Consider the following 72,089-nt stretch of genomic DNA (forward strand, 5'->3'; position numbering starts at 1 on the left):
TCCCTAAGCCTGGTCAAGTTGACACCTGCAATGAACCATCACTTGACCCTTCTCAGCCAGCCTGGGGTAGCCCATGTCTCGCAAGGTGGAAGCTGGCACGCTGAGTGTCTCTAAGTCACTTGGAGGGAAATATGTGAATATTGCTTACATGCTTGAACTGCTTGCATATAAAAGAGGTGCCAAGAGTCTATGGAATTTCTAAGCCATGGCCAAAAGGAATAGGATCACATAGAGAACCAGCAGGGAGCACCCCTGTGGTGGGCAGTGGTGGGAGCATTGGAGTGTGGGTGGCCAGGACATGGGGCAGGAGCAAGAGCAGGCACAGAGGAGAGACCATGAGGGACCAGAAGCAGAGAAAACTGATAGGCACTGGGAACTAAAAACCCATGCGATTTTCCCCTAAGCCCTTCATCATCCTCAAGGAGGTGGGACGTGGAGAAACAGGTGTCATAGCTGTGGTGCACACACTCTGAGCCACACCATCAGCGTTTCCTCTGCCAACATTATCTGATTATCAGCCCAGTTCTCTGCCACCCCAGTGCTCACTACGCACACGCCTGTCATGACAACCGGACAGTGCGGGGCACTTTCCAAAGGCCACAGAGCATGCTGGCTTGTCCTCCCTCAGGAAAACTGAGATCAGTAAGATCAGCTGTCTTGAGACAATTGCCTTGGCCAAAAGGGTTGGGATGAATCTTCACCATGACTCCACATGTTCGTATGGACCCCGAGGGGACATGCCCCATGTTAACACCATGATCTCATTTCCTCCTCTTCGTCCCTTGAGAAGCAGGTCTGGTAGTGCAGAAAGAGCACAGGGCTTTGGACTCAGACACCTGGCTTTAAATACCAGCTCCACTAGGTACCCCGTTTTACTTTGAGCTTCCCTTACCAGGACAAAAAGGGCTTTCAGACACAGATGAAGCTTCAGGGTAAATTAGAACAAGAAGTCTTTCTTGTGACATTTTATTCTCATTTGTCAGAAAATTATTGCAACCCTATGATAACAGTGGTATGACACCTGCCCCTTTGACGTGGCCCCTGGGCACTTCGGGGGAGGCACTCTGGAAGGCTCCTGGCACCTGTGGGCTCTCTGCTGTCAGCAGGTGAAGCAGCCTCCATCCCATCTGTCTCAGAGGAAACAGATCTGAGATGATGGATAGATATGGGACTCAACCTCAAGTCTGCTGCTTCTCCTCCAGCTCCCCTTCCTTCATGCTGCAAATCTGTCTTCAGGGAATATTTCTGTCTCTCCACAGCATATCCAGCTATGCCTTTTGCCAAAACAAAAAAGTGCATTCACTGACCCTGCCCACAGGAATTGGTCGGCTTTCTCTCAGCCACAATGCTGCCAGGAGAGAGCAAATATTAGGATTCCTAAAACTCAGAGCTCTCAGGAAGATGCGGAGCAGCACGAAATGGGGGTCCCAAACTCTGCCAGATTCTATTCACTCTATCTGTGGTCTTGATGAAATGACTCAGCCTCAGTAAATTCAGCTTCTTTATATATAATACAAGAGAACAATACTCATATTTCTTGCTGAGATATTATCAGGCAGAACTTATAAACTTCAAAGAACGTAAGAGAGAGCCAGAGGTGTACAGCACCATTGCAGAACCTCATGTTAGCCCTGCTGTTGTTATCACAGAATCACCACTGCTCTTGCAAAAACATTTTGACAGTCTCTGGAAAAATCTCATCTAGTAGGAATAATCAAGTCTACCCAAGGAGGAAGTATTAGAAAGGACATGAAATGCTTCATTCGTTTGACTATGGAACAATGTTGGATATTCTTTTTTTTCTTTTTTCTTTTTCTTTCTTTCTTTTTTTTTTTTTTTTTTTTTTTTTGAGACAATCTTGCTCTGTCACCAGGCGCCAGGCTGGAGTGCAGTGGCGCAATCCTGGCTCACCACAACCTCCGCCTCGCGGGTTCAAGCAATTCTCCTGTCTCAGCCTCCCAAGTAGCTGGGACTACAGGTACGTGCCACCACGTCCAGCTAATTTTTGTGTTTTTTAGTAGAGATAGGGTTTCACCATGTTGGCCAGGATGGTCTCGATCTCTTGACCTTGTGATCTGCCCGCCTTGTCCTCCCAAAGTGCTGAGATTACAGGCATGAGCCACCGCGCCCGGCCCTCAATGTTTGATATTCTATATGCCCAGCAATGGGATTGTAGTGATGAAAAAGAAACACATAAACCTTTCCTCTAGAAGCCTACAGACTAGTAAGCATGGGACAGGGGAACCAGAAAAAGCAGATGGAGAAATCTCAACATTACTGGGGGAATGCAAGACATAGGAAGCAAGACATAAGTACTATTTTCACTTGCATCAGTCTCCTCGCTGTCCACAGAGTAAGTATAGTGGGTGTCTATTGTTTTGTCTCCCCAACATCCCGCTGTTCTCTGGTAAAGCTTCTGATTGGTTACTCACTCACTCCCAGTCCCAGTTCAGGAGGTTGCGGGGGGGTGGTTGGCCACACCCCTAGGATCTAGCGTATGGACATGTTGCCCAGGCTGCATCCATTATGCACCTCATCTGCCTGGCTTCAATGAACTGGGATAGGGAACTGCCGCATAAAATACAGGCTGTCTATTTAATTTAATTCAAATTTAAATTTGAACTTTAGGTAAATGAATAGTTTCTTATATACTTCTCAAATATTGCATGGGCAGACCTCTACTATGAAATTATTCATTGTTTATCTGAAATTCAAATTTGATGGACAACCTGTATTTTTATTTGTGAAATCTGGCAACCTTATTCAGAACGGCACATGAGAGCCTTTCCCGGGACATTTTCGGTGTTGTTAGCAGACAGGCACTCTATCCCCGCCAGAACTGTGATAGCTGCGGATACCCGTCTTTGGGGGAGCCATCCTGAGAAAGGAGTTGACACACCAGGCAAGCTGCGGGATGGGAAGAATTACCCCCATCAGGTCTTCAGAGCCTCCCATCTAGCCGTCCTGAAGGACCCCAGCCTTTCTGGCTAAGGGAGCAGGCCATGCTCTTTTGCCACCTGCAACAGGAAGTGCCCTGTTCAGAACATTCTGTATTCCCAACTCTGTACAGCACCTCCAGCTTCCCCCATTTTAAGGGACTTTCTTCCTATCAAAATCTTTTTCATTCTTCAAAGAGTCCACTCAACTCCAATCTTCTTCAGAAATTATTCACAGACTATTCCAAAACACCTGCACACAGTACCCAGGGTCACACACACAGGTCTCTTTCGTATCCTAGAATGTCATATGTCTGGCCCAAAGGCTTGGCTTATTTTAAAGACCTGGATACTCTCTAGGTTTCAGTTTTCTTCGAATCACCTGAAGCCCAAAAACATTCTGGAGTAGATGTAACTGATTGTGAGCAAAAGCAAGGAGCAGTCATGACGAGTCAGTACCGTCTTTCTTAAAGTGGCAGGATATCTTGTAAAGTCCCTGGTATGTGGGGTCAGGAGTCCAGGGTTTGAGTCAAGCCACTCTCACTGACACCTCTCTGGCCGGGACACCCTTGTACTCACAGGAGGACTTTTGTGAGTGCTCACTGTGGGTACTCGGCCAGGACACACTAGTACTCACAGGAGGACTTTTGTGAGTGCTCACCATGGGTACTCGGCCAGGACAGACTAGTACTCACAGGGGGACTTGTGTGAGTGCTCACCGTGGGTACTCATGCAGGTTCTCTCACCTTCTATTTCCTCCTCTGTAAAGTACTGAGATGTCCAGCATCTAGCACATGTTTCCAATTCCATAATTCAGTGATCCAAACTCATGCTGATAGATCCAAGGATGGGCATAAGACAAAGAATATCTGGATTTCAGAAAAGTATTTTACAAAGTACTCATGAACTTTGGAGAATTTCTCTTTAGGAGAAATAGAGGGAAAAAATCAAAATTCAATCTAAATGAGAGGAGATTTGTCCAACACGTGTGTAAGAATCTATAGAGGCAGGCATTCTTAGAGGGGAGATGTAGTCAGCAGGAGGGCTTGTTCTGTATCCTGGGATTTATCAATAATTCAAGGTAATTGAAAGCACTCTTACCAACTTCCAGGTGGCACAGAACTGAGGAATGACCAGTACATTGGAAAAGAGAAACGAGATTCAAACCAATTTGATATTCCAAATCCTTAGTTTGTGGCAAATTATATAAATGTACATATATCCAATCGGTTAAAAAACAGGCCAACCATGTAAATGCAAAACAGACATGTGGTTCATGTGAAAAAGACATGTTAGGTTTATGACAAGCTGAATATGAATCATCAGTAGCTGTCCAAAAAACAAATGCAATGTTAGCTTGTGTTATCAGCTCTGCAGAGCCAGGTTCAAGGGACATAAGAGCTGTCTGTGCCCTGTGCCGAACATACCCTTTTATTAAAAATATTATTAATGGGGCTCATCCCAAAGAGATAAGGGTGTGATGGGATAAGCATGGAAATCACCCTTTCCTGGTTCATTCAGCTGTGCATGTTCTCATTCATTCTGCAAATAGATTCAGCCTTGATCAGTAGTGACTTGGAATCCTTTTTGAAATGAGGTCGAAGTAAAAACAAATAAATATAGATAAATGAATAAAATATGCCATAAACTGTGCTCCAGTAAAGTGGGAATTTCAGGCCCTCCACAAAGAGCTGGAAGAAGGGAGCTTACTGGGAACATGGGGCAAAGAAAGAGGGAATCTGGGAGGGTGGGCCACAGCGATGGTGGCTTCAGGTCAGACCTTTCAAGGGAGAGGCTGAGTTCATCACACTCCACAGTTCAGGGCACTCTGACATCTTTTCTTGTATTTACTGATTCATTTATTCCATTTCATCTCCATTCCTCACCCAGAAGGCAATCCTTTTAATGGGTTTATGTGTGTCCTTTGATTTGTATGGGTTCTTGAAAAACATGTGTGATCGTTTTGAGTCCGTTTTTACATAAATGATGTACCATACATCTGATTCGCTTTCTTGCTTTTTTTCATTCAAGTCTGTGTTTTCAGAACTAACCAGGTGACTGTGCAGTCCATCATCATTATTCATGATTCTGTATTTGCGAATTTGCCTACTCGGTAAAATGCATCTGTAACCGAAAAATCAGCAGTCAAGGCACTTTCACGGTCTCTCTTGGATGTACTCAGAGCACTGAAAGATTTGCGTTGCCAGACGTGGAGGCCCCCAGCAGAGGTGGAATGAGACAGCGTTCTGCCTTCTCGTTTCTGCTCTCATCATGGAAACAACTGTCCTTTTTGCAGTCTGTTTAGTGCTACACTTTTCACAATTTTCTGCTTTTTGGGGATAATTCTGCTGTTGGAAATTGCCCCCAAGCATAGTCCTTAATGCTGTCTAGTGTTCCTAAGTGCAGTAGGCAGTGATACCCCTAATGAAGAAAACACATGTGTTGAAGAAGCTTCATTCAAGCACGGGAGTTAGTGCTATTGGCTGTGAGTCAATGCTAATGAATCAACAATACAGATGAAATAAAGTGCCTTTAAGTAGCAGCACACATAAAGCAAGGTTATATATACTGATAAGTTGATGAAAGTATTGTGACCCATGGCTCACAGGAACCTAACTCTGTATGTCCCCTAGAAGCAATAGTGCAGTGTTTACTAACTCAGTGTTCACAGACTACAGAACAGAGCTATCGTAAATAACAAAAGTTGACTGTACCTCTCTTTCATTTCTCACTGCTGTGTAGTGCTCCATACCACACTTTGTGTTATTTATACATTTCTCCAGTAATGGACACACTCAGTCCCCATAATCAAGACTATAACAAGCATCCTCCTGTATCTTTCTTCAGAGACCAGTGTGAGAATTTCCCTGGAGACATTCCCAGGAACAGGATCTCCCAGTCCTAAGGTAAGTGCATTTAACCAAGTAGTGCTGGATTGCTCTAAAGAAGGGATACCCCATTTACCGCTCAGCATCATCATACAAGAGTCCTGTCTTCCCTAGAGCCCTGCTGTGATCTACCTGCCTGCCATCTTCAACTGTCTAATTTTTGCCAATGTGATGGGTATAAAGTCATAGTTCATTATAATTTTTATTTTATGTCTCTAAACAAATGAGTCTGAGCATTTATTCATTTGCTTATTATCTTGTATTTCCTGTTTTATGAATTACCTATTCATACTCTGTCCATTTATCTGTTGAGGTCCCTGTGATTAATTAGCAAAAGTTTCTTGTATATTTTAGATATTTGAACCATGTCAGATGTTGGCATTTTAAATATATTCTCCTGAGTTTTCATTTGCCCTTAATTGGGTCCATGATTTCTTCATTAAATGGAAATCCTTAATGTTAATATAATCAAGGAATATAACTTCGAACCAGAGTCGTGAAAGATGGGTGATATCTAGCAGAAGAAGGAGGGGTGAAAGTTTCGGCGTAAGCCTCAATATGAGAGGTCCTATCATTGAAGAGCCAAAGGCAACTGAAATTTTTTCAAACAGAAAAGATAAAATACAGACAGCAGAAAAGCTATTTCATTCAAAGGGCTGTATGTCAAGGATGCTTTAGACATAGTCTATCCCTAAGTAACAAAGAGTTCCCTGGGTGATGGGGAGCTTCCAGTTCCTCCAGATGGCCATGCACAGGCTGGAAGAGCATCATGAGTGCCACATGGAACCATAGCCTTGATAAGCCCTGAAGGTACTGACAGTTCTGAGTGCTTAGAGCCTGTGGATGGTATAGAAGAGGAAGAAATTCCACAGAGACTGTTCTGTCCCTTAACCAAGCAATTCCTCATTCCCATGCAATGCTCATCTGGCTGAGCTAGTCTTCCCAGCATCTCTCAACAAGTAGGAGCATTTTCTTACTGCCACCCACTCCACCTCTTACTTACACAGGCACAACTCATTAATCGCATGGACATGGCATTAGGCAAACCCTTTCTGTGACTTTTTAATTCACAATTTAGACTTCTAATTGGCTCCCCTAATTCTAGGTTCTAAATCTGGAGAAAGGTACAGGAAAGGGTGAAGATAAAATGTCGAATAGACCCCAGTACAGTCATGAAGCAGTTAGAAAAGAGAATTTCTTTCATTCACCCATTCATTCATTCATTCATTCACATTGATTGTACACTAGTGAGTGTATCCTCCATGCCAAGCACTGGGCGTAGGACTGGAACAGGATGAGCAGCAAGAGTGAGCAGAACAGATGTTGTTCAACCCTCATGGAGCTTACAGTCTAGAGGGGTAAACATCTGTGTAACACCAAATCTACAAATGTGTTCACACTGCCACCCACCTTCTCCCTCCTGCCTTCCTTTAAAATTAGTGAGATGAGTAAGAGAAATGCAAATTAGAAACAAATAAAACTACCATTGCGTCTACTGCATTGGCAAATATCGAGGAGTTTGATGGCATATTCTGTTGGTAGGCTGTAGGACAACAGGCAGGTTTGTACATTGCTGGTGGGAAAGCAAATGGGTGCAGCTCCTATGGAGGAAAATTTGGCAATATGGAGCAAAGCTACATATGCGTTTAACCCTTTCACCTAGCAATCCCACCTCTCGGAAGTTTTCCCTAAGATAGGTGAAAATTCAATATGCATGCAAAGCTATTTAGTATAGTACCTCTTTGTAATAGCCAAAGATTGGAAAAACAAACCAAATGTCCATTGCTAGTTGAAGAAGCCAAATCCACACAATGGAGAACCAAGTGTTATAAAAAGGAATAAGGAATGCTGTACATCCTAGTATGAGAAATTGGAAAAGCTGAGAATAGTGAGCAGAGTATGCACCTTATATCTTAGAATAGGAGTGAATAGTATATATATGTGTACTATTTTAAAATTTTAATGGAAGGATGTACCAAAAACTAACAAACATGCCTATGTGTGTAGAAAGGAGGAAACTGGATGAGTAAGACAATAGATCTTATTTTACAAATTTGACTTTGCAGCCAATAAAATGTTTTATTAAACAATATTTAATAGGCAAAGCATGTTTCCCCAAAATATTGAAATCAGAATAAAACAACTAAGCTTAAATGTTTATAGATGTGGTGGCTTAACCACACAAAGACAAATTATTTCAGATGACTTTAAAACATAGTAATATTTTTATTTATTTATTTATTGAGATGTAGTCTTGGCATGACCTTGGCTCACTGCAACCTCTGCCTTCCAGGTTCAAGCAATTATCATGCCTCAGCCTCTCAAGTAATCGGGATTACGTGTGTGCATCACCAAGCTCTGCTAATTTTTGTGTTTTCAGTAGAGATGGGGTTTCACCATGTTGGCTAGGCTGGTCTTGAACTCCTGACCTCAGGTCACCCTCCCGCCTCAGCCTCCTAAAGTTCTGGGATTACGAGCATGAGCCACCATGCCCTGCCAAAACATAGTAATTAAACTGTTTGTCTTTATTAGGATTCATATCCCAAGGATTAAAAGAGTCACAAAGAAACCCAAAACTGTTTCCAACAATATTATGGTTAGCAATATTTAATTTAATGACTGGCATTACTAGTAATGATATTATTATTAGTGTTGATATTGTTATTTTGGAGTTTTAAAATATATAAAATGATTCTATTTTAACTATATGTGTAATAAAATGCTAACACAGACACAATAAGGTAAACCAACTAATTCATTATAATAAAGTTAATGGCCAAGAGCAAAAGTTTTTAGTGTAAAAGAAAAGAAATAATGCCAAAACTCATGACGTATTTTTTCTTAGAGTTTTTTTCTTGTTTTATCCACTGAAAAGGTCTAGAAACAGTAATCACCTGGTAACAAGGAGTATCCCTATCAAGCACATCAGGATCTTGGAACATCGTTTTCCACTAAAAAGAGCTAGAAGCCCTTGTAGAAATGGCTGTTTCCATGCCTGTGACAAGATCAACCTGGATACATTTTATTAAACCAAAAAGCAAGAAAGTCATCAAACGATTGGAGATTGATTCAAATGGCCCAGGAGTCGTCCGGAAGGGACTGCTTCTGGCCCAAGATGGGGAACGTTAATCATCAGAAGGATTAACAATCGCAATGGATAGACGTATTAAACACCTAAAAATCCACAGCTCTAATCATGCTGACTTTACAAAACCTCACTGGTCGCCTTGGAAGACAATAGGGAGCCACTCCATGTTCTAGAAACTAGTAAACACCGGGAAAGAACCAAGCACACATTTTGTGTTTCCTCTACGAACTGCACCTCAGGATAACCAAGTACTTGGTGGGAAAGTCACCCCCCACCCCGAGATTCCCATCAAAAGCAGCAGAAGAAATACCTATTGGTTTCATGCAGCCGCCATAACAAAGAACCATAAACTAAGTGGTTCAAACAGCAACAATGTACTGTCTCCTGGTTCTGGAGGCTGCAAGTCGAAGGGCAAGGTGTTGGCAGGGCCGTGCTCCCTCTGACGGTGCCAGTGAAGGGTCTGGGCCAGGCCCTCTCCAGTCTTCACTCACATTCTCCCTGTGCACTCATGCATCTGCCTCTGCATTCAAAAGTCTTCTTTTTACACCACCAGCTCTTTTGGATACGCGACCCACCCTACTCCAATACGGCCTCATCTTAACTAATTCCATCTGCAGCAACCCCATTTCCAAGTAAGTTTGCAGCTGAGGTTAGGATGGGAGGATAGGACTTCAACATACGAATTTTGGGGTAACACACTTCACTCCGTGACAGAATGATGGAATCACAATAATGGCCATCCACAACTGTGAAGACCATGGGTAAAGAGCCAATGAGGGACTTGCAGGATGGAGCAGGGGGACCCTACCAAACCCCCCTGTCAGTCTGAACCCCACTAGACTCAGGAAAACCTACGTGATGGCCCTGATGTGATGTAACAGGAAACACAGAGAAACCTGGGAAGCACTCTTGCCTCTCCCTGCTCCAAACCCCCACCCCAAACCCCAAACCAAACCAAACCAAACTGACAAAAAAATCACCACCACCAGACCTGAATCTTCAGATGTTAGAAGATTAGAGGCAACTTAGAGGAGTTTTTTACTGAGAGAAGAATGTGTTAAATGACACCTCAGATTATGTCATCAGCAAAATCCAGAAGGTGTGAAGTTCTCTAAGACAAAGACCTGGTTTCCTCAACAAATGTTAAGGGGAAAAAAATGGAAGGAAGAAGCCCCTTTAAAAAAGCATAGCCAAATTCAGTATGTGCGATTGTTTTGCTTTTGATCTGAACAAGCCAGCTGTTAAAAAAAAAGGCGTGTAAGGGACTATTGAAATATATACACTGAGTAAATACTTCATGATGCTAATAAATTATTAAATGCGGTAATAGTTTTGTTATAATTTTTAACTCCTCATTTTAAAGAATACATACTGAAGTATTTGTGAATGAAAAGTTATAATGTCTTGGATTGATTTCCAAATAATCTGGAGGGAGTGATACATTGGGTGGGATTATAGATGAAATGAGATTGGCCCTGTGGTGAAGCTGGGGTGGTGGGAATACAGGATTTCAGCATACTATTTTCTCTACTTTTGTGGGTTTGCAATTTTCGATAATAAAGTGTTAAAAAAAAATTGATGAGGTGGCTCTCCTCCTGTAAAAGTCTTATCTATTCATGTCTGTTCTGGATGCCGTCCCATCTTATCTTCTCAAGGATTTAGCTCTCTGTTTATTGCCTCTGAGCATTGTAAATCTCTCTCTCTTTCAATCTCTCTCTCTCTTTCCTGAGTCATCTCCACAGATTATAAACATGCTCCACCAACCCCATCCAAAAAAAAAAAAGGGAAAAATGGAAATCCAGCTCTCGTTTCTCCCCTTGGTCCCTTTAATCTGTCTTCATCCACCCAATTATTTCATTCCCCTGCACAGCCCTAACTTATCTTCTTAGAGGTAAACTTCCGAATTCCTCACCATCCATTCACTCTCCAGTCCACTGCAATCTGGCTGCTGCTGAAACATGGGAACCGTGTTCCGTGACCTCCACATGTTCCATGACCTCCACATATTCCATGACAGCCACATGTTCTATGACCTCTGCATGTTCTAGGACCTCCACATGTTCCATGACCTCCACATGTTCCATGACCCCCACATGTTCTACGACTTCCACGTGTTACATGACCTACACATGTTCTATGGCCTCAGCATGTTCTATCACCTCCACATGTCACATGACCTCCACATTACATGATCTCTATGTGTTCCATGACCTCCACGTGTCCCATGACCTCCACATGGTCCATGACCTCCACGTGTACCATGATCTCTACATGTCCCATGACCTCCACGTGTCCCATGACCTCCACGTGTTCCATGACCTCCACGTGTCCCATGACCTCCACGTGTTCCATGACCTCCACATGGTCCATGACCTCCGCAGTGTCCACTGCAGCAGCTGCTGCTCACCTCTCAGCCACACTGCCCTGGTTCCATGTCGCTCTCCTACTGCACACTCTGGCCCTGTCCATCTGTCCTCCCTCACTAAAAGTCCCTCTTCCCTGACTCACAGCACTCCCTCCATGCAGCTACTTTCAGTTCCTCCAACTCTCCCTATGACATTCCAGGTGCAGCACCATCCCCAAGGCACTTCCCTAAGGAGGCTCCTTTCACACCTCAAGTCTTCAGGGTGAACTTCACCATCCTTTTGCCCAATGAGGTCCCTCATCCAGTCCTTGTCATTGCATCCACTTCCCTTCTCTTACAGCACTTATTACAAATTGCAGTCATCTTTTTTTATTTGTGTATTACTTGATGGACTCTCAACTCTACATGGAGAGAAACCAATTGGTTCTGTTCATCACTGTCATCCCAGCAAATAGTACGGTTTCTGGCACACAAGGGCATGTAAAAATATTTGCTGAATGGAAACATTAAATGATATATTAATCAAATGATTACCCAAATTAGTATAATTGCAAATTGTGAAAAGCAGTATGGAAAAAAGGCACATTTCAATTCTTGATCTGGTTTGAGGGGGAGGGTCCCCAAAGCTTCCTGGAATTGCATTGAGCTGAGATCTGGAGTGGAGGGAGGTGCAGGGGAGACGTGGGGCAAATATAAGAAGAAAAGGTAAGCAGAGCCCAGCGAAAAGAACTTTTGAAACCAAAAAGCCACCTAAGGATCCGAGATTCATGGTTTCCCTTACAGGCGAGTCTGTGGGTGATTCTTAGGAGTGAGTGGGCCATGAGGGGAAGTCAAGGTCAATGTTGTCCAGGCTACATTTCACACTTGTTTACCAGCAGACGAGGAAGCTCTAGCAAGGTTTCCTGCTCCTCTGTGTGTGGAATGCTTTAAGGAGCAGTCAGGGCTGAGGTGAGGCCTTGGCCCCAGACACCAGCTGAGCTGGGGAAGCTTTCTCCATGCCCCAAGCTGAGAGCTGCCTTCTGCCTTCACTTTACATCCTCCTGTGGATTGTGATACAAGCCATGTTAACACAAACAGAACCTCAGATACTGTCTAATTCACTTTTGCTCAACAGACCTCCTGTGCTCAGATCTCTAGGTTTTGCCTTAGGGATGGTCAGAGTTCCAACATACCTTCCCTAAAGGCAGCTTTTAAGGACAGGAATCAGAGGTTTTATGTAGCCAACAACCACCAAAAGAGGTGGGAGATTGCAGGTGCTTCAAACAGACCCAAAGGAACAAAGCATGGATGAAGGGCTTCTGAAAGTCATCCAAATACACATGCAGGCGTGCATACACACAAGCACACAGACATGCACACATATGCACATACAGACACACAGGCACACACACACAGACATGCACATACACACGCACACATGCACATACATACAGACACACACACACAGACACACATACCCAGACATGCACACACACACACACACACACACACACAGAAAAAAAGTAAAAAGGTTCCTTGAATACATAACCTGTCCTCTGACTCAGTAACTCTGCTCCTCAGAGCCAGCTCTATGGAAGTAATCAGAGACAGGCAGTAATGAATGCACTAGTATGACTGCTTTAATGCTATTCACAAAGTAAAAAAACTAGGTAAACCTATGTCAGAAACAAGGAGAGGGCTAAATAAATTAGAGCTTGCCTAAGTTAGTATGTAGCCATTACAATTATGTTGATAAATAAACTTTAATTTTTAGAAATTCTTATGATATTAAATGAAAATAATAAAATGAATAAATAACTATAAAATATGAACTCAAATATTTGAGTTTCTCTCTATATATTAGATGGATGGATGCAAAGGAAAAAAGATTAGATAGAAATCATAATTGTAGTTATTTCTGATTGGTGAAAACTGTGTTATTTTAATTTTTTATACTTTATTTTTACCAAACACATTTATACAACTATAAATAAACAGTTAAAAAACTTCTTTATTTATTCATGTTTTTGTTTACTGTAGTAAAAACATATATAACAGGCTGGGCACAGTGGTTTACACCTGTAATCCCGGCACTTTGGGAGGCCAAGGCGGGCTGATCACCTGAGATCAGGAGTTGGAGACCAGCCTGGCCAACATGGAGAAACCCCATCTCTACTAAAATTACAAAAATTAGCCGGGCATGGTAGCAGGCACCTGTAATTCCAGTTACTTGGGAGGCTGAGGCAGGTGAATCTCTTGAACCTGGGAGGCGGAGGTTGCAATGAGCTGAGACTGTGCAACTGCACTCCAGCCTGGGCAACAGAGTGAGACTCCATTTCAAAAAACAAAAAAAAAGACCTAACATAAAATTGATCAGTTTAACCATTTTCAAGCACACATTTCATCGGCATTAAGTACACTCACCTTGTTGTGCAACCCTCACCGCCATCCACGTTCAGAAGTCTTTCACCTTCCCAAACAGAAACTCTGTACCCGTTAAACACTTTCATTTCCTCCTCCCCCAGCCCCTGGCCACACCATTGTGTACTCTCTGTCTCTATGGATTTGACTGTTCTAGGTACCTCCTATGGGTGGAATCACACAGTATTTGTTCTTCTGTGTCTGGCTTATTTCACTTAGTATAATGTCCTCAAGGCTGATCCATGGCTGACTCATTTTTTAAGTATTTGAGTGTTACTCCTACAATCTGTTAGGTCACAGTGTTAATCTACAGAGATCTACAACAAGGTCTTTTGTATGAGACTCGATGGACTCAAATATTTTGTTTATAACGTAAGGGTTCCTCTCACAGAGCCTCTGGAAGGGATGTGAAGAGGCCATATTAACGTCACCCACCCATGAATGTCCACCTCTACTTTGCATCCAGGAGCACCAAGTAGCTGGAGATGTCACATTTCTGTAGTCTTGAGAAGTGGTCAGTGGAAGATGAAGCTAGGATTCATTTTGATTAGAAAAAAATCTGGAAGGAGCTTTGAAAACGTCTAATAAAATCCTCCTGTTTCACAGAGGCTCAGGGGACCTACATGAATTGCTTCCAATTGCACAAGGTGAGCAATACAGAGTCATGATCACAAGTTTCAAGCTTGGCTTTTATTCCAGCCCAGCCAGCATCTGGGAACCATGTGACCCTGGGGAGATTACTTCAGAAATCCAGATCCCAGCTCTTCATCTACAATATAGGTGCTGCCATGTTTTCAATGTGTCACCCAAATTTCACGTGTTGGAAACTTAATCCCCAATGTGGTACTATTAAAATCACCTTTAAGAGATTATTAGATTGGCCAGGCACAGTGGCTCACGCCAGTAATCCCAGCACTTTGGGAGGCCTCAGTGGGAAGATCCCAAGGTCAGGAGATCAAGACCATTTTCGCCAGCATGGTGATATCCCATCTCTACTAAAAATATAAAAATTAGCTGAACATAGTGGCATGTGCCTGCAGTCCCAGCTACTCGGGAGGCGGAGGTTGCAATGAGCTGAGATCATATACTGCACTCCAACCTGGCAACAGAGAGAGACTTTGTCTAAAAAAAAAAACCCAAAAACAAAAACAGCTGATTGGATCATGAGGGCTCTGCCAGCATGAATAGAATAATCTGTTTATAAATTAATGGGTTAATGGATTGATGAGTTATTATGGGAGGGGAGCTGATGTCTTTATAAGAAGAGAGAGACCTGAGCACATGAGCATGCTCAGCCCCTCACCATGTGATGCCACCTCAGAACTCTGCAAAGATTCCCCACCAGCAACAATACCTGCACCAGATGCACCCTGTCAACTTGGGACTTAGCCTCCCTAACTGCAAGCAACAAGTGCCTTTTATTTATAAATTATCCAGTTTCAGATATTCTGTTATAAGCAACAGAAAATAGACAAATCCAGACACGGCACCATAACTGCACCCATTTCATACAATTGGGCAGGTACAATTTAAAGTGCCTGAATTAATGCCTGGCAATAATAAATAATTAATAAATGGTAAGTCCTATTTTTGTTATTATTATCAGAATCAGGATCTTGCTCTGCCACACAGGCTAGAGTGCAGTGGCAACATCATAGCTCACAGTATCCGTGACCTTCTGGGCCCAAGCAATCCTCCTGCCTCAGCCTCCCAAGTAGCTAGAACTATAGGCATGTGCCACCATGCCTGGCCAAAATGCTATTATTAAATCAAATTTATTATTATTGTTAGGACAGGAGATTCCATCTACATGAGTTTGTGTCTGTGCTGGAGGAATAAGGAAGCAGGCACCCTAATCACTCTTTTGCAAATGATAACGTTCCAAGCCCATTCTTAAACACTGGTCCTTAGATGTGCAAAAAAAAACCTCAATATTTTCTGTACAGCCAGTGCTCGACTTACGACCACGATTGGTTCCAACAAACCGGTGGTAACACGATTTGGTGGTAAGTTGAGTAGGCTATATGTACAGTACTGTGAAACGATGTTATAAAAATCTTTAAGTCATATTTTATCATAATTTTCTTTCATTATTGTTATATATCATAATTTTTTGTTCATTTTATGCCATTTGTATCATCTCTACACCATTTTGTTTCTTATTTTTACATTCGTCAGGTTTAAGTAAAACACTGCATTACCAGTACAACTGGTTTAATATTTGCAAAGCATACAAAATTACAAAATACAGGGGCATACAAAAATACAAAATACAGTTATAAAAAATACCATAGGAAACATTTTCCCAATTGTAAAACATATCAAAACACATAAACATGTACGAAACATTTTATTGGCCGCTGGTGCTTGGCTGCGGATCATTGATGTCGTCATCTGAGGCAGCAGTTGGGGTTACCGGAGTTGGTTTTTTCATAAACATGGTAAGCTTTGTCTGAATTGTATGTTTCTTTTTTTCTTCAAAAATTTCGCGATACGGACGAAACGCATTGTGCGCCATCTGTTCAATCCTTGCAAATCGTTCGATGTTTGGGTCCATTGCTCTGAAATGTATAGTAAGTTTATTCAGTAAAGATAAACCGTCTGATAATCCCTTAGTGATGAACTTTCTTTCTGGCTCCTCCTCTTCTTTCTCTGCTTCTCTTCTTCCTTCTTCCACCACTCTTTCTTCTTCCAGTTCAATTAGCTCTTCATTTGTAAGTTCATCAACATTGAAAATCTGTTCTGCGAGATATCCCTCATCTGCAATTAATTCATCCAGACTATCAACAAACTTACATGCTCCTTCCACATCCACACTCACTGCTTCTCCAGTCACTCGAACACTATGCATTTGGAATCTTTTCTTGAATCTCTGGAACCAGCCAGTGCTTGCTACAAATTCTTGACTGTAATCTTCTCCAGCACGCTCCTTCAGAGTCTGAAATAGACTTCTCGCCTTCATCTGCACAGTAAAAAGACTTAATGGTGTCCGTTTTTGAATTTGATCTTCCATCCGAATATATAGCAATTTCTCCATTTTGTGGATGGGCCCGCTTCGTTGCTTTGTTATAACTGTTGATCGCATGGGTGCAGAACCTTTCACAGCTTCACGAATTCTTTATCTTTCAAAATCGTCGACACAGTCGAGTGTGATAACTTCGTATCACGCGTGATCACATTCCCTTTCTTTCCTCCTTCGTATTGCTTCATTACCTTCATTTTCGTGTCGAGATCGATGGCCTCTCTTTCCTTCTTGGCAGGCCGAGGTGTAGACAAAGACAATTTCTTCTTGGTAGACATCTTGGGAGGGGTTTGATGAAAAATATCCAAGACACAAAACACAAATTGCTGTACCGAGTCTGGGATAACAGTTGAAATGGTGCACGCGGAGATGGTAGTGCTGCCGGAAGCTGGTCCTCACTGTGCTGGGCAACGTTTGCGCTGCCAGACGCGGAGCAGTCGTGGCTAGCGATTGTGGTGGTAAAGTCGAATGGTCATAAGTTGCATAGGTCGTAAGTCGATCAATACTCCTTTTGGAGTACAAGTGAATCCTCTTTCCAACAGAAACATTTTAGTCCCCACAATAATATACTATATATATGTACATATATAGTATAAAAATACATAGCCTATAATATATATTTTATGTATATATACATATATATTTGAGACAGGGTCTATCGCTCTCGCCCAGGCAGAAGTTCAGTGGCACAAACATGATTTACTGCAGCCTCAACCTCCTGTGTTTAAACAATCCTCCCACCTCAACTACCCAAGTAGCTGGGACTACAGATATGCATCATCGTATCTGGCTAATTTTGTTGTATTTTTTTGTAGAGACAAGGTCACACTGTGTCAGCCAGGCTGGTCTCAAACTCCTGAGCTCAAGTGATCAGCCCGCCTTGGCCTCCCAAAGTACTAGGATTATAGGTGTGAGCCACCGCGCCCAGCTCCAAATTACACTTAATATGAAGGGACAAAAAGTCTCCATTTCTGGAACTTTCCATACGTTGTAACTTTCGAGATTAGTCACAATTCCCTTCAAAACCCAGATGCATAACCTTCTGCTGCTTGTCCTTCTCCTTCAAAGGTGTCTGTGTTCACAGAGTTTTCCCATCTGTTCCTCCCACTGCAGAAAGATCTCTGTGCTGCTATGCTCTGGTTGTCCGCCTTGCCTGTCCGAAGGGAGACACCCAGATGGCTTCTCCTCACACGGTTCTGCCACCCAAGCCGCAAAGCACAGGGAGTGGTCCAGTTAAAAACCTGGGCATGTAAAGAAAGGATTAAAGGAAAGCATTAAAGGCCAAATCTGTTCTGTTTTAAAGAGAGAGAGAGAGAAAGAGAGAGAGAGAGAGAGGGAGAGAGAGAGAAAGAGAGAGAGAGAGAGAGAGAGAGAGAGAGAGAGAGGGAGAGGGGGGAACAGGAAGAAGAAGGAGAAGAAAGAAGAAATGAAACAAACAGCAGCAGGTAAATGTTGTATTTCAGGTTCTCTTGTGCTAACTAGCGCATATGGGCGGCTGTTTTGAATGGGCTTAGCAACTACTCATTTGGAGTGGACCCTCCCTGAAGGACGAGAATGAATGAGAAAGAATGTCTCGAGGAGAAGACTCATTATTCAGGCACAGCCCAGCCTTGCTCCTTTCAGCTGCCTGCTGCCTTCCCAGACCTTGTGGGTGAGGCGAGCTGTGCCTGAAGAAGACGCCTCTTTCGGAGGGCATCTGTGTGAGCGCGGACACAGGCAGGCTCGGGCACCAAGTGTGCTCTTCAAGAGTGTCGTTTTCATTCCGAAGCGCTGAAGTGTCCTATTCATTTCTGAAAACACGTGTGCCAGCTTGGTGTCTTGCTCAGGCGGCACGAAATAAATCAGAATGGGGAGGAAAGTGACCAGAGTCCACATTTCCTAATTTTGTCTGTTTTCTCTCTCCCATCCCTTCCCACCCCCGCTCTTAGCCCCACCCTCCTGCAGCCCCGTTAACATGACAGGTTTGGAAAGGTTTTCCCCATGTGCCCTCTTGGCAGTCCCTCTGGGCTCAGGGTTTCTGCACTGCTTATGAATTCAGGAGGCACGGGCCGTGCATCGGTGCTGCTCCCTGGCTTGGCTGAGACCACCTGCCTCTGCCAAGGACTTTGAAAGATGCAAGCCGGAGGACGAAACAATATCTCTGTTGAGAACAACTGCCCTTGGCCTGAATCCGTCAAACAGGATTTATTGGGAAAGAAGGAGAGAAGGCAGGAGGAGGGAAAAAATATACAGAGTGTATTAAGTGAACACAAGTTCAGGTATGGCTCAGCCTTGCAGGGGATGGCAGTGAAAATAGGAACCTTGGGCCTCTTTTCAACACACAGCCTAATGGAAACTTTTACTTGAAGACAGATTACAGAGGTTCATCCTCAACAAGCATGCTGGGCACCATCCCGGGCCTTCTGTAGATGTGGTCTCATTTAATTCTCCCAAAGAACACTGGCAGGGTCATCCCATTATTTCTGATAAAACTGAGACTCGAAAAGTCAATGCAACCACCAAGGCTGCAGCTCCAATGACTCAGATCTTCTGACTGCAAGCCCAATGGTTACCCCCACTCCACCAGAAAAGAAAAAGTAATCACTCTTAAAAATTATGGCTGGGCGCGGTGGCTCTCACCTGTAATCCCAGTATTTTGGGAGGTCGAGGTGGGCGGATAACTTGAGGTCAGGAGTTCGAGACCAGCCTGGCCAACATGACGAAACCCCATCTCTACTAAAAAATACAAAAATTAGCCAAGCACGGTGGCATGTGCCTGTAATTCCAGCTACTCAGGAGGCTGAGGCAAGAGAATTGCTTGAGCCTGGGAGGCGGAAGTTGCAGTGAGCCGAGATTACACCACTGCACTCCAGCCTGGGGGACAAAGTGAGACTCTGTCTCAAAAAAAAAAAAAAAAATTACCTGACATTGTAATTAGCCGCGGTAATGTAAATGTTAATGTTGGAGAAACTGGGTGAGAACTCTTCACACAGTCTTTGCAACTTCTCTGTAAACCTTAAAACTATTCCAAAATAAAAAATTTATTTTAAACAAATAGGCCACAATCTGGCAGTATAAACACTTCCAAAAGGGATGCAATACAGATAACGCCTGTCAGCCTGCTCTTTTGCCCATCACTAAATTGGCGTTGAGTAGCACAAGGCCTGCACAGTCAGCTTTGTTAAATGCCACCAGGGCTGTGCAGCTCACAGGAAGAAAACCAGAGGGGTCGTGCCGTGCAGTAACTGGGGACCTGATGCTGACCGGGGGGGTCATGAACAGCTTTTCTGAGAAAATAGTATGTACACATTTTAACTTACTGATTCATGAGTGTGCTGATAAAGCATATTATATTGTGATGTGTTGTATTAGTCTGCTCTCACACTGCTATAAAGAAATACTTTATACTGTGTAATTTATAAAGAAAAGACGTTTGATTGGCTCACAGTTCTGTGGGCTATACAGGCAGCATGGTGGCTTCTGCTTCTGAGTTGGCCTCAGGAAACTTATAGTCACAGTGGAGGGCAAAGGGGAAGCAGGCTTGTCTTACACGGCTGGAGCAGGAGCAAGAGAGGAGTGGGAGGTGCTGCAGACTTTTAAACAACCAGGTCTGGTGATAACTCACTCACCACCACGAGAACAGCACCAAGGGGACGGTCCTAAACCATTCATGAAGGATCTACCCACATGATCCACTCACCTCCCACCAGGCCCCACCTCCAGCACTGGAATTACAGTGTAACATGAGATTTGGGTAGGGACACTAATCCAAACCATTTCACATGTTGAAACTACTTTCAGTGTGTGCTGTGTCTTCTAGCCTTATCATATCTTTGCCATAAAAAAATATACTTTTAAAAAATTACAATTAGCAGCCTCCCTCAGTCTCTAAAATGACAGAGAGACTGTCTCATTAGAGGTTCGTGTGATTTGGGGGAAGAAGACATTTTGGAACTAGAAAGACGCATGTTCAAACCTCAGTGAACTGACTAAGGTATCTGGCTGCACGATCTTGGACGATTGTTCTGAGTTTCTAAACTTCAGGTTCTTCCTGTGTAGAGCTAATCTTACCTACTTGACAGTCTCATGAACATTAAAATACGTAAATAGATGGTATTTACTGGTATCTTGTATGTGGTCAGGAAAGGAATGAATTAATGAATGATTACATATTATTAAGATTTAAAATTTAAAATTCACTGGGCACAGTGGCTCACACCTGCACTTCTAGTGACTCTGGAGGCTGAGGTAAGAGGATGGCTTCAGCCCAGGAGTCTGAGGTTGTAGTGAGCTAGGATCATGCCACTGCAGTCCAGCCTGGGCAACATAACAACACTCCATCTCTACAAAAAAATTTAAAATAATAAAAAAATAGTTGGGCATGGAGGTGCATGCCTGTAAGTACTAGCTACTTGGGAGGCTAAGGTGGGAGGATCGCTTAAGCCCAGGAGTTCAAGGCTGCAGTGAGCTATAAGTAAGCCACTGCACTCCAGCCTACACGACAGAGCAAGACCCTGACTTTGAAAAATAAAAATAAGTTCACACCTAATTTAATAAAAATATCAAGCATTGATAAAGGAAAAAGTCTACTGGTTAATCAATTGGTTAAAGAAATTACATGAAGAATCATGGCAAGTTCTACAGGTTCTTATCGGGCAGTGTCTTGAGCTGATCTTGAGCACAGTGGGGCATCCAGGCACAGGTATGAGTTTTGGGTATCAAACAGATATGAAAGCAGCTCATCTCCCCCACAGAGGCTCACTGTGAGCAGAGCCAGATTGACACATGCACTTAGAGCTGCAGGCATCCTGTAGGCTCCCAGTGGTAGGGCTGTGGGAAGTCCCAGTGGGGCAGGCAGAAGTATTTTTATGCTCACATTGGGATTGTGGCTGTGATTTGTCATCAGCCTCTAAAATTCTTCACCCTTGGTCTTCTGTTTTGTTTTTAGAGATGGGGTCTTGCTATGTTGTCCAGGCTGGTCTCAAATTCCTGCCTCAGCCTCCCAAAGTGCTGAGATTATTGGCAAGAACCACAAGTGTCTGGCCCACCCCTTTGAAGGGACATAGAATGCCAGAGAGTTGTCTAAGGAGGGCCCCCCATAATGAGCTGCAGCACTCAGGTGTGCCGGAGGGGCAGACAGCCAGCCTGCCCATGGGGTGGCACATCCCTCGGAGGAGCATGTCCCCTTCCACACGGGGGTATGGCATCCTGGAGAAGCATGAAATCTCCTTATCTTTTTTCAGGGCCAAACTGCCTTTTTTATTAGCTGTCTCTATACCAGGCTGTTGTCTTCGCTGTCTCATAAAATTAGCCTGACAGCCAAGGAAAGTGAAGGCAGACGGATGGCCTGAATTTATTAGCCTGAATCTGATTTCCCAAACGGTGACCTGGAAGAAGTTCTGCCTATCACTCACTCGGGTTTCTTTATTCTCACTCACTCCGTCTTCAGCAGAAAATGCCGTGTTGTTGCAGAAGGGAAGCTCACGTCTGGGCCAGCCTCCTCCCCTGTAAAATGTATATACACGTGAAGGGCAGGAGGCGGGCAGGGGGTGGAATAGATCAGTGCTTCCCAAAATCTGTCTGAACCTCAATCAGCTGTTTACAAATACAGATTCCTGGGTCCCATATCTAATGTGCTAGGTGAGAGGCGATTCAGGTAGAACCCAGAAATCTGAATTTTTGAAAGCTCTCCTTGATGGTTTTGGCAATCTGTCAAGATTGGGCATCATGGATCTACCAGATTACTTTGGTCTGGAACATTCTAGATTCTGGAAGCCCAGCTCCTCCCCTAAACCATAGTTGTCCGTCCCATCTCTGCATAAAGACTAGAAATCATTTCCTGACAACCCAGAGAAGTTCTACAATCAAAGGAGTTTGTTTGCTTTCCCATGACCATTTTTGCCTAAGACGGCTTCAGAATTTTCTCTTCCCCACAGATCAGTTGGCGTCAGGGACAACCAACGCCCTTTGGCCGTGTCTAGCTGAGGTGCGGCCTGAAGCTCAGCAGCGCTGGCATCACCTGGGAACTCCTTAGAAATGCCGATTCTGGGGCCCCACCCAAGACCTCCTGAATCACAATCTCCACTTAACAGGGATCCCGAGGCGACCCGTGTGCAGTGAAGTCTGAGACAGTACAGTGTCGATTACTGGTTCTCAAGTGGGCTGCATTTAGACGCATCTGGAGAGTTTTTAAAACTACTGATGCTTGTGTCCCAAGCCCCGGGATCAGGGAGGATTTTAAATTCCCCAAGTGACTCTAATGAGCAGCCAAGCAACAACTGGATAAATGGTGTAAAATTAAAAGGCAAATGAGCTTTGGGGAAGGAAAATGGAGGGGGCTGTGGTGGGGGGTTCTGTATCTCATCACTGGTTTGGCTTTCTTCCTTCCTTAAACTGATAAAATCATAAAACAGAGAAAGAAACAAGATTTCTCCCACAAACAGAACTGGCCCTGAAACTCTCCTGAAACTGGCAGACAGGAGGAAAGCAAGGGAGGATGCTAGGATCTGAACTGTCTCACTGCCAGCAGACCATTTCCAGTTTCCCTTGGAGCCTGGGCAGATGAAGCAGCATTCGGGGACAGGCTGATCTCTCCCCAGCCGTGGAGCAGGGCATTCCCAAGTCACAGACACTGTGAGAGTACAGCCCGTGACATGGAAACCTCTCTCTCTAATGGAAAAGTGCTTCATCAGCTCTGGCTGAAGCAGATTCTTTCGGTTGGAAGCTAAGTACGCTTTGTATAGCTATTGCGATATAATAACCATCCGTTCTGGAAAAATAAGAGAAGGCTTTTATGAAACTCCCATTCTGTGAACTTTGACTAAACTTGATTCCCAATGTATCAAGACTCTCACAAACCTGTGGCATCGAACTCTTAGAGCTCCTGCCCACCCCCCAGAGGCCATCTCCACTGTGTCCAGCCAGATGGAAGAGATCGCTCCAGATCCTTCCACATGGGCTCATAGCGGGAAGTGGGGGCCAGGGGAGGGTGTCGAGGGGCTCAGATTTGACTTGGTTTAGACATGACCCCGCCAATTGCCAGTTTTCTCACTTGGATTCTGTCTACCCACTCTCTTCCCCACAGATCAGTTGGCATCAGGGGCAACAAACCCAGAGCAATTGCCTCTGGGTGAGGGTCAGTGAGACCAAGTGCATGAGGCAGCACTGTGGGCTTTCCCCAAGTCTGAAAAAGCCCGAGGCCTGGTGTTAACGGTCCCTGAGTTCTGAGCCCACCCCAGGCCCTGCAGCACTGTGGGAGACCCTCCTCCCCTGGCTTTGCTTAGGGACGGATCTGAGGTCACCCAGGGACCCACAGCTGCATCCTCCGCAGCGTTCTGACTAACCCTGAGTCAAGTGTTAGGGCTCAGAAAAGCTTCCACAATAAAAATAGCTCCAGCAAAGTGGCAGCTTCAAGTCTTCGTGCCTTCGTGTGGGTGAGTTCCTCTTTCCACATCACTTGCTGGGAGGCTCTTGGAAAACACATCTGAAACTCCAAATGAATAGAAAGAATCCAGTTAACCCTCCCAGACTCATGGGTAAAAACTGTAGCTCAGGAGCATTGTAATTGAAAATGATAGCAGCTTGTTCTGGTGGCCTGGCCGCCCCTCCTCTGGAGCAGCTGGCTGTACGTTGAGTGGGGACATCATCCACAGAGGACTTTTTAGACAGACTGGAGATGACCAATCAATCTGAAGGACAAAGAGTCACAACAGCTGGGACCTGGTAATAGAGCCCAGAGACCCCACAACAGGGTGACCCGACGTGAGCTTGGCTGTAAACATGAGTCCTAGTGAAGGGAGCTGGGCTCACTGTCCAGGCCTCTGCTGTCTGGAGCCGCCCTCTGGGTGCCCTCGGGGTAGCCCCGAGTAAGGCGCTCTGCTTCTGGCTCCATCAAGAGGAAATGAGAGGTGAGGCCTCCATGCTATCGAGGAGGAATCCTCTGACATTGTGACTCTTTTAGGATTTTTAGCCCAGGAAAAGAATGCTTGTGAGAGTGTAAGGTGCTATTTCAGACAAGAAACAGTCTTTTGGGTGAATCTAAGGAAGCCATTCTGTGAAGTTTCAGACAGAAGCAACAACAACAAAAAATCAAATAGAGCCCAAGAGGGGTGGCACGGCCTCATCGAGAAGAGGTGTGCCTTGGAATTTTCCACAAAAAGCCTGCAAAGCAGCACAAAGTGTGGACCAGCGGGAGCACACACACACAACGTGGTTATCAGAGCATCCCCTGCTGGCCGCTTTCCCCACCCAGAAAACACGTTTGGCTTCAGACACCAAGGACACCAAAGCAGGGGAGAGAGAGACACAGACAGACAGAGAGAAGCTCAGAAAATAACTCTACATCATATTCATTTTTACTGAGTGCTTACTGTGGAGCAAGACACTCTGCTAGATCCTGGGACAAAAAGACATTCTAGTTTTTACTGCTAAGGGGCAACTTTTTTTCTTTTATTTAAGACGGAGTCTTACTCTGTCATCTAGGCTGGAATGCAGTGCCATGATCTCAGCTCACTGCAACCTCCGCCTCCTGAGTTCAAGCCATTATCCTGCCTCAACTTTCAAGTAGCTGGGATTACAGGTGCATGCACCACCATGGCTAGCTAATTTTTGTATTATTTAGTAGAGACAGGGTTTCGCCGTGTTGGCCAGGCTGGTCTCGAACTCCGAACCTGAGGTGATCCACCTGCCTCGGCCTCCCAGAGTGCTGGGATTACAGTCACCATGCCCAGCCTAATTTTTGTATTTTTAGTTGAGATGGGGTTTCACCATGTTGGCTAGGCTGGTCTTGAACTCCTGACCTGGAGTGATCCACCCGCCTTGGCCTCCCAAAGTATTGGGATTAGGTGTGAGCTACTGCACCTGACCTGCAGCTTTTGGTTTAAATCCCAAGAGGCCACTATTATGAACAGCTACTATGAGTCAGCTACTGTTATGAAACCCATTGCCTCATTTCATCCCCATGACAAAGCTATGAACTAACCTGCACTGCTCAGTAGATAGGAGCAGAGACATTGAGTTAGTTCATGCTCAAACTGCTATGAAGAACTACCTGAGACTGCGTAATGCATAAGAAAAGAGGTTAATTGGCTGACGGTTCTGCAGCCTGCACAGGAAGCATAGCCGTCTCTTCTTCTGGAGAGACCTCAGGAAGCTTCCAATCATGGTGAAGGCACAGGAGACTCAGGCACGTCTCATGGCTAAAGCAGGAGCTAGAGAGTGAGAGGGGAGGAGCCACACACTTTTAAATGACCAGATCTCTCAAGAACTGGCTCACTATTGCGAGAGCAGTACCAAGAGAAGGTACAAACCCATTCCATTCATGAGAACTCCACCCGTGATCCAATCACCTCTCACCAGGCCTCACCTCCAACACTGGGGATTACAACTGAACATGAGATTTGCGTGGGACACGGGTCCAAGCCATATCAACATTAGATCCAGATCAGCCTTCAAAGCCAGCCTTGGCCATTTGTTTGCTGTGTGGCCTTGGATGATTTGCTTGACCTCTCTGTGGCTCAGTTTCTTCATCTATAAAATAAAAGTAGTACTCATGTCTACCATGTGAGGTTGTCGTGATGATTACATTAGTATATATAAAATATATATTTATATTATATACTAATGTGTGTGTATATATATATGGCACCTAGGAAAGTGACTGGCATACAGTAAGCACCATATAAATGCTGGCTATTGTTGTCATCCCCATTTTACCCATGACAAAATAAGCCTAGAGAGGGGCATCACGTGGCTGGGGAGCTAGGTTCTGAGCTCAGGACTCTCTGCCTTAAACATCTAGCAGGCTTACCCCAAAGAGCTTTGTAACTTGTGGGGTTACTGTGAGCATTGCCTCTTGCAGGAGCATGTGCAGGGCCTGCTGCTCACCTTAGGCACCAGCAGGTAATTTATCTGAACAAGGTTCCAGGCCGTGGTTATGGAAAGATGCCCCATTCACCGTGACCTGGACAGAGATGAGTGGCTGTCCGTGCAGAGGAAACCACAGCACTCCTGCACCCCTAAACAACTGATGTCAGCTTGGCCCTCTGGAACCCAGTGGTCTGTGCCAGCTTTCCAGAACCTTCCTTATGTTCTCCGAGGGAATGTGTTTCTCTATTGCCTCCAGGTCTCGAAAATGTCATTTGTAGACATGATTTTAAAAGCGCTCACACCTGGTCCCACTCCTGGTGATTCTGATTTAGCTGGCGTGGGATATGTCCTGGGCATTCATTTTTTCAAAGTTCTCAAGATTATTTTAATGTGCAGAAAAGTTTGAGAACCGTTGACTGAAGCAGTCCTCTGATAGAAGATGTGACCATGTCCCTAGCATCCACTCTCTCCTTCCTAACCCCGACAGGGTTAGGTGGCACCTGGAAACTTAAGAGACTGGATTTCCTCCCTTGCAGCAAGGTATGGCTGTGTGATTTATTTGTGTGAGAGAGGATGAGATGTGCCTCTTTTGGTACCCGCTCTCTCCTCATTCTTCCCACAGGCTGGAAAGTAGACACAGGATGGGGAATCTAACTTGAGTCAGGCAGAGAAGAGCCTCTCTCTGGTGATGGGGTAGCTGCATCCCAAGCCACCCTGAGGACTAGAGTTACCTGCCGGCCCAGGTGCCTGCCGAATGAGAAAAAAATAACATTGTATCTGTTCGAGCCTCTGTGATGTTAGTTCTCTTTGTTAATGGAGCTACGGCTATATTCTAGAAAATGACAACTGAATTGTTTTTAAACAGGATTGGGTGTTGTAGTCACCCAATGTAGTGAGCAAAATGGCTCACTAGAGATGCCTGGCATCCATCTCCCCAATAAAAAAAGGACTAAGACAGCAAATGAACAGCAAAGGCTTGACTGGAGTGATGTGGGAGAGCATTGAAGTGCAACAGGGGAGTGAAGCGGCATGCGTGGTGGGTGGAAGTCCAGGAGGACAGCATGCGGCACCTGGCTCTGCAGCCCTGGCTTCCCTGTCCAGCTCAGCCTGAACTCAAGGGGACCTCCTGCTACAAGTAAAAAGATAAGCAGAAGAGCCTCACCAGCCCTCATTGCCACTACAAACACCTAGAGTCTTTGTTACAAGAGAATCCCAGAGTCCTCGCAAGCCCTGAGTCCAGTTTGAAGGGCTGCTGGGAATCCATCCTGCTGCCTTGACCCAGGTGAGCAGCACAAGGGGTGCACTACACACCCCCCACGCACCCCGTGAGCCAAGCTGCTGCAGCACGGCCCCATCTTAAGACCAGAGCCACACCTGGAGAGCGCCTGCCCTGGGGCCAGTAGCCATTGCTCCTGTCCAGCCCTGGGGCTCCATCTTTATGCCAAACCCACGTGGATGGCTGAACACAGCAATCCCAGCTGTGCGTAGCTTGGGCCCAGGATCAGCTGGGACTCTGGTCCTGCATAGCAGGAAAAACAACCCCTGCCATCACACTTCCAGTTGGAGGAATAGTCTGCCAGTCCCACCCAGGGTGAACTCACCCTTCAGACAGCAAAACTGCTGCGTGCCCTACTCCAAGCAGAAGAGGCCCTTGAGCCTCCAACCAGCTGATACATCCTCAGGTCAGCAGAGTGGCTACATGCCCATCCTCAAGGCCTGTGAAGGAGCCCCACAGAGTCCCTCTTTACCCCCCAACACAGATACACCCATGGCCTGCCCAACAGCCCTGTGCCCACAATAAAGGCCTGAGAAACACTCACAGACTGCTTCTGGCAGGCACCCTCCCAGACCAGCCAACCTGCCAAGAGCCCATGTTCTGGACCGAAGAAATAGCCCCATGAGCCACCATTAGTGAGCACAGCCCTGAGCCAGCCAGGCTGCCTTGCACCTAGGTCCCAGACCAGAGGGACAACCCTGTGGGCTGCCCTGGCAGACAGGCTTCCAGACTGGCCAAGCAGCTGTGCACTCACTTCTGAGCCCAAAGAACAGCCCCACGGACCTCCTCTGGTGGGCATGCACCAGCAAAGCTATCCTTCAGAAGTGAAGGAGAAATAAAATCTTTCACAGACAAACAAAAACTAAGGACATTCATCACTACTAGACTAGCCTTACAAGAAATACTCAAGGGAGTCTTACATTTTGAGGTGAAGAGATGATAAGACCCATTATGAAAACAGATGAAACTCTAAACCTCACTGGTAGAGCTGATACACAAAGGAGAAAGGGAAACAAAACATCTTGGCTTATTACTACAGTAAACCACCCAACTGCACAAATAACCAATAAGAGAGGAAGTAAGGATCAAAGGGTATATAAAACCAGAAAGTAATCAATAAAAGGAGAAGAGGAAGAGTGGAGAGTGAAACTATGTCGGGAGAGAGAGAGAGAGAGAGAGAGTGAGACTAGCTGAATGGATTTAAGAAAAACAACTCTATGCTACCTACAAGAAACTCACCTCACCTCCACACATTGACTAAAAGTGAAGGTATTGCATGTAAACAGAAATGAAAAGTGAGCAAGAGTAGCTATACGTATCAGACAAAACAGACAAGTCAGGAAAAAAGGTAAACAGTGTATAAGGAGACAATATAGGACATTATATAATAATGAAGGGATCAATTCAGCAAGAGAATATATTAATTGTAAATACGTATGCACCCCAACACCAGGACACCAATATTTAAAGCAAATATTATTAGCTCTAAAGGGAGAGAGATACCCCAATGCAATAATAGTTGGGGGATTTAACAGCCCCACTCTCAGCCTCTCAGCATTGGACCGATCACCTAGAAAGAAAATCAACCAAAAAAATCAGATTTAAATTGCACCATAGACCAAATGGACCTCACAAGACATTTGCAGAACATTTCACCCAACAGCTGCAAAATACACATTCTTTTCATTAGCACATGGAACATTCTCCAGGACTGACTATATGTTAGGACACAAATAAGTCTCAAAAAGTTTTTAAAACTCAAAATCATTTCAAGTATCTCATTTGACTATAATAAAATAGAACTAGTTCTCAATAGCAGGAGGAAAATTCAAAATCATACAAATACATAGAAGTTGAATCAATGCTTCTAAACAATGAATGGGTGAAGAAAAAAATTAAGAACCAAATTTTATAGAGGAGAAAGGACTCCTTCCTAACTCATTCTGTAAAGCCAGCATCGCCGGATATCAAAGCCTGTCAGAGACAAAATGAAAAAAGAAAACTACAGGCCAAGATCCTTGATGAATACAGACACAAAAATCTTCAAAATACTAGCAAACCAAATTCAACAGCACACCAAAAAGTTAACTCACAAAGATCAAGGAGGCTTCATTCCTGGGATGCCAGCGTGATTCAACAAATGCAGATCAATAAATGTGATTTGCCACATAAACAGAGTTAAAAACAGAAACCATATGATTATCTCAATAGACACAGAAAACATTTTTGATCAAACCCAACATCCCTTCCTAACAAAAAACCCTCAAGAAACTAAGAATCAAAGGAACATACCTCAAAATAACAGGAGCCATTTATGACAAACCCACAGCCAACATCATACTGAATAGGCAAAAACTGGAAGCATTCTCCTTGAGAACTGGAGAAAGACAAAGATACCAGTTCTCCCCACACATATTCAACGTAGTGCTGGAAGTCCCAGCCAGAGCGATCAGGCAAAAGAAAGAAATAACAGGCACCCAGATAGGAAAAGAAAAGTTAAACTATTTCTCTTCAAGGATGGCAGGAGTCTATTCTTAGAAAACCCTAAAGACTCTACTAAAAGGCTCCTGGAACTGATGAATGACTTCAGTAAAGTTTCAACATACAAAAATCAGTAGCATTTCTATACACCAATAATGTTCAAGCTGAGCATCAAATCAAAAATGCAATCTCATTTATAATAGCCAGAAAAAAAAATACACCTAATCAAGGAGGTGACAGATCTCTACAATGAAAACTACAAAACACTACTCAAAGAAATCAGAGATGACACAAACAAATGGAAAAGCACTCCATACTCATAAATTGGAAGAATCACTATCCTTAAAATGACCATACTGCCCAAAGCAACCTATAGATTGAATGCCACTCCTATCAAACTACCAATATCATGTTTCACAGAACTAGAAAAAACTATTCTGAAATTCATATGGAACCAAAAAAGAACCAAACTAGCCAAAGCAATCCTAAGAAAGAAAAGCAAAGCTAGAGACACCACATTACCTGACTTCAAACTACACTGTAAGCCAAAGTAACCAAAACAGCATGATACAGGTACAAAAAAGAGACACACAGACCAAAAACACAGAATAGAGAATCCAGAAATAAAGTCACACACCTACAGCCATCTGGTCTTCAACAAAGTTGACAAAAATAAGCAATAGGAAAGGACTCCCTGTTCAAAAACTGGTGCTGGGATAGCTGGCTAGCCGTATGCAAAAGAAAAAAAAAAAAAAAAAAGAAAGAAAGAAACTGAACCCCTATCTTTCACCATACACAAAAAATCATCTCAAGATGTATTAAAGATTTAAATGTAAGACCTTAAGCTATAAGAATCCTAGACGAAGACCTAGGAAACACCATGCTGAACATCGACCTTGGGAAAAATTTATAACTAACACCTTAAAAGCAACTGTAACAAAAACAAAAATTGACAAGTCAGACCTAATTAAAGAGTTTCTGCACAGCAAAAGAAACTATCAACAGAGTAAACACACAACCTACAGAATGGAAGAAAATATTCACAAACTATGCATCTGACAAAGGCCTAATATCCAGAATCTATAACTTAATTAAACAAGCAAAAACCAAATAATTTATTAAAAAATGAGCAAAAGACATGAACAGATACTTCTCAAAAGGAGATAGAGAGGCCGGGTGTGGTGGCTCAAGCCTGTAATCCCAGCACTTTGGGAGGCCGAGGTGGGTGGATTATGAGGTCAAGAGATTGAGACCATCTTGGTCAACATGGTGAAACCCCGTCTCTACTAAAAATAAAAAAAAATAAAAAAATAATTAGCCAGGCATGGTGGCGCGTGCCTGTAATCCCAGCTACTCAGGAGGCTGAGGCAGGAGAATTGCCTGAACCCAGGAGGTGGAGGTTGCGGTGAGCCGAGATCGTGCCATTGCACTCCAGCCTGGGTAACAAGAGCGAAACTCCGTCTCAAAAAAAAAAAAAAAAAAAAAAAAGGAGACAGAGAAGTGGCCAAAAAGCATATTAAAAAAATGCTTCCTATCATTAATAATCAGAGAAATGCAAATCAAAACCGCAATAAGATACGATCTCACACCAGTCAAAAAGCTATTATTAAAGAGTTAAAAACAAACAACAGATGCTGGCAAAGTTATGGAGAACAAGGAACACTTATACACTGTTGGTGGGAATGTAAATTAGCTCAGCCACTGTGGAAAGCAGTTTTAACATTTCCCAAAGAACTTAAAACAACTATCATTTGTCCCAGCAATACCATTACTGGGTATATATCCAAAAGAAAACAGATTGTTCTAGCAAAAAGACACGGGCACTTGCATGTTCATCACAGTACTATTCACAAAAGCAAAGAATCAATCTAGGTACACATCAGTGGTGGAATGGATAAATAAAATACGGTACACATACACCATGGAATAACACAGCCATAAAAACAAAGAAATCCTGTCATTTGGATGCATGGACGCAACTTGAGGTCATTCATTATCTTAAGTGAATTAACCCAGGAACAGAACATGGAATATTGTATGTTCTCACTTACAAGTGAGAACAAAACATTATGTATTCATGGATATAGAAACTGGGGATTACTAGAAAGGGGAGGGAGGGAGGAGGCAAGGGTTGAGAAACTATTGGGTGCTATGCTCAGTAGTACCTGGGTGATGCGGTCATTGTACCCCAGACCTCAGCATCACCCAACATACAAGCATGCACATGTACCTCCCGAATCTAAAATAAAAGCTGAAAAATATAAAACAAAAACATTTTTTTAAGGTTTTGGTATCTGAGAATTAATACTCTTAGTTTTGTTTGGAAATGTAACATTTATATTCCAGTGTAAGGTGAAAAATGTATACACAAAACTACATGCTTAAATAATTCAAAATATAATGCCATTGTAACATATAATTTTTCTTTTCTGTGAAATTCGCAAATCTAGTTTGAAGAAAACAATGGTCAAAATTATTTTATAAGTCATTGAGTTGTACAATTCAATCATGGTAAATTATACTTTCATAATGCTGATTAAAAATTAAAAAACAATTTAAAAATTAGAACAAATTTTAAATAATAAAATTGTTTAAATCCTTGAAACAAACGAAAATAGAAACACAACATACCAAAACCTTTGGTCACAATAAAAACAGTACTAAGAGACAAATTTATAGCAACAAATGTCTACATCAAAAAAACTAGAAAGATTTCAGATAAACAAGCTCCAGGAGCTAGAAAAGCAAGAACAAATGAAACCAAAGATTAGTAAAAGAAAGTAAATAATGAAGATCACAGAAGAAATAAAGAAAATTGAGACTAAAAATAATCCAAAAGGTAAATCGAAAAGTTGATTTTCTAAAAAAATAAGATTGACAAACAATTAGCTAGACTACACAGGGGAAACACTTCAGGACATTGGTCTGGAAAAAGAATTTATGAATAAGACTTCAAAAGCACAGGCAACTAAGACAAAAATAAACAGGTGGGATTATATCAAACAAAAAAGCTTCTACACAGCAAAGGAAATAATCAACAGAAGGAAAAGAGTAACTACAAAATGGAAAATATTTGAAAATTATTCACACGACAGGGGATTAATATCAGAATATACAAGGAACTCATACATCTCAACCACCAGAAAAATAGCAGCAATCTGAGGGGCACATGATCTGAACAGACATATCTCAAAAGAAAACATACGAATGACCAACAGACCTACGAAGAAACACTCAGTATCAGTAATCATCAAGGAAATGCAAATCAAGACTACAATGAGGTATCATCTTATCCTCGTTAGGATGGCTATTATCAAAAGGTCAAAAAATAACAAACACTGATGAAGATGTGGGGACAAGGGAAGGGTGAGAAATGTAAACAAGGATAGCCACTATAGAGAACAGTATGGAGTTTCCTCAAAAACCTACAAATAGAACTACCATGTGAGCCACAATCTCACTACCAGGAATTTATCAAAAGGGAAGGAAATCAGTATATCAAAGAGACATCTCCACCCCAATGTTTATTGCCGAACTATTTACTGTTCTGCAGCCAAAATATGGAATCAACCTAGTTGTTCAACAACAGATGAATGGATAAAGAAAATGTGGCATATATATGTCATAGAATACCTATTTGGCCGTAAAAAAAAAGAGTGAAATTCTGTCATTCATCACAACGTGGATGAAACCGGAAGATACTTTGTTAAGTGAAATAAGCCAGGAACAGAAGTTAAACACCTTCATGTTCTCACGCATATGTAGAAGCTAAAAATAATTGATCTCATAGAGGTAAAAAGTAGAATAGAGGATAGGAGAGGCTGGGAAGAGTGGGGAGAGGGAGGGATCAGGAGTGACTTGTTAAAGGACACAAAGTCATGGCTAGACAGGAAGAATAAGTTCTAGTGTTCTATGCCACAGTAGGATGACTATAATTAACAATAATACATAGTTTCAGATAGCTAGGAGGAGGATATTAAATGTTCCCAACACAAAGAAATAGTAAATGTTTAGATGATGGATATGCTAATTACCCTGATCTGATCACTTTATATGTATTGAAACATCACACTGTATCCCTATGAATATATATAATTCTTACTTGTCAATTAAAGCAATAAAAATTTTAAAAAGTACGGATACCCAAGACTCACCAGAGACCTAGCAAACCAAAATCTCTGGGAATGGGCAAGGGTATTTTAAAGCTCCACAGGTGATGTAAGGCCCTCCCTGATGAAGATCCACTAAGAGAAACAGTCAAGACAGTTTGCTCCACTGGTCAGGCACTCAGAGCTCAGGTCCTGGGAGGGTCTTCGAGTAGGTAGGCAGCCCAGCCAGGTGCACCCTCCCTTTGCAGGGCTCCTGGAGCACAGCTGGCCCCTCTGATTGTCCAGCATTCAGCTCCTCCTGGATGGTATTGACAGCACCTTGTTGTCTTGCATTGTTCTCTCTGACTGAGCCACAAACAATTTGCATGTGTCAACTGTGTCTTGTCCCTTCTGTGTCCCCAGCAGCACCTCACCTGACTCTGAGCCCACCAGAGGAGCTCAGTTTGCATTTGCTGATTGATTCCAGTAAGCCAAGAAATGAAGGGCCACAAGGAAAGAGAGGGGGACCCATGAGAAGTCCCCATTTCCTCAGCCTTTCAGCAGGAGGACGGAGCTGACAAAGTGAGTTGTTCTCAAAAGGCTGATATTTTGAATTAGAAAAGAAGGCTTGCAAAATGCATATTTACAAATGTCCTTCTTTTAGCATGAAAGGTTGCCATGGAGACCTGTGACGGTGATGCCAATTTCTGGCTTAAGAGCATGTTGGGCTCCTTGTATTAAGCCAGGTAGGCTGCTGGGCTTGTGCTGCTGCTGCTGCAGAGGCTTGGTGGCACCTGCAAGTGCCTGGGGACAAAGGGAGAGAAATCCCTCAATGTGGAAAGTCTTCCAGCACTAAGGATGCTATGTTCTCTTCCAAAATGGATAATTAGTCAAGGCAAGCAGCATCCGTTTCCCCAAGATCAAATCCTCTCTTCATTTCAAAGCCTTCACATATATGAGCCACCCCAATCCCAATATGGCTTTGGCTGGCAAGACTTGGCCTTTAGAGTACACAAACTCAGTTCATCCTCCAGATTCCAGACAAGTGGGAGGGGCTCCCAGGGCCTTTATCCAACCTCTACGTCTGCCCATAAAAACAATCCAATTATCAAGACCATTGGCATTGCTGCTGCTTTGCAAGAGGCACCCAGGATGCTAATAATGGCACCATCTAACTCCCTGGAGCCCTTTCCTAAGTCCCACACCAAGCTCCACTTTAACGGCATTTTCACAACTCACATGCGAAAGACAAAACAATAGTAATCATGCAGAGATCATGTTCAGGAAGAAAATATTGCTTCAAACTCCATGGGAATGCTTCTTCAGCCCTGAAGCCCAGAGTATCTGCTTCTGGGGCTGATGGCAGAGTCCTTGAATGAGCCCTGAGTGTGGGTGTAGAGGTGAGCCTCGCCTAGTGCTGTGTCATTTGACTCTCTGCAATACAAGTTTCTCCAGAATAAGGACTGGGTCTTTTATTTTACTTTTGTCTCATATAGGAAACTGGTTGGTATGCTTGGTGACATATTGCTTGGACATTGGGACACCATCTTCCCTTCTGAGACTGTGAACTGGTGTCTCAGTGTGTGTGAGGACTTGGCATCTCTCTGCCTGTCCCTGTAGAATCCTTCTACCATCAAAGAGTGCACACTGCTTTCAGGACGCAGTGGGATACAGCAAAGCAGTCATTCCAGAGACTGTGCCGTCAGGGCCTATTAATGCCTGTTTCTTGAAGTGTTGTATGAGAGCTCTTCTTTTCTTGAGAAACAGAAATTAAAGTAGATTGAGAGGTGTATGGGTTGGGAACTAGAATGAAACACTGAATTGATCAAAGAGACTAACTGGAAATGCCTGGAATAGATGACTTAACTCAAACCACTCCTGTTACCCCACTTCCCACTTACTCTAATTGACATTTGAGTGTTTTGTAATGACAAAGCCCCAAACTGTTGCTGAAGAGAACTGCTAACACTCACTCCTGCTTCTTCCAAGGTGCCTGTCCCTTGTGGTTGAGAATCGTGAATCATTGAGCACCTTCTCAGCTGAGGAAGACGAGAAAGAAGAGAATGCCCAAGGTGAGCTTTAATGCAGATGGCAGCTCTTAACCACTTAATTCTTCACTGAACCCAGAACAGAACAAGGCATGTTCTAACAGAATTAGGCAAGATTAGGCTGGGCACCATGGTTGCCGCTTGTAATCCCAGCACTTTGGGAGGCCAAGGCAGGTGGATCACCTGGAGTCAGGAGTTCCACACCAGCCTGGCCAATATCTCTACCAAAAAATACAAAAAATCAGTCAGGCGTGGTGGTGCACACCTGTAGTCCCAGCTACTCTGGAGGCTGAGGTAGGAGAATCGCTTGAAACTGGGAGTGGAGGTTGCAGTGAACCAAGAGCCAAGACAGTGCCACTGCACTGCAGTCTGGGTGACAGCATGAGATTCTGTCTTTAAAAAAACAAAAGCAAAAAACAATTAGGCAAGGCTAAAGGCTCATGCCTCCCAGGAGCGTGACTTTGGACTGGGCCACTCAGAAGCATCTTTGAATGATGTTTCAACCTGTTGACATGCATACATGCTGACTGGGTGCAGAGGCTTTAACATTACTGCACCCAGTTTCCTGTTTTCCAGAAGGTTGCTCTGTCCCAGCAGCAGTTTCAGTTTGTTTTTTTCTTTTCTTTTTTTTTTTTTTTGAGATGGAGTTTCGCTCTCGTTACCCAGGCTGGAGTGCAATGGCGCGATCTCGGCTCACCGCAACCTCCGCCTCCTGGGTTCAGGCAATTCTCCTGCCTCAGCCTCCTGGGTAGCTGGGATTACAGGCACGCACCACCATGCCCAGCTAATTTTTTTGTATTTTTAGTAGAGATGGGGTTTCACCATGTTGACCAGGATGGTCTCGATCTCTTGACCTCGTGATCCACCTGCCTTGGCCTCTCAAAGTGCTGGGATTATAGGCGTGAGCCACTGCGCCTGGCCCCCAGCAGTAGTTTCTAATAGTGTCCCTGAATTAGCCAACGTTTCATTTTCCAAAATGGCAGACATTTTTGTTGACTCCAGGCGATACCCTACCAGGAAATTTCTGAGCACTGTCTGCTCGCTGCTAACCCAGATCCCGCTGGTGGAATCCTGCTCCTGGGCTTGACGGGCCCAATCACAGGCCTGGCTTCTGTCTTGGGAGTTGGGGTAGTGAGATTGGGAGCATAACTGAAAAAGCTTTAGGGTCTCACAGGTGTAGAATGAGATCTGAGCTCCACCACTTGCTACCTGTGTGGCTGCTAAGTCTCAGTTTCTTATGTATGAAGTGGGAATAGCAATAGTTCCTATCTCACTGGGTTCTTGTGAAGATTAAATAAAATACCACATAGATGGTGATTAGCCCAGTTCCTTGCCCATACTAATGCTGTTATTGTTAATAATAATTTTGGTATTCTGGGGCACAGAGTTTGATTGATCAAACTTTGTCATTCATGACACACTGTCACCACTGCTCCTTCCTTGTTCCCCTCCACCGGCACCTTCGCCCCAGAGTGACCATTTTTATCTACCATACTTATTCATTCCTTTGTTTTGTTTCTTATGGTTGTTTAAAAAAAAATTACGGCCAGGCACAGTGGCTCACACCTGCAATCTCAGCACTTTGGGAGGTCAGGAGTTTGAGACCAGCCTGGCCAACATGGTGAAACCCCATCTCTACTAAAAATGCGAAAATATTAGCTGGGTGTGGTGGCAGTCGCCTGTAGTCCCAGCTACTTGGGAGGCTGAGGCAAGAGAATCACTTGAACCCGGAAGTCGGAGGTTGTAGTGAGCCGAGTGGTGCCATTGCACTCCACCATGGGCGACAAAGCAGGACTCTGTCTCAAAAAAAAAAAAAAAAATTACATGTATATTCCCCTATGCAATAAGTGACTTAGTTTTGCTTTGCTTTTGAGCTTCGAGAGTATCAGGTCTATGTGGTTATATGGGACTTGCTTTTTTCACTCAGTGTTACCAACTAATGATACAGGAATGTTACCAACATTCATCCGTGTTGATGAATGTAATTGTGATTCATTCATTGTCCATTGTTGCATAATATTCTCACATGTAACTATGACACAATAAATATATTCATTCTCCTACTCTTGGGCATTTGGGGTTTTTTGTAAATAGTTTTATTGAGATGTAAGTCACATACCCTACATGTCACCTATTTGAAGTGTACACATTCAATGGCTTTTAGTATATTCACAGAGTGGAGTAACCATAGTAACAAATAATTTTAGAACATTTACATCCCCCCAATAAGAAATCTCATGTATCCATTAGCAATAACTCCTCACCTTTTCCCAATTTCCTCAGCCCCCGACAACCTACTTTCTCTCTAATGTACTGTCTGTCTCTACAGATTTGTCTATTCTGGACATTTCATATCAATGGAATTCTATAACACGTGGCCTTTGTGACTGGTTCCCTTTACTCCGCAGAATATTTTCAAGACCCCTCCATGTTGTAGGATGTGTCCACACATAACTGTATTGCCAAGTAATTTCCCACGTTTTATTTATCTGTGCCTTTCTTTATGGACATTTGAGTTATTTGTTTACAGTTTTTTGCACTTACTAACAGTGTTATTACGAACATCAGACCACATTATTCCCTGGGCACATATGTAAGAGTTTCTCTAGAGCATATTCTTGGAGCTGTTGAAATACAAGGAATACAAATGTTTAACTCTACAGGATCATGCCAAATTGCTTCCCAAAATGTTTTGACAACTTACACTCTCACCAGCAGTATACATTATACCCCTGAGCCACATCCTCACTAATATTTGGCGTGGCCAGAATGTCTAGTTTTTGTAGCTTGTTTACTTTTCTAAAAAATTTATTTTAAACACTCATGCCGCTGCTCTACATTTGACCCATTGCCTGATAATGAGATTCTAATGGGGATCTGGACAGAAACAGCTGCTCGCCCAGTGGCTTCCTCCATAATTAGCAGCTCATCTCTGTAATAGTTCTAGCTTTTACTTCCTGACTCAGAATTTTGATATTACTGTTTATAGCTTCCTTCCCAGACAGGCTCTATGGTCCATCTACTGGCTGGTCCCAGAGTCTCATTCTACCTCTTCCCAGGCAGAGAGGAGACAGGGCTGTCCCATATCCTTAATCTTATTGATCTTGGTAATACATACCCCACATACACGTACACACACCACACACACACACCGTACACATAAACACATTTGTACACGGAGCCCCCAGCCACATCCAAACAGGAGGATGAGAGCAAGCAGGAAGCCATTTTGATGACTTCCAACCCAGAGAGAAACCCCACTCTTCATTTGAATGGCTCATCCTGTGAATGCCAGAAAAAGAGGGCACTCTCAGGGTTTGCTTTTCTACTGTCCGTCAAACTCAAGTTACAGTGAATGTGCTTGTAATTCCCATGCACTGAATTCTCTCCAGAACCTCAATTTATTTACTTACTGTCTTTCCCATTAATTAAATGTCAATAGCATTTTCCCTCCAGAGAGCCCTACAAATGACTTCCATAATAAACACTTCATGAAAAGACTAACTCTGAAAGTCAGTAGAGACAATAGAAGCAGAAGAGAGAGCACAAGGAACAAAAGGACTGAGGAGGGGGCGTTTAGGATGGCAGTGGACAAGTAGGTACCTGCCTTGCAGCTGCCCTTGGAGAAGGAACGTGCCGCTCAGTTGGGTGTGGTCAGCAGACCCCTCCAGCTCCCAGCTCCTTCAGGGCCCAGGGTGTCCGGCCTCTGATCTTGCTCACATCTAGTGACTGAGGGAGGAGCAGGTCGCAAAGCCTGGCCCCTTCAGCCTCCCCCCTTGGGTTGGCCAAGGCTCAGTCAGGCCTGCACTGCTATTTTCTCAAGCCGTCCTAGCTCCTCCCACTTCCTCTTCAGAGGTTGACCCCTGCTCAACAACTTGCACACCCCAACTCTTTCCATGTTGGTTTCTGGAGAATCTGTTTGTGTGACTGCATTATGAACTATTTAAGGAATCTCAAATTGTTCGACTTAGCTTTTGCAATATTTTTTGCAAATATAAATAGTGCTGAAATTCATATCCTTATGAACGTCTTTCTCACATCCTAAGATAGAAGGTACCCTCAATTCCTAATTCCTAAAATGGACTGTGTCAAAATGTTAGGCACATTTTTAAGGCTTTTAATGCTTATTTGCAAATTGCCTTCAGAAATGTCAACCAATTACCACTCCCTGCAAAAGCGTCTGACAGTGTAGGAGAGTGTATGTCTCTGAGTCTACAAGGACATTTCTCCTGTTCTTTTTTTTTTTTTTTTTTTTTTTGAGACAGAGTCTCGCTCTGTCACCCAGACTGGAGTGCAGTGGCGTGATCTTGGCTCACTGCAACCTCTGCCTCCCGGAGTCGAGCGATTCTTCTGTCTCACTCAGCCTCCCAAATAGCTGGGATTACAGGCACCCACCATCATGACTGGCTAATTTTTGTATTTTTAGGAGAGACAGGGTTTTGCAGTGTTGGCTAGGCTGATCTTGAACTCCTGACCTCAAGTGATCCTACTGCTTTGGCCTCCCGAAATGCTGGGATTATAGGCATGAGCCACTGTGCCCAGCCAATGATGGCATTTCATGTTTATCAAATTGATCCAGGTGCATGGAGATGGTTATATTATTTTTATTTTAGTTTTTATTTCTTTGATTACTTGTAAAACTGAGTATGTTTTGTAAGTGGAAAGCAGCAAAGGCTATGTAAGTTAAGAAGGAAGGTTGGATTTCTCATCAGAAACTATGAAAGCAAGAAGAAAATGTAGTGAAATATTTAATGAATTGATCTGTAGCCAATGCAATTATCCTTCAAAAGTAAGAGAAATAAAGACTTTCTCAGGCAAAGAGAAATTGAGAGAATTTGTTGCCAGCAGATCTGCCTTGCAGGAAATATTTAAAGAAGTTGTTTCAGAGAGAAGGAAAGTGATACAGGTCAAAAGCTCAAATCTACATAAAGAAAGAAAGAGTGTCAGAGAAGGAATAAATGAAGCCACAGATGACTGTAGCATATCATTAAGTGAGTTGAATGACAGAATGTTTTAAGAGTTGGGAAGGAGGAATTGGGATATTCTGTTTTAAGGTACCTGAACTGCCCAAACAATGTAGTATTACTGAAAGTGAACTTAGATTCATTATAAACGGATATTGTGAACTCTAGGGCAACCACTTACAAAAAAATTCAAGGAAAAGTAATTGAGTAGCTAAGATAGAAAAGAGAATAGAACCATATAAAATGCTACATTAAAAATATAAGCATATTGAGTTTTAGCTTTTATTAACACAAAAGTCACAACCTATGAAAGAAAAGATTGTAAGTTAGACTTTATTAAAACTAAACACTTCTGCTCTACAAAAGGTACCATTAAGAGAATGAAAAGACAAGCCACGGATTAGGAGAAAACATTTGCAAGACACATATCTGATAAAAGACGTGTATCCAGAATATACAATTAACTCTTTAAACTTTACAGTAAGACACAAGCAATCTAATTTTAAAATGAACAAAAGATCTAAATAGACACCTCACCAGAGAAGCTATACAGATGGCAAGTGAGCATATAAAAAGATGCTCAACTCGGGAAATGCAAATTAATCAATGAAATACATCACACACATTAGAATGACTACAACTGAAAACACTTTTCAGTTAGACAGCAGGGCTGTGTTCTGCTGGTCTCTTGCACAGTACGGTGACTATAGTTAATATTAGTGTATTATATATTTCAAAATTGCTAAAAGCGTGGATTTTAAATGTTTCCACTATAAAGAAATGATAACTATGTGAGGTGATGGATGTATAAATTAGCCTGATTTGATCATTCCATAACGTATACGTGTACTGAACTATCACACTGAATCTCATAAATATATACAATTATTATTTATCAATAAAAATAAAATAATTTTTTAAAAACCACTGACAACACCAAATGCTGGTGAGAATATGTAGCAAGAACTCTCATTCAATGCTGGCAGGAATGCAAAGTGGTACACCCATTATGGAGGACAATTTGTCAGGTTCTTTCAAAGCTAAATACAGTCTTACTGTACAATCCAGGACTCACTTTCCTCAATAGTAACCCAACTGATTTGAAAACACGTCCATATAAAAATCTACACACATAAATGTTTATAGCAGATTTATTCATAATTACCAAAAATTGAAAGCCAACAAGATGACCTTCAATAGGTGGATGGATAAACAAACTAGTACATTCACACAATGGAATATTATTTAGTAATTAAAAAATAAGGTATCAAGCCAAAAATTGACATGGAAGAAACTCAGCTGCATGCTGCCAAGTGGAAGAAGCCAGCCTGAAAATTGCATGCTATATAATTCCAACATATGACATTTTGGAAAAGTCAACAACATAGAGACAATGAAAAGATCAGAGGTTGCTAGGAATGTGGGGGAAAGGCAAAGGAAGAAGTAGGTGGAGCACAGGGAATTTTGAGGACCGTGAACCTTTCCTGCATGATATTATAATGCTGAATACGTGACATTATGCATTTGTCAAAATCTATGGAACTATAGAACACAAAGAGTGAACCTTTATGTAACTATGAACGTATTAATAATAGCATTTCAATGTTGGTTTGTTAATTGTAACTTCAGTACCACACTAATGCAAGATGTTAATAATAGTGGAAAACTGTGTGTAGGGGAAGAGGATGTAAGTGAATTCTGTGCTATCTCCTTAGCTGACCTGTAAATCTTAAATTATTCTAAAAATAACGTCTATTAATTTTTTAATATAAAAAGAAATGTCAAGGAGAAACAAAAACATTCAAGAAAATCAACTATAAAATACATTAAACCACAACAGCAGTTCACCTGCCTTCAAATTCTTAATCATTCCCTCTCCAAACCACCTCAGATCCCACATTCTTGGCGGGGGTCTGGTTATCCAATCCAGCTCATGCCCAAATTCTGTCTTGAAGGAGGGGTGTCATGCCTCAATTCTATGACTCAGAAGTTCTCCAAATGTAGTTGACATAAAGCTTGTTAAGAATGTAGCATCCTGGACCCCTGGTCCAGGGATTCTGATTCGACAGGACTCTGTAATCTGCATTTTTTTTCCAGCTTTCAGGTACATCTTTATTTTTTAATTGTATTTTTGAGTTCAGGTGCATGCTCCGATGGTTCACCTTCAGCTGTGGAAGGTGGAGGCCCATGTGTTAGGCTGTTATTGGAGAACTGGGGAGCTGAAGGGCTGGAGTCAAAGGTAGAGAGAGGTGGATACGTGTTCCCTCGTTTGTTCCCTCTGCTTTCAGTCTTTCAAGGCCAAGATGAAGCTTAAGAGGTCACCTCCGACCACCCGCCCTCTCTGACCCCTGAGAGCTCATTCTAGGCTGCCCAGGCCTCCCAAACTCCCCCAGCCCTGCCCTTCCCATTCTGAGTCATCACTGTCTGGGGGCAGGTATGTCTCTCCACTGGATGGTGAACCCCAGGGAGTCCTCAGCATGACCCAGCTCAGTGAGACAAAGAAACGAGTGAATATATACTTCTTTATATAGTCAGCATATAGGGAAGTCATCACATCAATATAAAATAATTTTTTTTTTGAGACAGAGTCTTGCTCTGTCACCCAGGAATCCGAGGCATCCTTTGAGGTGCTACAGCCGTGGGAGTTCTGCGGCAGTGTGATGTTTTCTCACTAGAGTGAGGCTACCCTGTCCTTGGTCTCAAGAGTTTTTTGAAAGCCCACTGCCATGACTCTCCTGAAAGATCAGATCTCCATGCCTTCCTGAAACAAATCAATACGTTTTTGCCTTTTGGGAACTAAACTTTGGGCCTCTCCTACTACTGGCCTTGCTGTGGGCCCATCATGCATCATGTCCAGACCTATGCAAATGATGTATATTTTGGTGATGGGACTGGTCATACTGAGGAGGGCCAGGAAAGACCTGAACACTAGACATTCATTCTGCAAATATTTACCAAGTACCTGCTGTGAATTTGGAACTATCTGCTAAACACCGGGCACAAAGAGAACAGGATCCAGCTCTGACCCCCATGGGATTTAATCTAGTGCATAAAGCAGACAATTAAACATGACGGCGTGACGAGCGTCTGGCAGTGAGGAGGCAGAGGGCTGTGGAAATGCGTGCAGGCATTCACTAATGCCATGAGGCAGATGTTCCGGAGGGAAGTTCAGCCGCAGGTGGCGGGCTGTACCAGTGCGGGGCAGGCAGGGAGGAAAGCTGGTGGCAGGTGGTGTGAGGAGGCCTAAACAGAAAGATGGCATGCAGAGGGCCAGAAGGGGACAGCAAGAAGGTGCCCTGGGAGCCAGACAGAGAGCAGCAAAGGAGAGTCAGGCAGCTGGGTGGAGGAGTCAGCAAGATGAAAAACAATGGGCACCCAAGGGCCATGACAGCTGGTGACACAGCTCCTCAGCTCCAGGGAGAGAAGTGGGGCCTCAGTCCCCAGCAGAACCAGAAAATGGAGTCTGAGGGAGCAAAGGCAAGGCTCCAGGCACTGGGATACGTAGCAGGGGGTCAACCTTAGGCCAAGGCAGAGCCTGGTTTCAGAGAACAAGGGTACAGCGAGGCCAATGGAGGTGAGACTGACTTCATAGGTCACATGCAAGGGAAAACTTGCCATGCTCACTAGAGGGAGGAGCAGAAGGGGAGGGAAACAAGAGTCATTGGCATTTTTCAAAAGTTCTCCAGATAGTCCTAATGAGCAGCCAGGGTAGATAAGTGCTGTAGGAAGGACCAGGTGAGATATCAGACTTTGTCAGGAACACCTTACTTGCATATAACATCTTATTGAAGTTTCCCACCATTCTCTGAAGAAAGGAAACAAAGGCTTAAGATTGCCCTAAGTAGAATACTCTAGAGAGTTTCCAAAGCAGAGTCAGGTCTTGGGATGAGAATATCTAGATTTAAGTATATAATGTTTTCTATTATTTTGTAACTACACTTTCTTAAATTGGGTATGTTAAACCTTTGTGACCTGAGAGAAGAGCTATGAAAAAAAAAATAAAAGATTCTTTTTTAAGTGAAAGCCTCAAATTTCTAAAAATCATAGCAAAGAGAAAGTCTTCTATTCTGTGTTGTAATGAAGACCAAGTTCAGTCCAGACACTGGTTAATCATATAACAAGTCAGTGTCCAGGCAGTACACCTACGGGCAGAAAGAGACCAGCCCACTTCAGTGCAAGAATTCACAGGTTACATAAAAGAGAAAACTTTCCATCCTTGCTACAGTTGAATACTAGGGCTTTAAACACACAGTCATGTCAAATAGTGAGCAGAGTTAGGACACTTCATAGGAATGAAGTCACTATGTATTTCTCACAGAAGTGATCTTGTTGATTAATGTCCTCCAGTGCTGTGGCCTCTCCTTCTGCTAAACAAGTATGTAGACTTCTCTTGATTTTATAGATCGCTCACCCTTGACCATTCCAGGCCAATGCTCCTTGGGGTTAGGAGATAAAGGAGCTGGAAGGTGAATCATTGTTGAAAGCAGTTGTTGGAAATTGCGTGAACTTTCTTTATGTGCGTCAGAAGCAAACAGTCTTGATTCTTGTGCTTCTTCTAGTTTTAGAAATTCCATGGAGACCCTTAGCAAAATTGATATTCTACACAATATCATCTAGAAATGTAAAGAGAGGGAGGACTTCCCCAGTCATTTTATAATGCTAGTATTATCCTGGTACCAAAACGAGAGAAAAACAGTACAAAAAAGAAAACTACATATCAATATTGCTAATGATTACAAATGCAAAAATCATTACCAAAATATTGGCCAATAGAATTCAGTAATATATAAAAAGAGTTATACTCCATGACAAGAGAGGTTTTATTCCAAGCTGATTTAATATTTAAAAATAAATCCATGTAATCCACCATAATATCAGGCAAAGAAAGAAATATCACATGATCATATAAATCAGTACAGAAAAAGCATTTGATAAAATTCAACAACCATTGTTCATGACAAAAACCTCAGAGGAATAGAATAACTTCCTCAATTTAATAAAGAGCATCTGCAAAAAGTGTTACAGCAAATATCATACTTTATGAAAGACTTTGTACTAGTCCATTTTCACACTGCTGATAAACACACATTTGAAACTAAGTAATTTTTAAAGAAAAAGAAGTTTGATGAACTCACAATTCCATGTGGCTGGGAAGACCTCACAATCATGGTGAAAGGTGAAAGGCACATCTTGTATGGTGGCAGGCAAAAGAGAATGAGAGCCAAGTGAAAAGGGAAACACCTTATATAATGATCAGATCTTGTGGGACTTATGCACTACCATGAGAACAGTACGGGGAAAATTTTCCCCATGATTCAATTATCTCCCACCGGGTCCCTCCCACAATATGTGGGAATTATGGAAGCTACAATTCAGGATGAGATTTAGGTGAGGACACAGCCAAACCGTATCAGACTTACTGGGGAAAGGTTGAATGCTTTCCCTTGAGATTGGTAACAAGGCAACGATGTCTAATCTTCCCACTCTTATTCAATGTAGTGCTGGAAGTTCTAGTCACACAATAAGGCAAGAAAAGGATATAGATCAGGAAGGAAAAAGCAAAGCTGTCTCTATTTGCAGATGACATAATTGTCTACGTAGAAAAATCTGAAGAAATCTACTGTGTAGAATTGGTCCTAAATATTTAAATGTCTAGTAAAATTCTCTAGTGAAACCATCTGGTCCTGTAAATTTCTTTTTTGGGAATATTTGACTTATGAATTTAATTTTCTTAATAGTTATATGGCTATTTAAATTATTTACTTTATATTAACTTATGGGAGTGTGTGTTTTTCAAGGTAGTTCATTTCATGTAAGCAGTCAAATTTATGTATGTTTACAGTTGTTTATAGTATTCTCTTATATCATTCCATTAATATCTTTTTGATATCTGTAGGGTCTTGTTTTATTCCTGATACAGGTAACTTGTGTATTACTTTTTCTAGAAGTTTGCCAATTTTATTGATCTTTTTAAAGAAACAGCTGTTTGTCTCATTGATTTTTAAGAATTGTTTTTCTGTTTTGATTTCTACTCGTCTTTATTATTTCCTTTTGCTTGCTCTAAATTCATTTTGCTCTTCCTTTCTAGGTTCTTGAGACAGAAGTTTAGATTACTGGTTTCAGACTTTTCTCCTTTTCTAATATATGTGTTCAGTGCCATAAATTTTCCTCTCAACACTGTTTTAGTTGCATTTCACAAATTTTTACACATTGTATTTTCATTTTCATTTAATTCAATATATTTCTAAATTTCCCCTGAGACTCCCTCTTTGATTCATAGATTTGGAAGTGTACTATTTAGTTTCCAAATGTTTAGGTATTTTTTCTGTTATCTTACTGTTATGTCTAGTTTGATTCCAATATAGCTGGAGAACTCAAGCTGCATGATTTCAATTCTTTCAAATTTGTTAAAGGTTTCTCTTATGGTCTAGGATATTGGCTATCATGGTGTATGTTTTATGAGCGCTTGCAACAAATGTATATTCTGCCAATGTTAGGTAGACTCTGCTATAAATGCCATCAACCTGTTGGTCAATGATGTCATTGAGTTCTTAGACATCTTGCTGGTTTTCTGCTGAGTTGTTCTGTTAATTGTTTCAAGACAGACATTGACATCTCCAACTATAATTGTGGATTTGTCTATTGCTGTCAGTTATTGCTTCATATAGTTTGAAACCCTGTTGTTTACTGCATACACGTTTAGGATTGATGTGATTTCTTGGTGGATTGACCCTTTTTATTATTATGTAATGTCTCTCTGTTTATGGTAATTTTTTTTGCTCTGAAGTCTACTTTACATGATATAGTATAGCCACTCCTACTTTCTTCTAATTGTTTGCATAATATATCTTTTTATATCCTTTTACTTTCAACCTGCCTATATTGTCATATTTGAAGTAAATTTATTGTGGACAGCAGATAGTTGGAACCTGTTTTTTGATCCACTTCACCAATTTCTGTCTTTTAATTGGAATATTTAGACCATTGACATTTAATATAGTCATTGGTATATTAGACCTTAAATCTGCCATTTGTACAGTCTTTTCCTGTACAATCTAGATTAATATTTTTGTTAAAAATATTTTCAGATATTTTTGTAATTCTTAGAAGGAGGGTTAGAGGGAGAGAATTCTACTTTGTGTTAGTTAGGGTCTGTGTGTGTGTGTGTGTGTGTGTGTGTGTGTGTGTGTGTGTGTGTAACTCACATTATAAAATTGGTTCACACGATTGTGGGTGCTGGCAACTCTGAAATCTGTAGAACAGGCCAGCAGACTGGAAACTAAGGCAGGAGTTAATGCTGAATTTTTTTCTTCTACAGGACACCTTGGTTTTTGCTATTACGGCCTTCAACTTTTTGAATGAGGAGCCACACACACTATTGAGATTAATCCCCTTTGACCTAAAGACAATTGATTATAAATATTAACTCTATGTACAAAATGTCTTCACAACACCTAGATTAGTGTTTGATTTAATAACTGGGTACCATAGCCTAGCCAAGTTGACACATAAAGCTAACTATTACATACTTCACCCCATTTATTTTCCTATTTAGGTAAGGTGGAAGTTTCTTAAGAGGTAAAATCATGTATTGGTTGTTTTTCTGTTCAACTAAAACATAGCAGCCTCCTGAATAACTGGAGGATTTGACAGTCTCATGTGTCAATCTAACATTTCATAACCTGAGGCAGGGCAGTTTTTAAAAACTAGAACATAAAGCATAAATGAATGGGAATTTGGACTCTGAATTCTGCATTTGACATTGTCTCAAGCATTTGAAATTACTTATCTTCTATATCCAAGCCGTTAGTACAATTGTTTTTTGAAGAAAACTGCCCCCTGCTTTTAGCTCTTCCAGTGACAATGGGGTGCTAAGTATGACAGCTTTTGCAAAGGTAGCATATTTTTTTATCCTAACAACTTTCTCAGTTTGCAGTGAAATATTGAAGACATCAGTATATTGTGAATTAATAGGACTTTAGAGCAAACACATCAATATTTGAAAATACTGGTGATGAATAGCCTCTTCTAAAGGAAATATGTCTCCAAATTTAAGCTGGAAAGGCACTGGGATAACTGGAAAAGGATTACAATTGTGTGGCTTTTTGGTTTTTAGTACTCGCATTCTTGCATTGCGAATTACATGTATCTTGTTTATGATGTCTCTTTACCAAAAAAAAAGTTTTAAAACCAGAGAAATCGCACTGAAAAAAGCAGCCGGAAAAAATAATTTTTAAAAATAATAAGCTAATGATTTCATTAGGGGAGGTAAGACCATTCTTTTAAAAGAAAGAATTCAGGAAAATAAGTGAGTATGTACAAAATGTGTGCTATGAAAGTGAGGGAGGATACAGGATGCTGAGGAAGAGAAGAAGTCATGGGTCCGTGCGGGAGGGAGAGACACTGTGGGTAGAGGTCCCACTCAGGGACTCAGAGAGGAGCTGGAACTTGAATGAGGAATTGAGAAAAGGCTTTGAGTGGGCAGAAATGAAAAGAAGGCCTCCCAGGGAGGGGTCACACACAGGCAAAGGTATGGTTAGAAGAGCAACATTGTGCGGGCAAGGCAGACAAATAAGAATCTCCGGGTAGCAGGTGCCTGTGCAGCAATAGAGGCCCAGGCTGTGGGGCAGCCCCAGGGGGAGGGAGACTGCCCTGAGCTCTGAGGTGGGCCCTGCTTCATCCAAATCAGTTCCTCCACCGGAGCCTCACCAGGCTTCAATGGGCCTCAACAGCAATGCATTCCTAATGGGAGAAGATGTTCTATTCTTCCCAGGATCCTCCACAAAGCTGCAAACGGTCCTTGGAGGAGTCATCCACTAATGCCTAACCAGGGATATTTTCTGAGAAGATGCCTCAAGGAGTTCTTGGGGTGGAGGTGGAGACAGGACGAGAATGGAAAATTGCAATTTACCCAGAACCACCTGTTTCTTTGTGGTTTGTGGTAAGGCTTTAGGAGGGAGAGAGTAATGAGGGGAGCCGTGATAAAAACACGTAGGCTGACACCCAGTTACAGGAGCAGAAACTTGCGATGAGAAGAACTTCATGGGGTAACACCCCACTCGGAGCTGCAGGGCCTGACGGATGGAGGACTTGTGTGAACACATTGTGGATGAATGACTGAGTTCGTGAATGAGGCAGGGGGGCTGGAAAGCAGGCAATTTTCCCTAAAGGAGTTTTTCACACTAGTACAGCAAAGTGGTATCTTCTAGGTCAGACCTCCTTTAAGGACCTTATCAAGTGTATAAATTGCCTTTCCCAGAAAAATGCATGTATGCAAATGAAAATAATTTTGCAATCATTTTCAGATTATTTAGAGACCTTTCCCCACCCCAGAATTTCAGTAAAGGAAGTGTTTAATAAACACGAGGCTGGCCATGCTATGTGGGAGATGGAGTTAGTACTCAAATCATCTCGTCTCGAAGCTAGCAGGTTAGGGATTTTTCAAAGGCAGTTTCCAGAAGGAGTCGGGGGAGGCTAGGCTTGCTGGGTGTCCTTGATAGGGTGTGCTAAATCACTTCTGCACAGGGCCACGGGAGTGAGATTGGGGGTCCAGGTGAGGCCATGAGTGTCAGACATGCAAAAAAAAAAAAAAAAAAAAAAAAACCACCCTGAAAAGGTATCTGAAAACAGCGATCTACAATAGTGGTGTTATCTGCAGGCATAATCGGAGAAGGTGCATATCATATAACCTCTGGAATGATGGCTGACCGTCGTTTCTGCCTGGCCTTAGCAGGACTCCGGCTCCTCTCCTCCCCACAGCTTACGGCCTCCCACATTGACTTTACAACAGCAGGTGAGTTTTGGGGGAGACCTATTATCATTTCAACTACAGCCTAAATGGCTCTCAAAGTCAGCTTGGCCCAAAAGCCCAGGGATAATTAAAGAAAAGGCAAGATGGGTGGTGGGTGATCGCAGCTCACTGTTCTAATTCTTCTGATACCATGTTTGCAAAGGTAGTTTCATCACTAGTTGCCTGGCCCCCTTTCCTTTCCAGGGGGCATATAAGACTGTAGGGTGAAAGGGTACTGCAGCCTGCCACCTGTGTCCTGGTCACCTCCAGGATGCTTGGAGCAAGTCCTCACCTGCCTGGGGCTGTGGCTCTGTCACCTGCAGGGGCCTTCAGAGGCACCTGCCTATCTGGAGCTGCACTTACCCTAGCGAGCCGTCACCTGACCCTGCTGACCCTGGACTTCAGTGGTCAGCGCTTCATGGCTGTCCCCACCTGAGGATGGGTCATCTCAGAGAGGCCTCTCTTGATGAACCTGCAGCCCCCGCTGTCGCCGTCCCCTCCTCACCTCTGAGTCCCGGCTGCCTACTTCCAGGTTGGTCAACTCCCTTCTCTCCTTTCTCTCCCTCATTCTTTCCCTTCTGAAAGACCCAGCTTCAAACATCAACACCTGTGTGTGTGTGTGTACCCCGGCACCCACCATTTCTCATTTTACCATCAACTCCTGCCCCTAAAGGCATTATTGCTATCAGGATAAGAAGATTCTAGACCAACGTTGTATAGTACAAATATGATGCTGGCCGCACATTTAATTTTAATTTTCTGGTGGCCACATTAAAAACTAGAAACAGTGAAATTAATTTTAATAACAGATTTTATTTAACCCAATATATCCAAAATACCATTTCCAACATGGGATCGGTATAAAAAGTTACGATTGAGATAGTTGGCATTCTTTTTTGTACATACAAAGTCTTCAAAATCAGGGTTTGCCCTGACAGCACATCTCAAATCGAAGCAGACACACTATAGGTACTCGAAGGCTGCATGCGGCTGTCCCGCTAGACACAGGGGTGGATCCTGCAGTGCGGCTGGATGGGTTACTGGAAAGGGGAAAGACTCATTTTCGTTATAAAAGGCCAACACAGTATAAACACAGCCCTGGGTAATTTCTCAATGGGTCGTTATATTAAATTATTAATAAACCACCTGGTACTTAAAGAATAATCCTGGACCACAAGAAAGGCCATTCTAGGAAAATGGAAAAATGAGATGATGAGAAAAAATGGAGATGGGCAAGTATCACAAACAGGGCTTCAAAGAGCCGCTCCTGGGACCCCAGGTTTCCTCTGTCTCAACTGTGCGTGGACCAGTCTCCTGTGAATGACTCCAGGCAAGCCCGGAAGACCGAATGTGGGCCACCACCCTCTTCTCTGCCTGCCGTACCAGGACTCCAGATCCTGGGGTGCGTTTTAGTGCTCTCATGCTTGGCTGCACATCAGACTCACCTGAAGAGTTAAAGGACCCCTGATTCCCAAAGTGTTGTATCAATGTTAAATTTGCTGGACTGGGTAACCGTACTAAGCTTATGTAGGAGAACGTCTCTTAGGAGGTACACCCTGAAGTATTTTGAGATCAAGGACCATGACGTAACTGACCTTCAATGGCTCAGAAAAAATATTTTAAACTATGATGTGTGAATGTGTATGAGCGTGTGAATTAAGAGATAGAGAAAAATAATTAAGCAAATAGGTGAAAATGTTTGCAATCGGTGTAGACGACATATGGGTTTTCTTTGTAGTAGTTTCATTTTTACAACATTTCAGAGTTAAAAATGATGTCCAAAAACAGTTTTAAAAACATGCTTTTAAACTTGATTCTCAGGTCCTACTTCTAGAGGTTCTGGTTTAATTGCTCTGGGGATTTTTAAGGCCTCCCAGGTGGCTCTGAAGTGCCCTAAGGTTGAGAACCTGGCGGCTCTAAGTCAGAGAAGCACCCACCTCTCCCCATCCCTCTTCAGGCTTCCGGGCCCAGCCCACCACTGTGAACTGTCTTTAGCAGAGAAGATCAGCATCTTAGCTTGTGGTATTTTTTCCTACAGGGACGGAGTTGCATAGAAGAACGCGTTCTCTTTAGTGATCCTTGGGGTACTGGGGGTGTGCCGTGCAGCTGTTGAATATTCATTGCCCACGAATTTTCCACAGGGCTGGACACACTGTCTGTCCAGTGCCTGTCCAGTCTGTCTGCTGCCACTTTGTAACTGCTCAGCTGTCTGGGTCACTTTCATCAAAGGTGGCTTGTCTGCTGGAAAGCTGTACCCAAGGTCATGGGCTGAGTGGTAGCTTAACACCTGTGCCTCCTTTTCGGGACTGGCTCCAGGAGGGGCAAGGAATGGGGATGAAGGGCCCTGCCTTTCTCCTCCAGGAAAGCACTTCGAGGAGCTGGGGGCTGGGGGACTGAGCTCAGGTGGTAACTGGAGAAAAAGCCCCCCAGGGGACCCCTGCTCCAATTGCACACTTCAGCTGAAAGCTGACTTGTTCCTCTTCTGCTGTCAATGATCAGAAATGCAAGAAATGCAGCCTGGTCCTGTCTATCCAGCACGCCCCTTCACTCGTCCCTTGAGACCAGTGGCATACATTTATGAGGTGAGAAGGGCAGTCTGGGGCTACACAATGGAGCCTTCCTCTGGGACCATTAGATGTCCTGAGGGATGGCTCACCTGAGCTCATTAACACCTTTGCAAGCCATGGCAGCTCTGGCTGACTCATGTTCTGTGTGTGGTCCACTAGGAGCGACCAGATCTTTTTTGGCCTTGTGTCTGCCTCATCTTCTCAGTTCTGTGTTTGCGTGATGGGATTTTTGTTTCTAAGCAGACTCGAAGGCACTGTCTTTACAGGACTGAACCTCCCTGCTCTGTGACCTGGAGCAGATTCCAGGACCTGGCTGGTTTGGGGTCAGGCTCCTGGAGAACAGTGGAGTCGCTGTCTGTATTTCATCTTTGCATACGCCCCCCCTCCACAGAGTAGGCACCCTAGGGCTGATTACACAGGGACCAGGACAAACTTGGGAGTGGAGCAGCAACAGCACAACGCCACTAGAGATGAGGAGAGAATGGGGGGCAGGGAAGACAAGGGGGTGGGGCAGAAGGTCACGCGCAGGGCAGCAAAAAGACAGGAGGAACAGAAGGGTAGGAGCCATGTGGAACAGGGTGTGGGATCATTGCCAACTGAGAAACCACAATAGTGCTGTGGGCATTGTTGAAACCACCTTCGCAAAATTATGACTGAGACAGTGCGAGAGCTCTACCTTAACTGACACCATCCTGCTTCTAAACGCTAAGCTGTCCTTGTTCATTCCTGGGCATAGGCTGAACTAACTTTGGGAGAAATGTAGCTTATAGTTTAAACAAAGACGGTAATAGCCCTTTCCCAAAGCAGACCTTCTTCTTGGCTGGGGACTAGATTGCCTTTGTAGGACTAACATCAGCCACCAGATTAGAAATTATGGTTTAGGAGTCAGGCAACTGGAAGCTACAAGATTCTGACCCTCACTAAAACTCCTCCTAAGATTAGTGCTTGAGATACTTTGCAGAACCTGCACTTGATGGATCAGCTGGCCCCACCCAGATCAATAAACTGGCTCATCTGACCTTGTGGCCACCCCCCCCCAGGAACTGACTGAGTGAAAGAAGACAGCTCCTACTCCCTGTGATTTCATCCCTGACCAATCAGCATTCCTGGCTCACTGTCTCCCCCTCACCCACCAAGTTATCCTTAAAAACCCTGCTCCCTGAATGCTTGGGGAAACTGACTTGAGTAATAATAAAACTCCGGTTCCCCACACAGCCACCTCTGCATGAATTACTCTTTCTCTATTGCAATTCCCCTGTCTTGATGAATTGGCTCTGTCTAGGCAGGGGGCAAGATAAACCCCTTGGGCAGTTACACTGTGAGCATAACAAAGATAAATTCCCCATAAAAGCACTCACACAGGACCAGCTGAAATGGTGGCTAGAACCGTGGAGCAGTTCGCTAGGCTAGGGCAGGGCAGGGAATGGGCTGGAATGAGTTAATGACGTATGGGGTTGCAGGCAGTGTGGTGGATATTTGATGGTTCTTAGGTCTTTGATGGTTCTCAGAGGTGGTGGCATTTGGATTGGGCTGCCAACCCGTAATAGGTGAGCAAGCTTTTGACTGTCATAGGCAACAAGCTTAGGCTTGATAAAGGAGACTGGGGCCAAATCCCACAGACTCGCTGGGAGAACTTGCACAAGCATTTAAGGGTTCTTCTCTTTTTGCTGATAAAATGACTTTCAAGGGTGATAGAGTTGGAACAAATTTAGGGCCCTTACTACCAAATCACCTTCTTTCTACTCTTTTCCAGGATCCACTCAAATGCCAACACTTGGGACTGGGAGGCAAGTGGGCCGAGGAGGTAGAGGAGCTGACCCAGGGCCCTAATGCATTGCAAAGTCACACTCTAGGCCCAGGGATGAGGTGGATTTCAGGAGGAAGCTTAGAAGCCCAGCTCATTGGAGAGTGTTTCAGATCTGGCTCTTACAGGCAAGGCAGCTGCTGTGTTGGCTTGGCTCTGGGTGGCCTGAGGATGAAGAGAGTCTCCCCTAAAGCCCAAGGAGCCTGGGGTTCTTCCAAAGCAAATCTTTGAAGGCCTCACTTTGCCCCTCCTTTTTCTTTCTTTTTTTTTTTTTTTAGGTTCAACTGATCTCATGCCTCAGCCTCCCAAGTATCTGGAACTACAGGCAAGCATCACTATGCCTGGCTAATTGTTGTATTTTTAGTAGAGACCGGGGTTTCACCATGTTGCCTAGTCTGGTCTCCAACTCCCAGTCTGGTCTCCTGCCCCTCCTTTTTCTTTGACCTTGTCTTTGCATTAGAAATACATTCTAAAGCCTTCCCAACTCAAGATACATTGGCCCCTTTGTTCCTATTTTGGGTGCACAACTCATACTTTTTGTTGTTTATACTTTTTAGAGGATTGCAATCTGACCTTATGTCTCATGCTCATTCTGTCCTCGTAGAACCCTGTTATAAAAGATGTCAGTTTTGTGGGAAGAAAGCCATGAGCTCAGCTCTGTGCCCTGGGAGCAGGGAAGCTGTGAGAGGTCAGCCCTTGGAAGCCCCTCCACCTGCAGAAGACAGGGATGGGGCAGGGTTGGGGCTGCCTACAGGGAGGACGTGGCAAAGGTCTGCAGGCTATGTATGCACTTCCTACCTCAGGCCCAGGTTATAAGAACTCAGGTGTAACCACCCCTGCAAATGACTGGGCACTGGGCCCAGTGGGTTTGCTGCGACAATGATGGGAGCTGGGGCAGGCGTCCAGGGAGCATTGTCAGTCTCAGGCCGTCTTTCAAGACTGGAGAAGAAACATCAATTCTGTGTATTGGAGCACTTGATTCCTGTTCCCCCATGACCCAGTCTCCAATAACTTCATACATGGTGGCCAATCTGTAAATTTTTTTAAGAAAGGAGCAAATAGGTTTGTTTGTTTGTTTGTTTGTTTGTTTGTTTGTTTGTTTGTTTTGTGGGACAGAGTCTCACTCCAGGCACCAGGCTGGAGTGCAGTGGCACAATCTCGGCTCACTGCAACTTCCGCCTCCCTGGTTCAAGCAATTCTCCTGCCTCAGCCTCCCGAGTAGCTGGGACTAGAGGCACACACCATCACACCCAGCTAATTTTTGTATTTTTAGTAGAGACGGGGTTTTACCATGTTGGCCAGGATGGTCTCGATCTCTGGACCTCGTGATCCGCCTGCCTCAGCCTCCCAAAGTGCTGGGATTACAGGCATGAGCCACCGCGCCCGGCCACAAATAGTATTTTTCTTTACTGTGACCCCCCAGTGTTTAAGAAAGCACTGAGCCCGTAGCAACATTCAATAAAATAAGCACTGGCTGAATAAGTAGAACACAATGCATGTCTGACAATGTTTAGAGTTTTGCAGTAAAGCATCAGAGCAGGGTGTGGGGCACATCTGTCCAGGGCTTGTTAGGGCAGGAGAGGAGAGAAAGACCAGAATAAAGCTTTTTTATTTTCTTGCTCTGGGATTAGTATTGAGTAGCTGCAGTGTCGTGTGTGTGTGTATGTGTGTGTGTGTGTGTGTGTGTATGTGTGTGTTTGTGTGTGTGTGTGTGTCTGTGTGTGATTTATTTGAGGACGATATAAAGATAAAAATCTCCGCTTGTATCATTTCTCCAAGTCATTTGTGCCCCTTCTTCCTTTCTTCTGATATGTCCTTTTTCTCTTCTGGGCAACATTGGTTTGTTCCTAGGCCTGAAAGTAGCGCTGTGAGTCTTGGACCTGGGCTTGGGGTGGGAGTGGAGGGGCTGCCCTCTCACACATTTCCCTGGGAAAATCCGTCTCTTGTACCCACATCTTAGAGCTAACCAAATGTCTATTTAGTGCAAGATCAATCTGCCCTGTGATTACCTTTGCTCTCCAAAATGGACTGGAATATTTAAAGAAGAAAAGCCCAAAAGGAATGGGTAGGGCTGACAGAACAGTCTTAATAAAGTTTCCCTCTTCCCGTTATTTCCCCAAGGTGCTGAAACCTGGATGTGGTTTGATTCTGTTTCTCTCGCTATTGATTTTTTTGCTCAGCATTGTCCTGCTGAGCGAGGATCCCGACTCAGTGGAGTCGAGGCTCGTTGTCTAATCTCCCCCTTCCTGGCTGAACTCTTTCATTCGGACAAATCTCACCAGGGCAATAGAGCTCTTCTTATCGACCTTGCTCTACTCCATCATTCCCCTCCAATGTACTGGAGTAGTTGGTGATGAAGAAACTTATTTTTCTCATATAGAAACCTAAGCTGCGGGTCCCCGACACAGAAGGAGCAGAGTGAAATTACAACCCGCAGGCAGTTTGCATCTGAGCTCTCCAACAGAAAGCACACAGCGTGTTATGAATAATAAAACCATATCCTTGTAACTCTCTTTCTCTCAGGAGGGCAGAGCAGTTTGCCAACATGATCATATCAATCCTTACAATATTTATATAAGGCAGGCATGAGGCTCCGAAGTTCTCCGTGGATTCCTCCAACCCCAGTATGAAAAGGTGGGTTGCATTTCCCTTCAGCCTCCCTGTCTCAGCAGCGTCTGGCTCAAGAAACCCTGGCCCTTCTGAGTGTTGCCTTTGTAAAAAATGCACTATGTGGGTGGGGATCATTAGGAATATTAAAATGCCTTGCTTCACCAATTGAAGAAGAGGAAACCAAATGTTTCCCAGGCATGTATCTCAGAGGGATTGAAAGCGTTACAGACACTAATGCATCTCAGCCATCTGCTCCTGTGTTGAGGTCTCCTCTGCACTCGGGCTACCCTAGCATCTGTGTGCTGGGCAGGATCCAGCTGGTGACATTCAATTCATCCCTGCCTCCAGCATCAGAGGACACATCCCTGGGAACTCAGGCAGCCCAGGCAGCAGGGCCCCCGGCAGGTCAACAACAAGGAAACACTCCTTTCCGTCATGTTGGAGCTGGAGCTCAGCAACTCTGCAAAATGTTAGTTCCTCTTTTTGTACATTTCTCACTTCCTCCCCTCCTTTCTTACTCTCCCTGCCTTTCCTTCAGCCTCTTCGTAATTGGCCTCCAAGCTCTGAGTCTGCCCTTCTTCATACTTTCTGCTCAACACTTTCCTTTCTGTTGCTCTATTCATCTTTTTTACCTTCCTTGTCTGAGGACATGAATTGAAACAAATCCTTTAGTAAGAAGGTGACTTGATTCACATGCAGATTTTCAACGCTTTCAGACCTCTCTTCTATGCCAACCTGTTAAAAAGCGCTGATGACCATGCAGGTGTACAAAATAATCATCTGAACGTTTGGTAGTTAGGAACATTTTGTATTTATCACAGTGGTTTTGGTCAAGTCAAGTGTGAATGGTGTTCGGTTGTAATCATTTTACTTTTTTAACATATAAAAAGTGGTTAAAGTTTGGATCAACTCCTCTTTCGACTGATCAGTATTTCTGGGCATGGTGTTTGTCTGTGTCTATACTTGTTATCTGGATATGTTTTGGGATCAAAGAAATACCAAATCACGGAGGTTCTTGAATAGAGTTCTTTTAAAAAATATTTTCACTTAATATATCAATACATCTCCATTGAAAATTTTTAAAAGAAACTTTTTCTTCTGTGTAATTGATACCAAGTACTCAACTCCCAATGCCACTGCTCCCACCAATGCAGACTCAGGAAGGAGAGTTTCAGGAAGCGGTGACCCTACTGGTCTTTCGGTCACTTTAACCTATCCCTAGCATGAAGCCTAGCACATGATAGGGGCTTAATGGACATTTGCTGAACGCATGAGTGAGTAAGTCAGCTGAGGGTGCCATGGAGGAGGCTAGAGGATCCTGTGCTGCCACCAAGAGCTCAGGGCATCCTGCTGTGCTTGGAGCAGAGGGAGGTTTTGCTGGGACAACAGAAGACCAGAGAAAGCGGAAATCACTTTGTTCTTGCCCAGATAGCTCAACCGCTCTGCCATCCAAAAATCACATTTCTGTTTCGTATACTAAAAGTGTATTGAAACTTTTGCTATATGTAGACTCTATGCTAACCTCTAGGGATACCAAAATGAACGAGACATTGTCTCTGCTGGCAAAGATCTCTCAGTACGGTAAGAAAAAGAATAATTTTTGAACTAAAAGGTTATACCTCCATATATGACATTTTGGACTAAGCTGAATCAATGTTTAATTTTTTAAAATCAGGTAGATGAATCCGTTTGAATCGCCATTCCATGTGTCTCTGTATTTCCTAAATCTCGTGCACTGAAATAGCACAGGAAGAGCAGAGCGTTCTCCCGGGCGGTGCCTAGCAGGAGCGTGTTGGGGCCGAGTCCGTATTTTCTCCTTTTCGTGCATCATTCGTTCTTTGCCCTTTGCATATCTCAGCACCATTTCCTCCAGAGCCACTCCTGGAACTTTTGATGGGAGCTGTCACCTGAAACCAGCGGTCTTTCTCTTTCATACCTGTCACAGAAGGAGCTCACTTCTCATGAAGATCCGCCCATTTTACCCCCGACCCTGCTGGGGCATTAGGGAAAGATGCCTTCTCTAGAATTGTCTAGAAGCATGCTGGGCTTTAACAAATGCCTCTAGAGCGTCCCATCTGTTTAAAAGCACTGCGCTCAATGAGCCCATGTACTTGAGTTCCGTTTCCTGCCTTGGCTACCAGCAGATCTCAGCAGGACAAGCCTGGCCCATCGCAGAAGCCCCGTGTCCTGGAGATGAATGGGAACTTAGACAGCTAACATCCTATCTGATGCTGGCACTCAAGATCCTTGACAAATGACCACGTAGTTTATGTTCAGAGAAGTGACAATGGCCTCTCCAATCCTGAGCACTTACTTTAGTCTGTTAGAAAGCTTTTTTTAGCAAGTTGTTTTTGTCTATTGAACTCAATTCAACCTCCCTGCCACTTCCTTCCTTATTTACTTCCTCTGTCTTTCCCTTGACATTTACTCACTCTTTGCTTCTCCTCTGCCTTGTCCTAAAATAAAACCCATTCATTTCTTCATTCTCACAACACCTCCTCCAGTATTAGAAGATAGGAAGATAGTTCCTTGTTTTCTCTCCTCCAAGGTAAACACACCCAGAGCCTCCTGCCAGTCTAGGTTGGACAGGTTTCTAAAACCCTCAGCATTTCCACCCTGACTCTCTAAATGAGACATTTTAATTTCAGTGTCTCATAGTGAACACTGCTTTCCAATTATCATCTGTTACTGTTGCTTATTATCTGGACACAATGTTTTTATTTAACGGAGCTTACAATGACATTCACTTTTTAAAGCCCTGCATCACTCTGTTGGATCACGTAAGCTTTTAACCCAAGAAAAAGTCCAGGTATGAAAACAGATGTGATGGCAATTAAACCAGATCTCCCCCACTGTGCTATGGTGCAATCAATTTCTGGATCTAAATGTGTTGGTACAGTACCAGCTATATTGACAGAAGGATATTCTTCAGAGTTATCCCAAGCTAGTTTCTGGCTTATCACTCGAAACCAAATTCTGCCTCTGTACCCGTGCCTGCCCTCTGGAATGTGAGGTCCTCAGTTTCAGCAGCCTCACTTGGGTTGAAACATCTCTGCTTTTTTTTTTAGAGACGGAGTTTCACTCTTTTGCCTAGGCTGGAGTGAAATGGCACGAGCTCGGCTCACTGCAACCTCTGCCCCTAGGGTTCAAGCTATTCTCATGCCTCAGTCTCCTAAGTAGCTGGGATTATAGGTGCCCATCACCACACCTGGTTAATTTTTGTATTTTTTTTTCAAGCAGAGACAGGGTTTTGCCATGTTGTCCAGGCCAGTCTTGAACTCCTGACCTCAGATGATCCACTTGCCTCAGCTTCCCAAAGTGCTAGGATTACAGGCTTTGCTTCTTTCTAAATTTTACCTAGTACCAAGCACAAACTGTGGCAGAAGTCAATTCCTAATGAACATTTACTGAATGGCTGGATGAATGCAACAGATGAGGCTTTACTAACAAACAGTTGTTTCCCAGAAGGAGCTAAGTGCCATTTAATGCATAGATTCCTTGCATGTTTTATGTTGTATTTCTTTAGATTTTTGTCTTAAGAAAACCAAGAGTTCATTCTAGTCATGGAAAATCCCCATACCTACCAGAGAACTTTCGGCAATTTTCTTTTTAAAGACAAAGGTGACCTGTTTACCATACTCATCATTATAGTTTAGTTGCTAGAGTTACTTTCTTTTTTCTTTTCCTTTTTTAGACAGATTCTGGCACTGTTGCCTGGGTGGGAGTGCAATGGCATGATCTCAGCTCACTGCAACTTCCGCCTGCCAGGTTCACGTGATTCTCCGCCTCAGCCTCCTGAGTAGCTGGGATTACAGGCACCCACCACCATGCCTGGCTAATTTTTTGTATTTTTAGTAGAGATGGGGTTTCACTATGTTGACAAGACTGGTCTCGAACTCCTGAGCTCGTGATCCACCCGCCTCAGCCTCCCAAATTGCTGGGATTACAGGTGTGAGCCATGGCGCCGGGCTGCTAGAGTTACTTTCTAAGCACACCAGGACAAGAATCTTCCAGATATGTTGGCATGAAAAAGGATGTTGAGAAAAGCACACAGAGCACAATCACATCCCTTGGCATCAGCAATTTCTAAGCAGTATGGCCAGAGCTATCACTTTGAGTAGGTTTGTCCTGGCTGAGACCAACCAGGGCTGGGGAAAATACTTGCAAGTTATCTAAAGCAGCAAATACTTGCAAGAGGGGAACAGGAGGGCAGATTTTATTGTCCATTCCTACATCTATCATTGTCTAAACATTTCTTTTTAAAGATCGTGTGGCTTCTAATACAACCACCCTAGCCCCATGCCACTGAGGAATTTGGTATTACGGATGTTTTCCTGAGACCTGTAGTCTCTGTTCCAGCCTTTGGAGACTCTGAATAGAAAAAATTTTTTTAAAGAAAGGCTGGTAATTACCAGGTGGAGCAATGTGTATGCTAATACAATCCCTTGCTCAGGTTGTCTCCTCAGAAGCCTGAAACAAACATGACATCCTGCACAATGAGGCCGCTTGTCCTCAGGAGTGTGCAAGGGCTGTGTCTTATCTGGTCATAAGAAGGCATTAAGGTGTTCTCTGAAATAACAGAGAAAAAACTCAGAGAGCAAGAAAATAGATATGTTTAACTCTCTGAAGAAATAAAAATGGTAAAAAGGAAATGGGTTCGGGTTTTCTTTCTATTTTATTTTAGCTGTGCAGGCTGTTCCAAACCCTGGAATGAGAGTTCTCAACATCTTTGCCACTTGGGATGGACAGAGTGAGCCTAATTTCCTCTTCCATGAAGTTTTCCTAAACCTTAGAGTCAAGAAGGCCTTTGTACCATCGAGAGGTGCTGTACTGAATCACTAAATTGGAATGAGGCTTATACTGGACGTGGTTTAATATCCCTTATTAAAAAGAAAGTGATGAGTTTAATGAAAATTTACCCAAGCCTCCTCCTGCTTTCGGTGTTCCTTAGATATGGAAATGGCTGGGGTGTGCTGAGCTGAGTTGCTAAGACGGGAAGCTGAGGAAGGGTGTTTAGCCCCCTGTGTGTTTTAAAACAGTTGATCACCCTGGTCACTGCATCCCACAGACCCTCAAGATTCTGTGCTTGACAAGACAATGTTTATAGGATTAAAAGCACACCCTTTGGAGTCAGTTAGACATGGATTCCAATCCCAGACTGATATGGTTTGTCTCTGTGTCCCCACCCAAATCTCATGTTGAATTGTAATTCCCAGTGTTGGAGGTTCAGCACCATCACCCTAGCGCTGTCTCGTAATTGAGTTCTCAAGACATCTGGCTGTATGACAGTGTGCAGACCTCCCTTCGCTCTCTTCCGCCTACTCAAAACATGTGGGTTGTGCCCACTTCCCCTTTGCCTTTTGCCACGATAGTAAGTGTTCTGAGGCCTCCCCAGCCATGCTTCCTGCGTAGCCTGCAGAACTGTGAGCCAATTAAGTCTCTTTTCTTAGTAAATTACCCAGTCTCAGGTAGTTCTTTTTTTTTTTTTGAGGTGGAGTCTCACTCTGTCACCCAGGTTGGAGTGCAATGGCACAACTCTGCTCACTGCAACCTCTGCCTCCCAGGTTCAAGAAATTCTCCTGCTTCAGCCTCCTGAGTAGCTGGGATTACAGGCATGCACCACCATACCTGGCTAATTTTTGTATTTTTTGTAGAAATGGGGTTTCACTATGTTGGCCAGGCTGGTCTTGAACTCCTGACCTCATGTTTTGCCCATCTCAGCCTCCCAAAGTGCTGGGATTACAGGTGTGAGCCACTGCGCCCAGCCATCAGGCATTTCTTTACAGCAACGTGAGCACGGACTAATACACAGACACACCGTTTATGGACTATGAAATCATGAGCAAGGCACTTAAACTCTCTGGGCCTTGGTTTTTCTTATCGTAAAATGGTGATGCTATATCCTAAGTCTGTTTCGAGAAATAAGTTAATTACTGCCTATTAATTAATTATCACAGAGCCTGGCACGCAGTAAAATATTAAAACTCTTTTTTAGCTAGGTACAGTGACTCACGCCTATAATTCCAGCACTTTGGGAGACCAAGGAAAGATTGCTTGGGCCCAGGAGTTTAAGACCAGCCTGGGCAACATGGCAAATTTATGTCTCTACAAAAAAAAAAAAAAAAAAAAAAATTTAGCCAGGCATGGTGGCCCATGCATGCAGTCCCAACTACTCAGGAGGCTGAGATGGGAGGATTGTTTGAGCCCAGGAGGCAGAGGCCATGAGCTGATATTACTCCACACCATTGCACTCTAGCCTGGGTTACAGAGCAAGACCATGTCTCAAACCAACCAACCAACCAACAGAAAACCCACCTACTCTTTTTTAAAAAGTTAACTGTTATTACAGTAGAAGTCGAGATAAGATATATTTTTGACAACTTGAAGCCATTCCCAAGAGACCAGAATATTTAGTGAGATATTACTATTTGCATAACCCCACACGATGCATTGTGGAATACGTAAAGGAAAGAAACTTTTCAGCATCAACAGCTTTCCTCCGGGTTTTCTTTGTTTGTGGCATTCCAATCATTAGAAAATGGAAGCTGTAAACAGATGTTCGTTTTCCAGACTGCAGGGAAACACTCTCTGAATTGGTCATTGAAATCTACACATAAGCCCACAGCATCATATTTGTATTATTACCATCAAGATCCTCAGCACCAAAAAACCTGCATAAGAGCCGCAACGAGAAGGACAGGGCTTTGAGGACCCTTCTCCCCAACTCTTGCCTACATTCTGGAGGGATACTGAGATGCCCAGTTATGTCAGGTACCATGGAACGGCAGGGAGAAAAAGACAAGGAAAGACCTACGTATCCCGCAGGCCGAATGGGTGCCTCCCAGGACGCAGAGCCTGAGACTGTAAGACCCAACAGGACGGCAGGGCATGGGTACCCCAAGGCTCTGGTCTCTGCTTGGGAGCTAAAGAAGCCTGGTAGCTTGGAGTAAATTGTGATTGTTATTTTCAGCTGCTGAGTAAGTTATTTGTGTGAGACTGCATTGCAGGGGGAGGAAAGTGGGGTATCTCCATGCAGGGCATACGGAGATGGGAGACAGAGAGAGACAGAGAAAGAGAAAAGCAGAAAGATAGAGACAGAGGGACAGATAAAGAGAGAAATGGAGAAAGAGGGCAACAGAGACAGAGAAAAAAACAGAGGAGGCCAGAGACAGAAGCGGACACAAACGCACAGAGGGAGAGAGACAGAAAGAGAGACAGACAGGAGAGAGTCCTCCCAGGAACACAGATCTGGCCCCTGTAGGACAGGACAAATGATTAAAGAAAAGAGAGAATTCAGGGTCTCATTTTCTTTAAAGTTGGAGCCCTTCTGTAGGATCAGGATGCACTGAAATAAGTTCATCTGGAGTTGCAAGCACCCCTGTTTTCTATGTCGTAAACTACGATCACGTGGATTGCAGAGTGAGGTGAGGCAGGCGCATGCCAGTTGCCAGTGCTCACTGCCTCAGCGCGGGGAGAACCCAGCTGCTCATGGCTTCTAAGGAACCTTTGAAGGGCTTTTCAGTGGGCTTTCCAGAGCCCTGGGCCCTCCGGAGCTCCACACTCCCTTCCCCTGGACCTGGCTGTCTGGGCAGAGACACAGATCTTGGTGAGACCAAGGCTATAACTTCAGTGCCTGGGATAACAACCAACCTGAGAACACTAATAATTTAACCCAGCAACTGAAAATAGCACCCATAATTTACTCCTAGCTTCAGACGACCCTTAGCTCTCAAAACAGTCTTTAGAGCCTCTGGGAATCTCTGTATGGCACAGTCTAGCTATTTATCCTTTCCTGCCTGTGCATTTTCCCTCCAAGCCCTCCTGCAGGGCACGGGGAGGTAAGACTAAGAAGGCCACTGTCCCTGAGCAGCTGCCGCCAGGGCACTCGCTCCTCTGCTTGTGGGGCTTGGAGGGCACTGGCCAATCCATAGAAACATCCAGGAAGGTGCCTCTTGGATGGTAAGATCACTTTTCACTCACAGCAAGTTTCATTTGAACTAAAAACGAACGACTATGTCTTCCTTTTCCCTCCTCAAAATCTAGATGTAGGGGTGTCAGGTCTCTCCCTTCACGTCTGTGGCGGTGAAGGAGGTGGGAGGAGGTAGGAGAAGCCGGCCTCATGCGGGACAATGTGGCTTGCTGTCCTCTCCCTGCTGGAGCTGCCCGCGGCTGCGCCTGGGCGGGGAGCGGAGAGACGCTCCAGACACTTCCTTTCACTTCCTGTGCTGACAGATCAATTTGGAGTAATTTATTTACAAGCTGGATTAGTAAGTCTCCATAGAGTAAACACAGTGCTCCTGAATATAGAAATGTAGAGGCATCCCTTCCCAGCTGTTCCCAGGCTGGAGTGAAACGCTTTGAGGATGAGGACGTGGGAGGGATGGGGAAGGTGTGTCACACTCAGGCTTCCTGGGCCACAGCAATTGGAAAGCAAGAGCTGAGCCATCCTGCCTGGAACAGACACCCATGAACGGTCTCCATGAAATCTCTCCTCCCTCCAGAGTCCTGTGGGCTCCAGGGTGCACTCACAGTGGCTGCTCTCTACCATAGCAAACACAGAATGCTCTTTACGAATGTCCTCAGTCCACTCTCTAGAATGACTTATCCAGAGCGCACCTTTGAGTTTCTGCCATTTGGGAATAAGATGGGTGGTTTAATATAAAAAGAAACCCATGCCTGGCCTCTGAAACGCGCTGGCTGGCACTGGCAGTGGGAGATGTAAGACTCATCGCTAAGCACAACCCTCCACTCTGGGAGAGATTCTAAAATGAGACCAGCCAACACCCGCTCTGGGACCCCCGGGCCCTCCTCACATTGAGAAGAGATGGCTTGCTACAAGGCTGTGTTTTGTATGATTCTCTCTCACAAATAGCAAAAGGTCTGTCTGTGGAACAGACATTCACCCGTGCTTCCAGGAAGAGTACCTGCTCTGCTGGCCACTAAAGATGAATAGCGCATGGCCCCAGGCTTGAGGCTCGGGACCGGCCACGAGGCGGCTGTAGAAGTGCACTAACCTGAACACAGCTGGGGAGCGGCACAGGGACAGCCACCTCTGAGAATTTCACTCCACAAGTGACAGCCAGAGGAAAGGGAGAATGGATGTGGCAGGTCATGAGCAGGGAGATGAGAAGCCACCGCCAGGTCACTCCTCCATGACCTTCCTTGTGCCAGTGCCTTGCGGAGCTGATGTGATTCTGGATATATGAGCGGTTTTCAAACAACACACTCCCTAAAGCATCGTAACACACGGGACGGAGAAGGGCTTTTCAAAGGCTGCTCTGCCTACATGTCAAATCTGCTTTCCTCTCTCACCGATGCTAAGAACCAGTGTAGGGGAGAAAAGGTTATATCTTTTCCTCACCCATTTCTAGGCTCGTGGCTGACGCCCCTGTAACAAAAGATAGCGCAACAAGAAAAAAAGCATACACATTGATTTAGTGTAAGTTTTATGCAACACAAAAGCCTTCAGCAATGAAGACCCCCACAAAGGTTTTTTATGTGAGGTTTGATAAAGAGTGAACACCAATGAATGAGGATGACTCGTCCAAGGGACATGATCTAAGGGTTATAATTTTTTTTTTTTTTTTTTTGATGGAGTCTTGCTCAGTCACCAAGCAGTGGTGTGATCTTGGCTCACTGCAATCTCCCACTCCTAGGTTCAAGTGATTCTCCTGCCTCAGCGTCCCGAGAGGCTGGGATTACAGGCCCATGCCATAGAACCCAGCTAATTTTTGCATTTTTCGTAGAAATGGGATTTCACAGTGTTAGCCAGGCTGGTCTCAAATTCTTGACCTCAGGTGATCCACCCCCCTGGGTCTCTCCAAGTGCTGGGATTATGGCATTGAGCCACCATCCTAATGGTTATAAATTGAGGAGAACTAGCCAGGCTTACTTGTTCAGATTCTTCTCTGTGTCCCTGTGTTTTCAGATAAAGACATCGCTTTCCTCCAGGTGTGGAGGGAGGGTATCATCACAAGAGGGTCTTCTCACCTCCTTTAGTCTTTGATGGCCTGCTTCAGGGCAGAAAGGTAGGAGAAGGTCAGAGAGAACGTTCTGCCTCTGCTGCTTTCTCAAATGCCAAAGTGCTGCATCTTACGTAGCATGTCCTGAATCCCATCACTAGCCATGCCGTGACGCCTCCACTGAAATTGAGGTGGTGTCATTCTAGAAGCCCCTTTAGAATTAGATCGTTCAGATTCTTTACAATCAGAGGGACCCTGACACGTACATTTGTCTGCCCACACACACGTCTGGAAAAGAACAGGGCTGGAAAGGCCTCTGAGAGATGGTATTTTAGCTGGACCTTGCAGCAAAAGTCAAACTGTTCCAATCAGACAAGAGAGAAGCTCAGAACCCAAACTCGGAAGCCAATAGCACCAAGGAGTGTTATCAGGTGGGCAGATATTTGCTCCTCCACTGAGGTCCTGCTTGTGTGCTCAAGCTTCAGCTTGGGAGCTTAGAGCAGGGAGGAACGTGGGAACATTCAGTCCAAACATCTTTTCAGAGATAAGCAAGCTAGGGCTCCGAGAAGGTCAAATGGGTTTTCTAAGCACAGTTACTTTGCTGCTGAAGGAGAGAAGCATGAAATTACACAAAGCCCTAATATGAATGGGATGAACACAGCCTTGCTTGACACCTGTGGTGTTTGGCCCACCTACAGCAACTCACTTGGTGTTACATTGTATGAAAATAAGAGGCCTGTTGGGCTGAACTGATCTATGGAGGGACCTTCAGAGCTAATAATACAGAAGCAGGAAAAGATGTGTCTGGTGGCTAAGGAAGTCTGTCTCCTGCATTTTTATACTGGACACCTTTGATTAGATAAGTAAATATATGTTAGAAAAAAAGTGAAAAATAAAAAACCATCTGTGTCTATAACTAATTAAAAAGATGTGTGATCAACAAACACCCTCTTCTTCTACAACCAGGGAACAAACAGCTCATTACTTTCCTTAAAAAGCATCCTGGAAACATTTTCCCAGGGAAATGCACTGAGCATTGATTATCTGCACCCATCCTAGCCGCAAGCATATCATTCGCATTTGTTGGGAGAACTTTCTCTATTGGTTGCAGGCAAAGTTTTCAGGGTAGAAAGTACGGTCTTAGTCTCACCCCAATTAAAGGTTCTTCAGAGGTTCCCCAACACTTCTGCTGCCTCTTCTGCACGTTGGTGCAAATAAATGGCATCAATCTGAATCTTCTTTGCCACAGACCAAATGGGGCCAGGAGCTTAGAAGCAAGAAGCTGAGGCATCAACAGAGTACTCTCAGGATAGGGCTTCCTTTGGCTGTGATCATCACGTGATTCCCTGCTGCACTGCTGTTTTCATTGACAATGTCCGTAACTCACTGATTGAAATCTTTGAGCTCTATAGTGCAGATGGGATCCATCTGCTGCCAGTATGATATGCGACCTCCTGGTGAAGATAAGGGAAGAAAAGAAGCTAAATAGATCCTTAATATTCTTGAGAATTCATTGCAGGGTTTCAAGAGTGTCAGAAAGAGATCATGGGTGATGAGAAAAGGAAAACTACCCACTTTTTTTTTTTTTTTTTTTTTTTTTGAGACGTCTTGCTCTGTTACCTAGGCTGGAGTGCAACGGCACAATCTCACTGCAACCTCCGCCTCCTGGGTTCAAGCAATTCTCCTGCCTCAGCCTCCCAAATTGCTGGGACTACAGGGATGTGCCACCACACCCAGCAGCTAATTTTGTACTTTTAGTAGAGACCAGGTTTCTCCATGTTGATCAGGCTGGTCTCAAACTCCTGACCTCAGGTGACCCACCCACCTTGGCCTCCCAAAGTGCTGGGATTATAGGCATTAGCCACCATACCTGGTCACAACTACTCACTTTTAACAGAAGTTCAGAGCTTCCTATGGGTGGACTCACGTGAGGAAACGATTTGATGAAGGTTCAGGATGGAACACGCTCTGGGGCAGCTGACAGTCAGAGAGCCATGATTCAAGGCCCTTTCCAGCTCCCCACCTTATTTCTTTTCTTAAGATTTCCCAAGTGAGGCCTGGCACAGGCTCACGTCTGTAATCCCAGCACTTTGAGAGGCTGAGGTAGGCAGATCGCTTGAGCCAAAGTTCCAGACCAGCCTGGACAACACAGTGAAACTCCATCTGTGCAAAATACACAAAAATCAGCTGGGAGTGCTGGCACGAGCCTGTAGTCCCAGCTACCTGAAAGGCTGAGGCGGGAGGATCATTTGAGCCTGGGAAGTTGAAGCTGCAGTGGGCTGTAAGCATGTCACTGTACTCCAGCCTGGGTGACAGAGTGAGACCCTGTCTCAAAAAAAGAAAAGAAAAGATTTCCCAAGTGAGGGCCCAGCTCTTCTGCAGCACTTCTCAAGGCACCACCAGCTACGGTCATCCTGCCCCTCCTTCATCGCTGAGTGCTCCCGGGCAGCCAGGAGGCAGGGCGTGAAGACCTCAGCAGGTTGATGGCCGCGTGGCCTTCTTCACAGGCTCACAGAGAAAGCCCCTGCTCTTCACACAGGGAAGCTGTTTATTCATCTTCCCAGTACCCACAGAGACTAGCAGAGTATACTGTACAGAGAGGGCAACAGATATTTGTAGAATATTCCTTGAGGAAATGAATGGAGAAACATCAACCAGATACAGTTTTTACAGCTTCTGAGTCAAAGCTTGCATCGACCTCTTCCACCAAGTTTGAAGATAGAACTTCCCTTTCCTCTCAGTCCCAGTGATCCTGAGGCCCAGGTTGGAGCCACTGTTGGCTCACCCTCCTGAAAGCTGACTCATCAACTTCCCTGGATCCCAGCCATGGATTTTCCCTGAGCCCAAGTCTTCCTGTCCTGGGAAGCCGGCTGGGGCCAGCACCTGACCCTTTCCTGGGAGAGGTTCTGGTAAGGCCATTCTCAGCCTTTCCTCCATCTGCTTCTCCTCTAAAAGTTCCTCATTCTTTTTTCTGTTTTAGACATTACATTATTTTTCCTACTAAGTGTTACAGTAGCACATCGCAATCATAGAAAATTTGCAAAGTAAAATTATAAAGAAGCAAACCAATAAAACCCCTTCATTATTTCTAAAGGGCCTGCGTTTCTAGTCCTTGCTCCATTTGGGTCCCATCCTTTCTTCTCCTGCAAACTTCCTGCTGGTAATTCTCTTTGTGGGAGGATTCTCATATTAGCATTTCCAGGTCTCTTTATCTTTGGAGCCAAATATTAATGTAAGAATTAGCATATTATAACCCAATTACTTTTCAGTCACAAACAACCCCAATCAGGCTGGGATTATTCTTAACTTGCATAATTTTGGCAAGGGGGTGAAAGATGCAATGGGGAACTGTGGTGTTCTAAAGTAAACCTAACGAAGGTTTGCTTTGGAGATAAACGTGGCTTGGAAACAAATAAAAAGATAAGACATAATGGAAGGATGTGGAGATGGAATAGAAGGGAAGCATCCAGCTCCTGCGATGGATGAGTGCTGTTCTTCCCAGAGACACATGGCATAAATGATTTCTCACCGTCCCTTCCAGCCTCTTATAATGTAACATGGTTTCAGGAAAATAACAGCCGAAGGGGCCAGCTGCCAGTTCCCTATAGATCCTCATGGAATTCACTCAGGATTCCTGCCAAGGTCAACTGGAGATGCTGAAGAACTTCAGTAGACTCTCTAGGTGGGCACCCATCTCCCAGGAAGCTGGGTGGCTCCCAGGACAACACATCTAAATACAAACCTACATGGATGGGCATCAGTGAGCTAACACATGCAGGGTCAGTGTAACAGAATAACTAAATTGCCACAATTCCAGAATCGGATTGCTGTCTAATTACCGTAAGATCGTGAGAATCTATTGCAGACCTACCATATGGACAGAGCTGTACTAGGTGGGTACAGCCTAGTTAGTAAATGCTTCTGAGGATCATTATGAAAATGAGGCCAAGAGAA

This window comes from Saimiri boliviensis, chromosome 16 (assembly GCF_048565385.1).
Source record: "Saimiri boliviensis isolate mSaiBol1 chromosome 16, mSaiBol1.pri, whole genome shotgun sequence".
Taxonomy (NCBI): domain Eukaryota; kingdom Metazoa; phylum Chordata; class Mammalia; order Primates; family Cebidae; genus Saimiri; species Saimiri boliviensis.